The sequence below is a fragment of the Eptesicus fuscus genome, chromosome 9, assembly GCF_027574615.1.
Source record: "Eptesicus fuscus isolate TK198812 chromosome 9, DD_ASM_mEF_20220401, whole genome shotgun sequence".
Classification (NCBI taxonomy): Eukaryota; Metazoa; Chordata; class Mammalia; order Chiroptera; family Vespertilionidae; genus Eptesicus; species Eptesicus fuscus.
In genome coordinates, this window is record NC_072481.1 from 12,901,740 (window position 1) to 12,971,972 (window position 70,233).

Consider the following 70,233-nt stretch of genomic DNA (forward strand, 5'->3'; position numbering starts at 1 on the left):
ACTGCCCTCACCTCACCTGCTCTTCCTGCCTGGAAGGTCCCACAGAAGTTGAACCTCCAGCTGCTCATGGAGGGCTGAAATGAACCCTCTGCTCTTGGCCTGGTATCTGCCCATTCCCTTTCCAGTGGCCTTGAGAGGACAAGGCTACCAGGATGAAGCTGCCAGGGGTCCGTGTGCATGTGTGGGGGCGCAACTTCCAGCAAAATGGTACTGAATTCCCCCACCATAGGGCCACCTCTTTCCCTAGATGACAGGGTTAGTAGGCACGTGGCTGTAACACTCCTGCTACCCACTTTGAGTCTACAAGTAGAAAAACGGACACAGATAACAGCCGAGTGGTCGGCAGCAGCCACGCGTGGACAGCCGGAAGTACGAGCAAGGTCCCTTTGGTCAGTGGCAGCCACGAAGGCCCAGGCTTCAGGGAGACCCCAGTTGGTGCCCTTGGGGTCGCCTGCCTGGTTTCGGTAATAAATAACATGAGGACCCAAAAACCAAACCAAAACAAAAAATATAACCAGTATCTTTTGGGGCGGGTGGTGGGGGACTGTTTAAATTATGGGCCTTCCCCGGGCCGCGAGGCGGTGCTGGGCGCGGGCGGGCGGCAGTCACCGGCACGTGTGCAGCTCCACCAGCCGCTGGCACTGCCGGCACTTGACGAAGCAGCACCAGTGGAACTTGCAGCTGCAGCGCTCGGCCAGCTCCACCTGTGCCGTGTGGAAGCCGCGGCCACAGCACAGCAGCTCGCAGCCGTCGATGGCCTTGGAGGTCTTGTTGCACGTGCGGCCCCGCGTGCCCAGCACGCCGCTGCGCATGTCCTGCTCGCAGAAGTCCGGGCTGGGCTCCAGGTACACCAGGTCCTCGTCGGTGTGCGGCTTGAACTGCGCGTTGCGCGGCACCAGCGCCCTGGAGGAGCCCACACGGCGCGGCTCCACCTCGGTGGCGCCGTCAAACTTCTCCTTCAGTGCGTGGCCCACCTGGCGGAAGGGCGGCACGGCTCGCCAGCAGGTCTTCACCTCGCAGGAGCCCGACACCCCGTGGCACTTGCACTCCACCCGCATGTGCGTCAGGATGGCCTGCACGGGACCAGCAGGGGAGAGAGCAGACAGATGTCAGGGGAGGCTGTGGAGGGGCCGGAGGGGGCATGGCTGGGCGGATGCTGCAGAATCGGAGAAAGATGATTGCCAGGCTTCCTCTGTATTAAGCACCTACTGTATGTGTGGTGGGCTGGTAAGCTGTGTTGGGGACAGTTAAAGAAGATACGGGCCCTGCCCTCGGGGCACTTACAGTTGCGGGGAAGAGACATTTTATTTTATTTTTAAAATATGTTTTCATTGATTTTAGAGAGAGAGCCCCCTACTGGGGATTGAGCCTCCTGCATGCCCCCTACTGGGGATTGAGCCTGAAACCTGGGCATGTTCCCTGACCATGCCCTGGCTGGGAATCGAACCAGAGACCTCTTGCTTTATGGGTTGATGCTCACACCGGCTAGGCAAGGGAGAGACATTTTAAAGGGCAGTGTCATATGAAACAGCAAGTGACAGGTGACATCACTTGCATTGAATCTGCACAGGAACCTTGAGTAGGTATTGAGAAGGCAGATGGTATCTGAGAGAAGCACATGGCCTTTGCTATGACACAGGATTCAAATCCTAGTGTGCTACCTGTTAGGGGTGTGTGTGTGACAGAGGGATGGGACACACTCCTGTGCACATCAATACGTGGTGGGATGTGTGTGCTGTGCAGGGGGCCACTCACTGCTCCTGCTCCCCTGCCTTCCCGGGAGGTGCCTGGTGCTGGTGAGAGCCTGAACAAATGTTTTCTGAGTGGCATGTGGGTGGGAGAGTGTTTCAGGGACCTTCCTGAGTCCGCCCCTGCCCCAGGGTGATGGGGGCAGAAGAAATGCCACGCTACCTTCCTGCCGGCCTCATTGTTGTGGAGGTTCATGAGCGCCCGGCTGGACGAGGCCCCCTTGCTCCTCTCCCGCACGTCCACGAATGACTGTGAGAAGGCCACGCCATAGGCGATGTTGTCTGAGCATCCTGACCACTGGAAGCCTGGGGCACGGGGGCAGAAGGGGCCACAGATGAGTGACGGCCAGGCCCCTGCTCCCCCACTCACGCCTCCTCACCTCCCGCACTTACCCTGGGGGCTGACCCCGTGTACTGTCCGGTCACAGCCGCACTTTTCCAGCTCCCCACTGCTGCACGCCCGCGTCACCGCGAAGGCCACACCTGCTGAAGAGATGGCGTACACGAAGGCCGCCTCCCGAGTCCCTGTGGGCGGCAGAGGGAGGGCAGGCTGGGTCCCGGGGCTTCTCCCCACACCCTCCTTTTCAGAGGTGGAGGGTATTTGGGACCTGAACGCCGGAGGCCCCTGGAGAGATCTACCTTCCCTGGGCCAGGAGTGACACTGCTGGCGATCATTCTCACCACGCGGATGCTGAGCACACTGACTGCATCCAGCATCCTGACGTGTGCTGAGCATGTCAGCCTCACAGCGCCCGCGAGGTCAGCACTGCCGCCGTCCCCATCCCACAGAGAGATCAGTCAACTTGTCCCTGGTCACACGGTACCCAGTTGAGCAGGCAGACAGGCCAGCGTCATTGCTGTTAGCTTCTGTGGGGTTACTGTCCTCACAACCCCTGCAGAAGGCTAGTGGTGTTCACGTCGTCTTCGACAGAGAGGCTCAGAGAGGAGAACTGACCTACCCAGACGACAGGGCTGTGACGTGGCAGGCTGGACTGCCAGCCCGCGGGCTCCCTCTGAAACCCGAGTTCTTCTAGCGCCTATTCCCCAGCTCTGAGGGGTCCCCTGCCGCAGGGTCCTGCCCGGCCCTTCCTGCTCAGGCTGCGCTCATCCCTGAGTTCCTCTTGCTTCCTTATCTCTAAGAGTAAATTGTAATCACAGTGGCCCCTCCTCTTCACCTGGACCACAGCTAATGAGGACAGGCCCTCCTACCACTGGGCCCTTTATCTGTGCCCAGTTCACAGATGGCACAGTGCAGGTTTGGGGAGGGGAAGTGATTTGGTCCTAGCACCCAGCGAGGAAGTGATAGGAGCAGGACTCAGACGCAGTCCGTCTGCCTCTGGGCCCGTCTTTCCCTTCCGCCCAGAACTTCTCAGAGGTTCTATTTTGGTGCCTGCCCTCGCCCCCTGCCTGAATGGGTGTTTTTATCCTCCTAGGAACTGTGCCTCGGGGTGTAGCTTCTGTGGAGCCTCTTTCTGGGGTGTGGGTGGTGGGAGGGAGTGTGCCTGTGTGTGTAGTGCAAGTGTGGTGCGTGTGTGCATGGCTGGCCGGGAGTGTGACCAGACAGGCCCAGCTCCTCTCCTGGGCCCTGTGAGGGCCTCTGTGTGCCCGTGACTGTCCTTCTGTCTCTTGCTGGAGCGTCTGTGTCCGCAGGAGTGGAGGGGGCAGGTTTTGGCCCCGTGGTTGGCAATTACCTCTGCGACACCCAGGCCTGCGCTCTCGGCTGCCCCGGGGAGCAGTCGCCGTGGTCAGACAGAAACAATCACCTCCTCTGTGCCCGTGTCTGTGGACGGGCAGCAGAAAAAGCGGAGCTGGGGTGGGGGCAGCTCAGGCCCTGGTGGCTCAGGATACCCTGTTCCCGGTTCAGCCCTGAACTGGGGATACGGCCCACCACCCGCTGTCCACTGCCCGCCCTCTGCCCTGCCCTGGCCATTTTGGGCCGGCATCAGGGGCCTTGGCTGGGGCCACCGGGGCCTCGACAGCCCGAGATGGAATCCTCTCCAAGTTAATCGAGGTTAATAGCAGGATCATGTTGGTTGGTTTTGTGCTGTGGCCGCCCAAAGAGAGACGACTTTAGTTTCTGGTATTTCTGGTATTTGCAGGCCTGAACCAGCACAATTCTTTGCCCCAAAGACCAGAGGGAGAGAAAGCAGGAGATAGGGCCATGGGCCCCAGCTGTGGCCCGATGTGGTCCTCTCTCTCCCTCGCTTCTCCGGGCTCTCAGGCAGCCTGGGCCCACCCCCAGCTCTGGCCTCACCACTTCCCTTGAGCGCTCCTGGCCCTGGGGTGCAGGGCGCCCTGAAAGGTTGCTCAGGGAGATCTCTGCCTCATCCCCCAAACCAATACCCATCTATCAGCCAGGACTCTGGGACCCCTTGCTCTAGCTTCGGGACAAAGATGCTATGGTTTTCTCGCTCAGGAGTGGGCCTGACGGAAGAGATTCTGGAAAGAAGATAATAATACAAAGAGCTAAAGCTTATAGGAAGCGTACTCTGTGCTGGGCACTAAGCACTTGACATAATTTGTATACTCTTCACAACAACCCTATGAAGAAACCCTCAGTTTCCCCATTTTACAGCTGAGGAAACTGAGGCACTGAGTGGTGAAGCAACTTGTCCAACAAGACCCAGCTGGGAAGTGGTGGAACCGAAGCTTGGACTCAGGCAGCGCTTTCAACCTTGACATTATCCTGCCTCCGGGCGGAGCCCTTGGGAATAAACACCAGCCACTCTTGCCCGGCCGCGTGGCTCAGCGGCTCAGCATCGACCTGTGAACCAGGAGGTCATGGTTCGATTCCCAGTCAGGGCACATGCCCAGGTTGCCGGCTCCATCCCCAGTGGGGGGCCTGCAGGAGGCAGCCGGTCAGTGATTCTCTCATCATTGATCTTTCTATCTCCCTCTCCCTTCCTCTCTGAAATCAATAAAAACATATTAAAAACAACAACAACAAGAGAACACCAGCCACGTTCTTACCACCTCCCACCTTCTTAGCACCTGAAGCCAAGAGGGACTTCCTTAGGTCTACCCTTCGGTCTCACGTGCTGTAGGACAAGTCCAGTTCCTTTCGTGGGTTCTTTACTGGCGGCGGTGAGCAGCTGGCCTCTGTGCTCAGCACAGGAGGCCCCAGAGGCCATGAGAACGTGGCCAAGCCCCCGTGCCCCTAGAGCCGGTGGCAGTGGCTCCTCCAGCTTTTTCTCACGGGCCCTGGGTCCCAGCCCTTTGCCTCTACTGCAGCGGCCCCTCCTGGCTCCGCCTCTGTGCTGGGTGCCAGGCTGGAGCCTTGCTGACTAGTGGGCCCCTGGCAGCGACTGCTGAGGGAGGAAACTGCTGAGAGAGGAAACGGATTGCGGGGCGCCTGCGAGCGCAGCAGAAGGGAGTTCCCAGCCACGTGGTAGATAACTGCTGCCTGGGCAGGGTTGGCCTGTTCCAGCTGCTGGGAGAGACAGTCCTGGCTTTGTCCTCTGGGGACAGCAGAGCCGGCCCAGGGTAAGGCAGGACTCTCTCAGGTGCCAGCAGCCGCCCTGCAACCATCTGCCTTTCCCATAGAGCCATCTGCCCACCCCACACCCAACTCCTTTCTTCCTGCTTTTGCTCCTTCCCAGGGCACCTCCTCTGCCGGTGCCACTGGTCTAAATGCTGTGTGTCCTCCGGTCCCGCCTCAGCGCCATCTTTCCCAAGGTGCTAGGTGCCTGGGGCTGGGAATTCAGAGTTGCCTTATGGATCCAGCGGTAGCTCCCCATTCTGAGGGCACCGGGGCCTCTGCATAGACTATCTACGCTCACAACCACCTTAGCAACCAGCTCTGCTCTCCAGAGGAAAAAGCGAGGCTCAGTGGCCTGTCTGGGGTCCCCCAGCCAGTCCGTGGCCCAGAGGGAATTGGAACAAGACCCGTTCGACTCAAGGCCTGTGCTCTTCTGAGCACATCCCCTGCGATGTCTCTCCCAGGTGGCGGGAGGAAGTGCATCCTGGCAGGAAGGAGGGTTTGGAGGAGAACCAGACGAGGCTGAGTTGGTCTGGAAAGGAAGCCTTGGGCATGGTGACCCCCCGGCACCAGGCGGTGTCCTGGTGGAAGTGCCATTCCCAGCATAACTCACATGCCCCCAAAGCAGACTCAGTGGGGGTCCTAGGGAGTGGGCAGGACCGGCACTGGTCTCAGAAAGACAGTACTAGCATTCTCCATTCTCTCCTCATCCCTGCTCCAGCCCGCCTTTCCAGTTCCCTGCTCTCTCTTCATTAAAAAAATAAATAAAATATTTTAAATTGATTTTAGAGAGGAAGGGAGAGAGAGATAGAAATATCAATGACGAGAGAGAATCATTGAGTGGCTGCCTTCCCCATACCCCCACCTGGGGAGTAAGGCTGTAAACCCGGGCATGTGCCCTGACCAGGAATCAAACCGTGACTTCCTGGTTTATAGGTCAGCGTTCAACCACTGAGCCACACCGGCCAGGCTCCTTTGCTTTCCTCTCTGCAAAAACTCACTTTTTCTTGAAATCAGCCTGTGTCTGAGTCCTGACTCTATCACCCCCAGGAAGCCTCTTTGGATTCAAGAGATGATGTAGGACGGGGGAAGAGGAGAGGCCTCGGGGCTGGACAAAGCGGTGTTGAGACTCCTCCTACTGGTGTGACCTTCCTCTCTGAGCCTCATTCCCCAATTGGAACATGGGAAATCCTGCTGCCCGCAGGCAGACCCTGCACGTCTCCCGCACTTCCTCCCACCCGCAGGCATTGCCCTCCCTGGCCTGCCCGTGCCTCGCAATCCGGACGGGGTCGCAGAATGTTTTATCTTCCACGTGTCCTGTGCGTTTGTCTGCCTCTGCAGCCAGGCTAGAAGCTCCTGGGACCAGGCTGTTCCTCATACTTCTCCTCCAGCACCCAGCACCCAGCACCCAGCACAGGGCTGGGCACAGAGCAGGCCCCTCACAGCTGCTTGGAGACGGGGGTGGGGTGGGGAAAGAGCGGGGCGCTCGCCAGGCAGGCCTGAGATCGAGTCCTGGCGCTGCCACTCCCCGACGTGAGCCGTCGGCTCTCTGCCCGTAGAATGGGGCTGTTGACAGTACTGACCTCGGCAGCTGGCTCTGGAAATCTAGTCAGGTAAGTAGGGACCGTGCTTGGTCTAGTCGCTGGCCCAGAGTGAGTGCTCAAGACACAGTAGCTGTTGCGAGGCTTATTGTTGCGTGATTGGTGCCACTTTATTCCTTTGCAAACCATGTCCGTGGGGCACGCACACCCCGGAGGCCAGTCAGCTGGCCATGTCTTTGCCTTTGGGCTAAAGGCTTCCTTAGGGCAGAGACCCTTCCTTCCTGCTGCTGCCTCACCCACGGTCACCGACCACCTGCTGTGAGCTGGGCCCATGCCAGGCACTGGGGCCCCGGAGGTGAATTCACCCTCAAGGAACTCCCAGTGGCAGAACGCCCCAGAGATTATCTGATGGCACCAGAAGGAAGGCACGTTCTCACCCTCCTCAGGTCCAACGTCATGCAAGTATTGAGGACAAATATGAGAATACGGGTTTCAGTGAGTCACCGCCCCGGACTGAAAATCATTTACTTCTTTCTTTTTTTTTTTTAAAGCTTTTTGTTTTTGTGTGTGTAATATATTTTTATTGATTTCAGAGAGGAAGGGAGAGAGAGAGAAAGAGAGAGAGAGAGAGAGAGAGAGAGAAGAGAGAGAGAAACATCAATAGTGAGAGGGAATCACTGATTGGCTGCCTCCTGCACGCCCCCTACAGGGGATCGAGCCCACAACCCAGGCATGTGCCCTTGGCCGGAATCGAAGCCGGAACCCTTCAGTCCGCAGGTTGACGCTCTATCCACTGAGCCAAACTGTCTAGGGAAGCATTTACTTTGTAAATCCAGCCCGAGGCTACAGCCAGTAAGGTGTCCTAGATGATGCTAGACGCGTGGGGATGGAGAGATGGGCCTGATTTTGAATCTTCTCTTCGCTAGGGCCAGTGCACCACATCCCCTCCCAGCCATGGTAGCCCGAGCCTGAGGGGCCTCTGGGCTCACTGAGTCCCTTTTTCAGGACAGGAACTTGATGAAGGTCACAGAGAGATGCAAAGAGGCAGGGGGGCCCGGGGCTGTCTGCAGATGGAGGGGAGCCGGAGAAGAGGAGTCTGCGCCCTTTCCCGCCCTCTCTGCCCTGCTCAGGGCAACCCCCAGCCTTCGCAGACCCACCCTTTCCATTCATTCAGCAAGTACCCTCAGTTACCTGCGCTGCAGGCGCTGCTCTGGGCGCCAGGGTGAAGCAGTGACTAAAACACGGAGGCCATCCCGCATCTGGCCCTTAATGCCTGCTCAGCCAAGAACTGCCACTACCTGCCCCCATTCCTGGCTTCCCCAGACGCCAATTTTACCAAATTTCCAGGAGATTTTCAGCCTAGAACGCACAGTTTGGCCCTAACTTACCCACTGTCCTCACCAGTCACCATTATTTCACCATCTGTCTTGCCCCAGTAGGACAGAAGCAGGGTGGCCGCCGCTGCTGGGGGTGGGGAGAGTGCAGGCTTGGAGGCTGGGGAGCCTCAGGCAGTAAGAGAGCCCGAGGGGGCATCTCTGTGGGAGCCAGTGAGCCCTTCAGAGGCATCACCTCGCTGAGTCCTGACGGGAGGCCCAGGAGGTCGGTCTGGGATTGTCCCTATTTTACAGGGAGCAGGACCGTGAGGCCTGGGGCCGAAGGACCTCACCCCGAGATGCCACAGCCAAGAGTTGGCAGGTCCCGGAGCCCCTTCTCAGCTGTGAAACGGGAACAAGGCTGCACACGCTCAGAGTCAGTGCCATGTGCTGCGGACAGCATGCAGGAGGCCCTCCACAAACCGGGGCTCCTGGCTCTGGGGGCCACCTGTCAGCAGTGGCCTCTCCTGGGTCTGAGGTCACGACCCCAGCCAGGCAGCTCATGAATGCGGTACTGGCCAAGCCCCCCAATCCCCAGAGCTGGGGGCTGTGAGGGAGGCCTGCCCGGGCCGGCTGCTGCTGCCGCTGCCGCAGCCAAAAACGACAGCAGCTGGTGATGACGGACGGCTGTTCTCGGGTCAGGGTCTCCACTAAGTGCTGCCATGCATGACGTCACCGAATCTTCGCGACGACCCATGAGGTAAGCACACCTGCCGGGCTCACTGACAGGTGAGGATGCCGGGGCTCGGAGGAGGGAAGTCACCGCCCAAGGTCATGCTTGCCACGCGCTCCCTCAGCTGCCTCACCAGCCCTGCACCTTCTGTGAGCAGCACTGAGCCCTCGGAGGGACAAGTCCCTTCTCTCGTGGGGCCACAGGAAGGCTTTTCCAAGAGGCGTTTTACTCAGGAAGAAAATGAAAGATACAAAAGCGAGGAGATGGATGGAAAGGAAGACAGACTCCGGCAGACACGACTGCCCGGGTGCTGGACCTCGGGGGGAGGGTACCCTGCCTCAGCCCGGAGGGGACTGAGCCACTCCAACTGTAATCCGGAGCAGGTTCCAGCCACGCCCGGTCGGTTCTCAGTGTCTTCCCAAACTTGCTGAGCCAGGGCTGGGCCCCCTCCTTAGCTGCTGTCACAAGCACAGGCGAGGAATGGGGTCCCTCCCGGCTGCAGGCCAGCACTGACCCTGCCTGCCTTCCTCTGCCCCTTCCAGTCCCTGCCCGGACCCGCTTCCTGTCATTGGAAGACCCCTATGGACCGTCTCCTGCCTCCAGGCTCGGCCATGTGCTGGGTACCACCCTTGCCCTGGAAGAGCTGGAGGCTTAGGGTCCGGGGCGTGGGGTGGGGAGAGAGGCTCACGGTACAGTTTAAACGGTGTCACGAAAGCCGTGTGAACACCAATGGTTTAAACAAAGTGTGCGTGTGTGTTTTGAGAGAGAGAGAGAGAGAGAGGGAGAGGAGAGAGGGAGAGAGGAGAGAGAAGCTGATAAAGGCAAATGGGTTAAAAATTCTTTATACTATTTTTGCAACTTTTCTGTAAGTTTGACATTATTTCAAAACAAAACATTATATACAAAAATAAAGGGAAAACCCGAGCATGAACAGAGTTCAGGGCCAAGAGGAAAAGCGACCACCTGCTTGCGGAGCTGGGAAGACTGGGGGAGGGACCTACTGAGCTGGTGGAGAAGGAGGGTGCGTGGTGGGGTAGAGGACACAGCATGTGCAAAGGCCTGGGGTCTGGAAGGGCCTGGCACCTGACGCCTGACACCCACTGGTCCACCCCAAACAGCAAGCACCTCTGGGTCCGAGGGGCTTCCCAGGCTCAGGGTCTGTTATCTGAGCCTCGTATCTGGGCCTCGGCACGCAGGCAGCCCCGCCCTCAGCAGCGGCCCCATCGTCCCGGGAAACCCTCCGCAATCCTTCTCCGAGCAGCGGCGTCCAGTCATGCCAAGCATGATCGTGCCTGTCTGGCCCCTGCCAGCTCCCGGGAGAATGGCTTCCAAATTTCTATCACAGTTGGTTTCCAACAACATCCAAACAGTTTGCCACAAGCCCAGCAGCCCTCGCTGTCCAGGACCACAGGTGCCAAGACAAAGGTTGGCCCAGGCAACGCCTTCCTGCCGCCTGAGCACGTCACGCGGCCCCAGGGGCTGCCGGTGGCTCCGGAGTGTCAGTTTCACGCTCAGGAAGCAGAGGAAGAGGCAGCTGGTTCACAGCACTTCCTCGAGGGCAGAGCCGCCCCGCTGGCTCTCCGGGAGCCTTCCAGTTAGCTGCAGGCACGTTCCCTCCGCCCGGGCCCACCGTCCTCTGGCTCAGTGCCCGCTCCCATTCCTGGGCCCAGCGGAGGGCTGACCTTCCTGGGGATGCTTTCTCTGAGCCCGGCCCTGGCTCCACCCTGTGCTCCCACTCCCGTGTCCCCTCCGCCCCAGCGTTTTCTCACGTGGGTAAGAGCGACGCCCTGCGTCCCGGCCCTGCCGCTTCCCCGTTCTGTGACTTGGGGCGAGTTACGTGCCTCTGTGTGCCTCCGTTTCCTCTTTTGGAACGCGGACGCCTGTCTTGTAACCAACGGCCGGGTGAGTTAAAACACTTGGAACAGTGCCGGGTCCCCAGTGAGCGCTATCGCTGTGCAAGCCACCACCCTACCGAGCTGCGGTTGACTTGACTGAGCCGAGGAGGCAGGAGCTGGTGCTGTTTCTCCCTGGTCTCAGGGCTGGCACGGCGAGGCTCTCCGGATGGGTGGTCAAAGGTTCAGGTGAACGAGATGGGCTTGCCTACGAGAGGCTGAGTGCCAAGGGGCTGGGGGTCAGGAGCCCAGGTCTGAATTCTGATTCTGCTGTTCACCCTCCGAGGAGCCTGTCTGAGCCTCGATTTCTTCCTTTGTAACACGAGATGGCAGCCCTAGGGCTGTGGGTGCTGCACACTGAGGAGTGCTGCCCACCCAGCATGAAGGACAGCCGCCTCCTCTGACGGCCCTCCACCGCCCCCCCCACCCCCCACCTGGATCCCGCACCCTATGCCCTCGCTGGAGCAGGGTGCTGTTTTTGCTTGATAAGTGACTGAATAGTCCGGCCACTAGCGAGTGTATCATTCCCCACCCAAGGGAATGGCGATCTCTCCCGGGGTCCCCTGGCGGAGGGCCCACACCCCGCACCGCTGCCCCCAGCACCCCCGCGAGCCCCGCCCTCACCTTGCGTCACCACCTTGCCGAAGACGGGCAGGGAGTCGAGCGTGGAGCAGTTCCAGCGCCGGTTCCGGAACTGGTACTGGCACTCCTCGATGGCGAGCTGGGCGCCGCGGCGCACCGAGTCCATCACCTCCAGGTTCCGCTTGCACATCTGCACCTGCCTCTGGATCAGGCCCTTGAGCTTCTCGCACGTCTCCTCCTCCGAGATGCTCCCCACCGAGGACAGCTTGGCCAGGTACCTGGGGAGAGGGCGGTGGGGGTGGAATGCGATGCAGAGCCCCCTCCCCGGTCCACGCCCAGGTCTCTGGGAACCGACTTGTCCCAGCCCGGGGCCTGGCTGCCAGCTTCTGTCTGGATCCAGCGACAGGCCCTCTGGCCCAGCTCTTGGGGCCGGAGGCGGGAAGTGCGGTCTCCCACGACAAGGCCTCCGCCTCAAGTTGCGCAAAGCAGGCAGAGCCTTATGGGACCGGGGTGGTCCCAGCCCCTGGGCTCCCCCGCCTTCCTGCTGAGATGCCCACTAGCTGGGAGTCACTGTCTGCTCTGGTGTCTCTCTTTCCCGTCCCCATGGAGCCCACCTTCTGGCTGCAAATCCCAGACCCTCACTGCCAGCCGCATCCCAGGGCCACCAGCTGGAGACCAGCATCAGCGCTGCAGCACTTGGGAATGGGACAGCGAAGGCAGGCAGGGCTGGCGGTGGCCAGAACGCAGGCCACGAGGGGGATGTGCCCCAGGTGACATAGCAAGTGCCAGAGCCGAGCCTCCAACCCTTCAACCCCCAGGGCCTTCCTCTTGCCTGTCCTCCTGAGGGGCCTAGGAAGGCTCTGTCTCAGCTAATGACAGACACTTCATGATGTTGACCAGGAAGCAAGGGGGCTGGGAGCGAGACACAAACATGCTCATGAGGATGGGAAAAGGCCCTGGGGGTGAGGAAGAAGTGATCCCTCTCTCAAGGGAAGGAGGAGTGCATTAACTGAGCACCTACTAAGTGTCAGCTTTGTTTCAGAGAGGCCAAGTGACTGGCTCAAGGTTACCTGGTTTGTAGGGATGGACCTCACTGGAGCCCAGGTGTGAATGTCCGCATGACCTGTGCTATAACTGCTGCCCTTCAGCCTACCCCCCACCCCAGGGTCCCTGCCACATAGTAGGTGTACAAGTGGCAGTGTAATGATGGGAGGAGAGCTGATGGTGACTCTGGAAAGCCCCCTCTCCTCTCCCTGCCTCCCTTTCCCACCTGCTCAGTGAGAGATCCATCTTCTCACCTCCCAGGCAGGGCGGCCTGGGGTGTCTGTTGGGTTCTTGGGGGAGCAGCAGAGCACAGAGAACCACAGACTTAAGGAACGTGCCCAGGCAGGGGGTCTGGTTCAGACCCCTCATTTTATAGGTGAGCACAGAGCACCTTCCCATGGCCTCCCAGGAGGAAACTCAGATCCTGCCTGTACCCTCAGCCTCAGCCACACAGACCTGGGCTCAGAGCAAGACAGCCAGCGTCCCTCTGCCACCGCCTCTACGGGGAACCCTTGGCCAGCAAACCGGGTCGGGGGAGCTTGCTGGGGTGGAGGTGAAGATGCTGTTGCATCCTACAAGCGAAGCCGCAAATTTCTTGTCCAAAGCAGATTTAAGAGGGGAAGGTGACCATTTTGGGGATTCACTTTCCCCGTCTGTAACGTGGGGAAGATACCACGGGTCCTGGCTAAGCCAAGAACTGTTGTCAGAGGCAAAGGGATCTTGTCTGTGGAAGATGGTCTGACGTGAGCCCGAGGCAACGGGGCAGGAACTCAACAACCCTTTGCTGAATGAAGGCGTGAACTGTTGAATGGTGACCACATAGAAAAGTACACAGAAAGCCCTGTTAAAACATGGGAAATTCTTATGATGATGATAATAAAAAGAGTGAAATTTTTTGGTGTGTTAATCCTCATCTGACGATATTTTTTCCATTGATATTTAGAGAGAATGGAAGGGAAGATGAGGGGGAGAGAGAGAGAGAGAGAGAGAGAGCGAGCGCGTGCAACATTGATGTTACAGAGATGCATCCATTGGTTGCCTCCGAGCCTGCAAGCCAGGTATGTGTCCTTGACTGGGCATCGAACCCGAGACCCTTTGGTGTGTGGGCCGACGCTCTAACCACTGTGCATGCCGGCCAGGGCAAAAAACAATAGTGAACTTTTATGGCACTTAGTGAGGGGGCGAAGCACTTTGCTTACATTATTGCCTTTATCCTCTCAGCAAGACAACAAACTCTCATTTTATAGAGGAGGACCCCTGGGCACAGACAGGCCAAGCAATCCGCCTTGTGTGCAAAATCACAGGCCGGGAGAGGTGGAGCCAGGATTCGAACCTGGTTTTGCCTGATTGCAAAGCCGTTGGTGGAGACATTGTGGCTCAAGGACTAGGACTGACAGCAGCGGGCAGAAGCTGCGGGGGGCTGGGCTCGTTCACCCCGAGGATGACAGCCGAGGTGTAGTCTGCGCTGCCTGTCGCCGCGCGCCCCGTCCTGGAGGTGTGCGAGCCGCAGCTGGATTCTATTTGTCAGGCATGTGGGTTGGACCAGGGTGATGGCTTTCCAACCTGGCTGTGCATTGGAACATTTGTGGGTTTGCTGAAAGCGCAGGTGCCTGGGCCCCACTCCAGGTGGGCATCTGGGCTTTTAACACGTTCCCAGGAGCAGCTGGGAGGCCAGGCTGGCATTGGCCTGCAGAGCACTTTAGGGGAAGCTCTTGGGTCACCACTGGGGGTGCTTCCTTCGCAGCCGGAGGGAGATGAGGTTCTGGGACCCACTTTCCTCCTCTCTGCAGCATCAGCCCCTGGCTGTGGGCCTGACTGAGTCTGGCTTTTTTTTTTTTAAATCCAGAAGTGGAGATAATGGTCCCTGTCCCAGAGGGCTGCTGGGGGAAATTAATGTGATTTGACGTGGCTGCTGCATCTGGTTCTGAGCTGGGCGCATTGTGGGTGCGCAGTGACGGTGAGGATCTCTCCCTTCCCAGGCAGCACGGGCGAGAGGGAGGTGGGTGGTCTCGGCTGAGGCAGTCCAACCTCCCCTTGCCTCCCCTGGCCTCCCCGTCCTCTCTACCAGGTCCTGCCTAGCGGATGCACAGACTGGTAGTGTCTGGGCAGACGCTGAGTCTCTGAGGACGCAGGGCGGGAAGACGGCTGAGGGGCAGGGAGAGGATGGATCTGGAAGGCGAGGGGACCACTTGGCTCCTCAGTGCGGCCTGCGTGCCCCCCTGCCTCTGCCAGCAGAGGGAAGGGGTCCCCTATGCAGCTAGTCCACCTGGCACTCTTGGCCTGCAGGGGGCGCCAAGAGTCCGGCTACTGGCTGTGGGCCAGGTCCACGTTGGGGAGGCCAGGGGTGAGGGGACAAGAAGTTGGGCCTCCAGTTGGATCCTTTCCTGCTCAGACCCAGGGCTGGCCTCTTGGAGAAGGGTGGGGGCCCCTATGTCCTCTGTGACACGGGGGACCAGAGTTGGCCTGTCCCCATCTCAACCTGTGCCCCCCTGCATGGAGCCAGGGGCCAGGTTGGACTGCGGGGTCCTGGCTTCTGGTGAAGGGAGGTTCAAGGCCAGGGGTTGTCTGGGCAGGGGGAGCAGGCTAGGGAGGCCTGGCTGAGCCACCAACCCCCTGTGTGACCTTGGGCAAGTCCCCGTCCCTCTCGGAGGCTGTCTCCTCGTGGGTACAGGTGGGTCTGTGTGGCCATCCCCACTGTCAGAGTCGGCAGCTCTCCTTCAGCGGACTGGGATGGGGGGTTCCAAGCCTCGAAGGCCTCCTGAGAGATGGCGGTTCTGCCATTGAATGAGACGTGAGATGGACAGGAGAGGCCTCCCACCTCCGCCCCTAGGCTCAGGGCTCCACGAGGGGAGATGGGCTGAAATAACAGCAGTGGGGATTTAGGGGTGAGCTGCGAGGCTGCCAGGGCCGTGAGTCACTGGGACAGCTTCCAGGAAGAAGCTGAGAAACCTCTTCCGTTGAGGAGTGTCCCTGGCCCCATGGCTGGCACCAATGCCCACCACCCCTGCCTTTATCTGGCCCAGCAGCTGTCCCCTTCCATGCCACAGGAGGCACAGCCCCACCCCCACCCAGGCTCTCCCAGAGCCCAGGGTCTTGCCTGGGAAGCACTGGGTGCAGGAGCCGGAAATGGAGTTGGAAATGGGGTGGAGAGAGTTAGGACCCTGGGCATCCCCTGCATTTCTTGCTTGTTCCGGTATCCTTAGGGTGTCTGGCTTCATTTTACAGATGAGCAAACTGAGGCCCGAAGAGGTGTAGTGACTCACTCAAAGGCACACAGCTAGTGAATGGCAAAGTGTGGAATACAAACCCAGCTCTGACTGGGACCTCTCTGTTCCCCGCCCCCTGGTTGTGGGTCTGCCCCGTTGACAGCTGCAGGGGGCTGATGCCACCCTCAGGGTCATGTCCGGCCCGGGGTCTCCTCAGCGCCTAGCACAGGGTGCAGCACCCAGAAGGCGTTGAATAAAAACGTGCAGCAGCACAGAGGGCTCTGTCCTGACCAGGTCCCCGCTGCTCAGCTCCTGGCAGAGGACTCAGGGGAGGTAAGAATGGGGTGTGTGGGGCTGAGGGGCCGCAGTGGAGACAGCTTCTGCCTTTCAGTTTGCCGAGGGCTTGGAGACCCTTAGGGGCCCACCTGGTCCTGGGGACCTCAGGAAACCCCTCTGTGCACCTTCAGGCGGCTCAACCTTTCCCCCAGAGACACCCATGCCACTTGCTGACCCTGGAGCTGGGCTGGGCTCAAATGTCGACTGCCCAAGCCATTTCTGGGGAGACAGAGAGCCTGGGCATGATCAGTCTTGGCTGCCGCTGGGCTGGGCCGGCCTGCGGAGGGCCCTGACCATCCCTGCTTCCTCTCCGGTCCTAGTGGCATTGCCCCAGTTTAGGCTTCTTCCTGCCACTGCTGAGCACAGGCTTAGCAATCTGCCACCTGCTGCCCCGGCCACCCAGGACTCTAGCCACAGCCGTGCCATCGATCAGGTTACCCCACCACCCCAGGCTGCTGCCAGCCAGCTCGTGCCCCATCTTCTCAAACAGGGGCTGCAGGTCCTTCAGACTCCTCCCAGGAGGCCCTCCCCGCGCCCGGCCCGTGCCTGCAGCCTGCAAGGCTGGAGGGCCCTGGCCCTGCCAGGGAGATCAGATCCTCTCGGCCACCTGCTGTTTTCATTAGAAACTAAAATTAGCTGGGCTTGTCCCAAGCTTTCCCAGGTTTGCTTGCTTTTTTAAAAAAAATACACAAATTCCTGGAGGAAAATCCGCACCTCTCGGACTCCTCCCCGGCTCTTACCCCGCGCGTCCAGAGGAGAGGAGACGGGAAATAGCTGGGGCGTTTGGGAGGCCAAGCAGATCAGTGTCATGGGTCCTGGCCCTGCGGGTGTCCAGGTGGGGGCTGGGACGCCGGCCCAGGCCTCTCCGCCCCCTCCCTCTGGCCTCCCTGCCTGCTCCGGCCACATTTAGAGCCTCCTCAGGAGCGGTCCCGCCCGCAGCACCAGAACCAGCGAGGAGGAGGGCCGAGTGGGAGGGAGGAGGAGGCCGAGGAGCAGCGTGCTTGCGGAACAGCGAGCCACCGTGGGAGGTGTGGGCCGATGAAGGCAGCAGTGACACGGGGTCCGTCCAGAACGGTGATCCCCACCACACCCCCGGCTGTTCAGAGCTTTAGGCGTTTCTGTACCCAGGGTCTGAGCATCCTGCTGGCCTCTCCCCCATGGCGCCCCTGTCCCCACCACCCTTATCCCTCGGCGTGGCAGGCAGCGTGGCACACTGAGCAAGGGAGATGGCCCGACTGGGTCAGGCTCCCATCTCTGCGATACTTGAGGCAAGCTAGGGAACACCGCCGAGCCTCAGTGTCCTCATCTACAGAATGGGGAGAACGGTGGTTCGTATCTCAGGAGGCTCGAATGAATTGCGTGTTCACATGGCAGCATGATCATGTTACCATCATTGTTAGAATGTTTACTGTCATCGTGATCATCATCCCCACCATCTCAAAGCCTCTTCATCGCGGCACCCCCTGCTGGACCCTCAGACCAGTTCTGCTCATTGGTCTTTGTTGGGCTCCGTCGGCTCTCTTAGTCCTGGGTTCCTGACACTTTTTTTTTTTCAGCTGAACATACTTAGGGGAAGACACACTCCCATCGGGAATAGTGGGTCCCTTCAGCCTCGATCCCAACTGCAGACTTTGGACAGAAACTCCAGACGGAGTATGTAGAGTGGGGGAACCTGTTTTCCCGGTGTTTCTGGGCCATCAGATGGATCCTTCAGGGCCCGGGAGTGTGAGCGATGGGATGGGGGGGAATGGTGCTGTTAGGAGCTGGGGACACTGGGGTGAGGCGGGCAGGGCCAACGGGTGTCCAGGACAAGCTCAGGTGTGCCCAGGGCATTTGGAAACGGTTTGTAGGACTAGATGGCGGGAAGAGAGGCAACTTAGGTCCCTGTCACTTGTGCTCTGCAAACAGTAGTCACGTGCTTTCATGTATCCGTATTGCATCCATGTAGGGTTGCCCAGGTGGGTATTATCCCCTCCATTTTACAGATTAGGAAACTGCAAACAGTAGTCACGTGCTTTCATGTATCCGTATTGCATCCATGTAGGGTTGCCCAGGTGGGTATTATCCCCTCCATTTTACAGATTAGGAAACTGAGGCTCAGAGACAGGTGTTCAAGGCCACGCAGCCAGTCAGGGGTGGTCAGGACTTGAAAATAGGTCACTCTGGCTCCTGAGCCTGGGCCAGCCGACTGGGGTCCAGAGGTGGCCCAGGCACAAAGGCATGACGGTTTGGCACCAGTGACTGGAGGACGTGGCTCCACCTCCCACTGAGGGGCCTTCCAGAGCCCAGGTCTTTTCTGCACCACAGCGAAGGCGCGGGGCTGCTCAGGGGTGAGGGTCCCGGGGAGGGAGCTGTCTCAGTGGGTACGTGGCTGCCTGGACAGCATCTGGGACTGTGGTCTCTGCAGCTTGTGGGGTCACGAAAGAAGCTGCTGTCGCTGGCCTGAAACCCCTGGAGGGGCAGCCCGTGAGGAGGGCGGGCCTTGGAGATACTCCTAGTGGCCGTAGGGTAGTGGGTGCTGCCCATTTTAGCATAACCAGAGTCCTCAGTGCCCAGGCCCAGTTCTCTTGGCTCCGAGCGCATGTCCTCAGTTGGGGGGAGATGATGGCCTCCTCTGGAGCACAAGTCCCCACTCCTGTACCTCAGGGCCCTGCCCCCCTCTTCCTGTCTCCTGGGATTCCTAGCTCCCCTTTCTCCCATCCCCAGAAGAGTCAGCACCCCCATTTCCTGTCTCTTGGCTTCCCAGTTTCCATTACTCCCATTAACCTGGTGTCCCCGCTCCTCACATTTCATTCCTGAGGGCTCTGTGGCCCCCACTTCCTGTTTGAGAGATGACCCCACTCCCCCATTTCCCTCTCACAGTATTTTTTTCCCAGGGGAGCTGGTGGCTGACTCAGGGCTGGGAAGTGGCCAATCAGACTTGAGCCTGGATGACCCCGGGCTGTGCCAGAAGGTACGAGTTTTCCTTCTCTCCCTGGGGCGGGGTGTTTGTGGGGGTGAGTGGGTGTCAAACTGAGGGCACTTGCTGACCTTGCCTTGTCTCCTAATTTGCCAGCAGAGAGCTTCTCCCTCGCAAAGACCTGCCCAGCCTTTGTCCGAGTGCCTTCCTCACCCTTGGAGCCACTGAACCGTTGATCTGTCCTCCCTAGTTCCACCGAGGGAGCCCTGGGGGTGGGAGCAGGGATGGGTGAAACCCCAGCTGAGCTGTCCAGCACCGGCCTCCTGGAGTGAGGCTCGTACCTGGTGGCTCCAGGTTCCTAGTGAGTTCCTTGGCCTTGATGGGTCCCTTCTAAAGGCCCAATCCTGGGAGACTCGGTGGGTAAACCGTACCCCCACCCCAATGGGCAGATGGGAAAACCTTGGTTCCTTTCTTGCTCCAGTTGCTCACCGCCTGCTCCCCCCGGACCACTGTGAGTGGAGGAGGTGACCGGCCAGGGGTGGGGGCTGCAGGGCTGCTTTCATCCACTGCAGGGAAGGTCCTGGGAAGACAGGAGACCTGGGATGGAGTTCCAGCGCTACCACTAACGTGCTGTGTGACCCCAGTGCCACGCCCAGAGCCTGATGGGTGGATGGAGTGGGCATCGTTTTGTTTTTGTTTTTGGAGTGGGTCTTGACAAATTAGTGCTTGCTGTGACAGAATGGGGCACAGCAGGCCCTCCCCTGCGTAGAGGCTGAGTGTCCGGGGAGCGGGCTGAGCGGACCATCCCTGAGAGCCCCTCTCACGCTGATGGCTGCGATTCTGTCCCCTCTGCCTGGGGTGCCAGCACAGCGGGGCAGCCTTGATCAAGAGGAATGCCCAGCGGTCTCCAGCTCTCCGGGCAGAGCTCCTGGGGCCCAGTCCTGTGTGATGGGACTCGGGAGCAGAGGGAGAAATGGGGTCTGAAAGGACCATTCAGAATCACAGCAGAAAAGAGGCCCCTCTGGTCTCATCAGCAATTTCCTGCTGCTTCTAATGGGCCTCTGCAACGCTCCCTCCTGAGCTGGAGCTGTCAGGAGGCTCGTCCCTCCCTCTTCCCCGCACCCCCCCACCCCCCTCTCAGACCAGGTCCCCTCCACTGCGGGGGTTCTGACTTGGCCAGGGAACTCTTAAAGATCCATTTCAAGTTTTCCAGGAGATGGGGGAAGGGGAGAGGGGTTTGGATGGGGAAGGGGAGCTGGTGGGGTCATGGCAGGGAGCGAGCCTTCTCCTGGGTTTGGCTGAATCACAGAAGAAGCAGTTCAGGACTCAGAGATAAAAACCTGGCAACTCCTGTGGAAATCTGGACAGCAACCACGGGGCCGCAGCGTGGCCTTCCAGCGGAGTTTGCCGAGCACAGCAGCGGAGGCTCTCGCAGGCATGTTTGGAGTGGGGGTGACTGGAGGGGCCAGCGGCGTGCAGCTGTCACCCTACTTGGTGGCTCCCTGGCCCACTCTGTGCCAGGCTGGCTCAGGCCAAGCCTTTCTTCCCAGAGGCAGGAACAAGAAGAGGAGGCTTGGTGCAAACGCTCAGCTTTCCAAACGCACCCACAGGGCCCGAGTTGGGCGAGTTTCAACAGGTTTGGGGAGCACTGTCTTGTCAGATGCTTGCTGAGTTGCTCAATTGCTAATCCAGGGTTGAGGGAAGAAAGTCAAGCCATAGCAGACAGCTGGGTTGTGACTGCTGCTGCCTGAGCAAACCCCAGTGGCAGAGCCTGGTCCCGGGGCCCTGCAGTGGAGGGTGAGGGGGAGACAGCGCTAGCCTGGCGCTGAGGGGGTGTGCCCTCGCTGGGGAGCCGAGGCCAGAGCAGCCGATCTGCTGGGTGACAGCCACACTTCCCGACACCCACTTTGGCACATCTTAGCATCACCTGAGGCTCAGGCAAGTGGAGCGGAACCTCCCTCCTTCTCCAGGTCTCTGAAGACAGGGCACCATTTGACCACAACTGAAAACGCTCTGGAGGGAACAAGCCCTGCCTGCCTTTACCCATCAGATGGTGACTGGGCCCCGACGGCACGTCAGATGCGTGTCAGGTGCCCGGAGGTGCTTATGCCTCACCTGGGCCCCCAGATGTTCACAGCCTCACAGAAACAGCAGCCACACTGCTGGGCGGTAGCTGTAGATGATACCGAATAGTTGAGGGGACAGAGGCAGGGGGTTCAAGACCGGGAGATCTGAACATGTGAGAGTCAGTCAGGTTGAAGTCCTGCTTCTGACTTTCAGGATGTCCTTGGGGGAAGTCACCGCACCTCTGGCCTCCGAAGTGGGACTGAAAAGAATACACTCTCCTTCCTCTGAACAAGGCAGGGGAAGAGGTGATGTGACTCCAGGAGGGTAATGGGTGTGAAAGTGCTTTGTGAACCCCTGATTCTCAACCAGGGTGGCCTTGCCCTGCTGGGGACAGTGGGCAATGTCTGGAGATATTTTTGGTTGTCATCTGGGGGAGGTTCCTACTGGCTTCTTAGTGGGTAGAGGCCGGGGATGCTGCTGAATACCCTACAACGCACAGGACAGGCCCTAACTATCAGTGGGGTGACCCGAGAAATCCTAGCGTCAGCTGTAAAGGGCTGTGGGCGTGTTAGCGATGGCGACTCAGTGCCCAGAGCCCTTATGAGGAGCTCCCAGGGGACGGGCTTTTACTATTTAGAAGGGAGAGAGGTACCCTTTCCTGCAGGAGACTCGGGGAGACAGGCCACACCTTTACCTGTGGGGCTGGCACTGACATTTGGGCTGGTTCTGTGCGCCCCTGGCCCAGCGAGCTGCGCCCGGAGTGCCAGGCCTCGCTCTGCCCATGGCCAAGGGAATCACACAGCCCGCCGGGCAAGCAGATGCACGGGAGCTTGGCTGGGAGGTGCGCACCTGTGGGAAGTCAGATCCAGTGGAGCCACGTGACGCCTCCCCCAGCGGCACCCAACGGCTGTCCCAGCCACAACTCCGCGGGCCAGCAGGACGTGCCTGTGAGCCAGGCTGGGCCGCCCTTACTCTCTGAGGCTCTTGCAGGGGCCCTGGTCGAAGAACAGGCAGGTGGCAGCCTAAAATCCCCCCTGAGTGTCCTGTGTAACATCACAGGACTCGGACAGAACAGTCTGGGGCAAACAGGGCTTGGGAGCAGTAGCCTGAAGGCCTGTTGTCTCCATCGTCCCCGTAAACAGGGACACGACTCCCATCTCACTGGCAGCAGCCCTCAGCTTCCAGCAGCCGCCATCCCATTGCCTTTGCTGTGCCTGGCGCTGTGCTCAGATGCTGCATGGGTGGCCTCTCTCTTGCCTCACAAACCCCCAAGAGTGGGTGCCGCTTTGCAGATGAGGAACCTGAGGCTCAGAGAGGTGCAGTAAGCTGTCCAAGGTCACTCAGCTGGTCAGTGGCAGAACCGGGATGGAACTGTGGGCGACCTGCCGTCCCAGAGACCCGGTTCTGAGCCGCTCTGCCGGACTGTCTTTGAGTGCGGCACGGGCTCCCTGCCCTGGCCCACAGGACTCTGCTAGGACCCCGGCTCAGTGCACCACTGCTTTCCTCCAGCAAATCCACAACAGGGAGACCTCAGCTCGTCTACTCTCTGACTCTTCCCAGTACCTCCACGTGGGGTTTAGTCCTCTGCTGAGGACTGCAGCCCAGAGGATGGAAGAGACCCATCCAAGGCGCCCAACATGTGGGGCGGAGCTGGGACTGGAACCCCAGTCTCCCAACTCCCAGCACAGCCCTGCTGCTTGGGGGGAACATTTAGAGACATTTCTGAGCCCAAGTCCGTGGCAGAGTGGAGGCCATCCACCGATGGACTGTTTTCATCTTTCCACCCATCCCTCCCTCAGTGGTGGGAGCTGCCACAAGCTGTCAGCTCACTCCGGGTGCCAGACACAAGTCTAATCAACAGCTTCCAGCTTCTCTGGGCTTGCCCAGGCCTCAGGCTGCGGAGCCTCCCCGCTCCAGGCTTCCTCCTGTCCAACAGCTGCACGCAGCGGGACACCTGGCCTCCCTGCCAGGCCTCCGGAGACAACAGACAGCACCGGCTCCTGCACCGGGCCAGCCAGCCGCCCCGGGACTCACGCCCGACTCCAGGTACCAGGAGGGGAGTGGACAGCCAGGCCTTGCCCCTCTGAGAGCCACCTCTGGCATGGCTCCCACTTGAAGGACAGTGCCAGCCAGCATGCCTGCCTGCCTGAAGCTTTTCCTTCCAGAAGCAGCTTCTGCATCAGCTCCTTCTGCTGTTGACCAGCTAGGTGACTTTGGGCAATTACCTCCGGGATCCCCAATTTTCTCATCTGTGAAATGGGATTCAGATGTTTCAGGGTTGAGAGAGTACAGTGGGAGCTATTATAATTATGATTCTTGTTGTCACGATTCAACCTCCAGGCCAAGTGCCCCACTTCGTGACTGCTCTGGCTCACACTTAACCCTTTCCTCTGCCAGCAACGGCTCGTACACTGCCCCACCCATTCGTGGTTTTGCCTGTATCTTGTCTTTCTCCCTAGATCCCAAGCTCCTAGAAGTCCAGCGATGGAGGCTGATAAATTCAAGGCAGATGACCCCGTCTTGAATGAGCCCAGAGATCTCTTCTCTACCACAGCCTCTCTGGTTGGGTTCGGGTCCTGGGGAGCCCCCGCTCCTTCTGCCTTGGGTTGAGCAGACACCCTTGGCTCGAGGCCCAAAGCCCAGGGTGGCGCAGGCGTGAGCGGGGTCATCCAGAGACCGCTCCGTGGCAACCTGAACCATCACCGTCGCAGAGAACAGGTTTGCCAACCTTGCTTCTCCCTCTAGGCCGCCCTCCTCACCCCACCCCCCACGGCGCCAGCCCCAGAACTGAGCTGTTGGAATTCCCCACGGTTTGCGTGACCCAAAGCTGGGGCCGGGATTTTGGGCTTCGATGCCCAGGTGTGACACCACCTGGGACACACTGGTTCGACCCTGGAATGGCTTCAGAGAAGGGGGTATGTCACTGCCTGGGAGCCAGAGCACCTGGGTTCAGTTCCTAGCTCCTGGGGCCTCAGTTTTCTCATCTGTGAATTGAGCCCAAACACTAGATGCTCTTCGAGGACTTTCCTCGGTGGATGTTATCCTTTTCCCCGAAGGCCTGGGTCAGACCCTGGAATTGCCACTTCTCTCTCTGCCCTTTCGTGACCATGCTGGGCGGTCAGACCCCGTCCTCACTCTTCCGGATGCGCACGCTCACTGTGGAGACCCAGCTCCGAACCGATGCTTTCAAGAGTCAGCTCCAGGGAGCCCAGGCTCCCCCAAGTCCGAGTCAGCTCCCCACCTCAGCTCTGTGGTTCATCCCCACGCAGGGGGCTGGTCTGCAGGGGGCAGTGGGAGGACGTGCGGATGCCCTGGTTTCTGTAGGCTGTGCCACTGCCCCTGAAGTGTTAATCAAATTAAAGCTCCAAGAAAAACAAAAGCGCTGCAGCCACTTCAGGCGGCCTCAGCGTCCTCGCTCCCAACAGCTGGGAGAATTCCACATCACCTCCGTCCCCCAAGCCCTGGGTGGCTTGGACCCCAGCGAACACTCTCTTCCAGCCTGCGGGGCCCGGACCGGCCGCAATGACCTCATAGCAACAGCCACTGCACACTGGGGGCAATTTCACGGGCGATATTTGTTCTCTGGTCTTGATGCAGAGAGAATTTTTCCCTCTCCCGCTGTCTCCATGGAAACCCCAGCTACACTGTTGGCTAACCCCCTTCCCACCTCACGCTTTTCAGATCAATATTGGAGGCTGGCTCCCCACTGGCTGCCCACAGAAGATGCGGGCGTAGTCACTGAGGGGGATGGAGGAGTGGGGGTCCTCTTGCTTCCCTGTGGACTCACTCAGCCAGGCGCATCCCGTTAGACACCCCGCAGCTCCCAGTCCACCTCTGTCCCTTCACAGGGAGTCCCCCGAGTCAGGCCTCCGCAAGACAGCGACAGACACCGGCAGGCACCAACCCTCCCTCCTCAGGCGAGACACCGAGAAGTGGGGGGCTGTTGTCGTTCTTAAGGGCTCCACGTTGTTTCTTCCTGCCCCAGGGAGAGCCCAGGCCGGCCCCGGGCTCTCGGAGGCCCCGTGTCCTGGTCCCTTCTCTCCGTCTCTCCCTGGCTCCCGCCCCCCGAGCAGAGACAGGTCTCTGCACGCCTCCAGCCCAGCCCGCAGCGCGGCGCGCGGAGCTCGATCCTGGACGTCTCGGGATTAACCTGCTGCTAGGACCCGGGCCCTTCCCGGTGATGGACTTCCTCGGGGACCTGTCAGCTCGGCCCGGGCTGCACCCCGCGCCCGACCACGCCATCCCGGGGTCCGCCCCGCGCTCGCACCCCTCGCGCTCTCCGGCGCCCCACGCCGCCTAGGGGTGCGGACGCCGCCGCCGCCACCCCTGTCGCCTCCGGGCTGGGAGCTGAGCGGGCAGGAGGGGTGCCCAGAGGGCGGCCGGGACAGGGGAGAGCGCGAGCGAGCCTTGCGCCCCGAGGCCGAGACACCTGCCGGGCGCCCCCGCGCCCGCTGCCCCGCCCCGCCCCGCCGGCCCCCGCCCGGCGCAGCCAGGTCCCGGTCGGACTTACAGCCAGTTGCTCGCGGCGGCCGAGAAGACGGCGAAGACGAGGAGGCGCAGCGAACGCAGGCAGGAGCGGGGACTCATGGTGCCGCCGCGGGCGCCCGACCCTGGGCAGCGGCTGGGGCCGCGGGGGGCCTCCCGTCGGGGCGGCAGGTGGGCACCCCACGGGCGGCCTGGGGTGCGGCGCCGGGCGCGGGCCGGGGCGCGCGGCGGGGCTCTGCCTCCGTGCCTGCCGGCAGCCCTGCCCGCTGCTGCGCCCGCTGCCCGGCGCGGACCAGACTGTCAGCGCCGCCCCAGAGCCGGGATGCGGCGGCGGCGGCGGTGGAGGCGGGCGGGCGGCCGGGGGGGCGGGCCGGGGGCGGGCCGAGGATGGGGTTACCTGGGCGGGCCCAGCGGCCCGGGACACCCCCCGGGGGCGGGCCGGAGCGGCGGCAGTTGCGGCCGCCCTGGCCCGCGGGACTGGGCTTCTCCGGGGTCCTCCCCGGACCGGCGCCCGGGAGGACGGGGGGCCCGAGCCCTCTCCAGGCACGCCTGGCTGCGCGCCGCCTCGCCCGCCCGATTAGAGGCGCGGCGACCCAGCTGCCTGGTCCCCGCCCGGGCCTTGGGGACAGGCGGGCACAGCTCCCCCAGCCCGCCGCTGCGGGCACTGCAGGGCCGCCCTCGCCGCCCCGCCTTGGCCCCCCCTCACCCCCCCTCGGCGGCGCCTCGGAGCCCGACCCCGGTCCGACCGGAGCGGACCGACCGGAGCGCTGCTGCCATTCGCACGCACCCAGCTGCATGCGCTCCGGCCGCACACTCGAAAGTTCGGGGTCGCCGGGCCTCCCCCCGCCAGGCCCCTCCTCGTCTCCCGGCCAGCGCGTCCTCTGGCCCAGCCCCTCCCTGGCGCTCACCTCCCGCAGCCTTCCGGGAGCTGGACGGGGCCTCCCCAGCTTCGGGCAGCTTGGGACAGTGGCCCGAGACTGCGGGAATCTGAAACCGGGACTCTGGCTAGCCCAAGACCGGGGCGCGCCCTGAGCAACCGCGTCTTGAGCAAGTCCCTTACCGCTCCGGGCCTCGGTTTTCTCATCCAAGAGATAAACATAAGACCCAGGGGTTGTGAGGGTGGAAGGAGCTTAAGGAAGGTCTTTTTAAATTTATTATTATTATTTTTTAGCACTCATCAAGTCGTGCTTGGCGTTTTTGCTTTCGGGACGCTTGTTTTATTTACCCTTCCCAGTCCAACAGAGTCGGCCCCTAGCTCAGCCAGCGCCTGGCACACAGTAGGTGGCTGCAGTGTTTGTGGAATGAATGATTGAAATGGAATGGGCTACAGCGTGTGCCTTGATAGTGTGGAGTGATCAATTCCACACCATAGTAACCGGTAAGAGTTATTTGCCCATCCTCAGGTAACCAGTGACCGGGTCCCTGATCTGATTCTGTGTGCCTCCTCACCTTGCCTCCGGCCGAGTCCTACAGCTGCTCAGACCGGGAGAGACCTCTTGTCTAGATGGAGAAACTGGGGCCCAGAGAGGGGCATGGGGGTGCCCCACTTCGCTAGGGCTTGGGGGCAGAGCCGCCAGCCAGGCCTACGCCCTCCCCCCTCGGCAGGGCTCCTCACTGTTTTAGGAGCCTGCGGTTTGATCCTACGCGGACGGTTGTGTTTGGGTGCTGGGATGGTGCTCTCCACTCGGGAGTCCCTGGGCTCAGCACACAGGAAGGGCTCAGTAAACACTTGGTGTTGAGAGTGGGCAGAAGGTGGCAGGGATTTGTGGGGCCGAGCAAGAGTACAGATGGAGGCTCACATACCATATGTCTAAATATTTGCAAGTTATAAATCAGGCTAACAAAATGTGAAATAAAATATGTTCTCTTCTCCTCCCTTGACAAGAACACTTTCATAACAACCTGGAAGACCAGCTCTGAGTGTGGCATTCCCAGCTCCTCGGACCCTGCACTGGAGAGTAGTGGAGCAGGGAGAAGAACCCCCCCCCCCCCCCCCCCCGCCCTGCCTTCGGCCTGCTCTGCAAGGGGCCTGTGCACACACATGTGGACAACTCAGCCTGCACATGCTAGCTCTGTCTACACCGCACCTGCCCCCGAGAGCTGCCCAGGGCTGAGCGTCCTAGGGGTGCAGTCTGCCCTCAGGTCTCTGTGGAAAGGACCCATCCAGGTCCTGCTCATCTGGGCAGGCAATCCCAGGGTCCTGGGTACCCAGAGTGTGGTCTGCAGGAGGGGGCATAGGCTCCAGGTGGGCACGCCCCTTCGGCCCCATGGTCTTTTCCTGTGATGAGAGCTTAGCTGGAGGAGGGCCAGAGTGGGGGGTCCCAGGGCAGGGCCCACTCTCACTTAAGGGAGGTACTAAAATTACTGAACTGTTTTGAGCCAATGAATTTGCTTCCTGGCATCTCTCTGTGGTCTGGTGGATAATAATAATAATAATACTGATAATAACTTAAATGGCACAGGCAGCTATTTTAGGGTGGCCATGTAATTTTCTCCCAAACCAGGACATTTCTAAGCGGGATGGGGACTCTGACGGGACATTTGCTGGGCTACCAGGCACGAAGCAGGACTGTGCCTGGCAAACGAGGACGCCAGGCGGTGTTCTAAGGGCTTTACATGCTGCCACTCATTCACAACACATCCTGGAAGGAGGTACGGTCATTCCCCCCATTTACGGACAAGAAAATGACGTGAATGACTTGTCCAGGGAAAGTGGTGGACCCCAGACTCCAGAGCCATGTCCTTGGCCCCCATGCTGCCCTGTGCCTGGGGCTCAGGTGTTTGGGCTCTAGCCTCTCTCCCACAGCATGTGCCCCCTGACTTTTGGGGTGCTGCTGGACATCCAGTGTCTGTATCCATCCGCTGAGGACAACGTTACCTGCCTCACCTTCTCCGGGGGCGGCTGGGAGACACACATGACGCCGTGGCCGGAGCCCTGGGAGCTGGAGTGAGCGGAGCCAGCGAGGGAGGGCGGGAACTGGGGCCCAGGGCCAGAGAGGCCCACCCTGATGGTGATAAGGAGGAGGAGGTGGAGTCCTGCCGTCTGAGTCAGTGGAAAGTCTTAATGTGAAAGTCTCTTTGAGGAAACGTTCTTCTAACTTTCCGGGACAGTTTAATTGTGAAGATACAAATGCAAATTAATTAAAAAGGTCAATGGTCAACAACTCCTTCCTATGTCACCGCACAGCGTAATGGCAAATGACAAGTGCTCCCCGGTGCCAGCCACGATTCCGGGCGCTCTGCTTCTATGAACTCACTTACTCCTGGCCACAGCCCTGGGAGGTGGATTCTGCTGTGATGTGAGGGTGCTGAAGCCCAGGCTGCCCTAAGTGCTTGAAGACCTAGCTATCAACAACCCTACAACACAGGCACTGCTGTCAGAATCCCCATTTTCCTTGCGGGGAGACTGAGGCACAGGGAGGTATAACGGATTGCCCACCGTTGTCACACAGCTCGTCAGCGGCACAGCCAGGGCTGGGAAGGGGGAGGTCTGGGTGATGCATCACCCACGATACTGTTCAGTAGACAAGAGTCTAACGTCTGGGTCCAGAAGGGGAAGGTGCTGGGGTTTGTCTAGGCTCCTCCCGGAAGTGACTGTACGTCCCCAAGGCCTGAGGTGGGGACTCTCTTGTCTGTGCCCCTCTCTGTTCCCAGAGCTTTGAGTGCCCATCTGAACACATCTTCCTTATTCCTCGTCCTTGGTTGAAGGAAACAATTCCTTAATTTTCTGAGTGGGCTCACCTTCGAAGTGAGACCTTTCTTATTCGTAATACTGAAAATCCATCAAGGCAGGGAAACCTGGCCACATCTGGGGGAAAAATTATTTCAGAGAGGGAGGGGGAGGGAGAGAGATAGAAACATCAATGGTGAGAGAATCATCGATCAGCTGCTTCCTGCATGCCCCCACACTGGGGATGGAGCCCGCAACTGGGGCATGTGCCCCTACCGGGAATCAAACCGTGCGTGACCTCCTGGTTCATAGGTCGACGTCCAACCACTGAGCCACGCCATTTTCAATCAGAAAGAATCACATGCAGGGGTCTAAATGATCGCTAGGTCTCGGCGAGTAGGTCTAGAGCCATGTGTGGGTGTGTCTCCAGCCCAATCTCAGAAGCGCCCCGGAATGGATCGTCTGGGCAGCTGGTGACTGGGATTTCCAGTCCAACTTCCCCGACTTTCAAGGTGGAGAAATGAGGGCTTGGGATCTTGGACATTCTTAAGCCTATACACGCATTGTTCAAGGAACTAAAAAGTAGAGGGTTCCTCCCGCCATCATGGCCCACACACCATTCGGGCTCAGCTGGGTGGGTCTGTTCACCCTGGGGCCCCGAACAAGAGGCAGACAGGAACCCGATCAATCTCAGCCAGCCATGCCTGTTTGGGCAGCCACGGGCAGCTTCCTGCTCTCTCTGGGCCTGGTACTTGCTCCCTAAAGACCCTGCTAGGAATTTAGAGTGGGGATAAAGTGGAGCATCACGTTCTCGGGAAGACCTCTGTTCCCAGCCCTGCCAGATCCCTTCGCTCCTCTGAGCCTCAGTTTGCTCATCTGTGCAATGGGGATTGTAAGAGATATGGTGAGGAATCGATGTGGTAATGTGTGTAAAGGCTTCTAAGCACGGGCCCAGCGTCATGGATGTTAGCGCGTCCTCTTGTTTTAGGGTTTAAACCAGAAGTTTAAACTGTACTCCGGGAGTCTGCAGGTGTGTTTTTAGATATATGAATTTGTTGACAGCATTTCAAGACTGGGAGATTCACATAAGAAGCTGGATCCCCGGTTCCTCTTAAAACATGGGGAGACTTGGCAACAGGGCACCCACATTCCTGGGTGAACAGGAGCGACCTCCACACATCTTTAACAGCTCACTCATGCCCCTGCACCCCAAGCAGAGCCAGTATTTCCTGAGCATCCTGTGTGCCAGGGACCGCATCAGCTGCTATGCCCACATATTGAATTTTACCATCACCATAAATTATTAATTCCTTATTTTGCCAATGAGGAAGTAGAGGCTCAGAGGTTTGTGACAAGTTGCCCAAGCTCACAGTGTTAGCAGACGGTGCAGCCAGCACTTCTAGCCAGGCCCCCTGCCACTCGTCACCTTTGAGACTCTCTTCCCACCCTAAGCCTAGCACAGGGCCCATGGAGAAACCCTGGTTACGGCCTGCTGATGGGCTGATAGATGTCAATGCCCGTGGTTCCCAGCCTTTATGTTCAGACCCCCAGGGGCGTGTGGAGCTAGGGTAGGGATCCAGAATCAATGTGTACACCTGGGATTGTTGGAATAAAGCTCTCCCATCTATGTTCAGATAAATTGATCATAGTTTTAAATTTTTTATTATCAAAATGTTCAAATATACACAACAGAAGAAAGTAGTAGTATAATAACCGCCCCCCCCCCCCCGTACACGTCACCCAGACTCCGCAATTATCAATATTCTGCCCCATTTGCTTCATCTACTCCTTTTCTGTTTCTCTTTTTCTTTTTTAAAATATATTTTTATGGATTTCAGAGAGGAAGGGAAAGGGAAAGAGAGGTAGAAACATCAGTGATGAGAGAGAATCATTGATTGGCTGCCTCCTGCACGTCCCCTAGTGGGGATCAAGCCCGCAACCCAGGCATGTGCCCTTGACTGGAATCGAACCTGGGACCCTTCAGTCCGCAGGCTGATGCTCTGTCCACTGAGCCACACCAGCCAGGGCAGTTTCTCTTTTTCTTTACTGATTTATTTCAAAACACATTCCAGGTATCTCATGTCACCCCTATATACTTCAGTGCAGGTCTCTGAAACCAGGGGTGTGTGGGAGCCAGCTGGTCCCGGCTGCTAAGAGCGGACCGTGCTCACTTCTTTTTAATTCTGAGGCTAGTGACGTCCTGTTGGTAGCTTGAAATCGGTCACGGTGGGAGCATTTACACCACGGAAATCAGCAAATGCGACAAACCAGGGCTCCCCTCCAAATCCCATCCCAGAGAACGAGTTGTTAAACTTTTCCACCACTGTCTAAAAGACAGACATTTTCTTACATAATCATCATGCTGTTATCTTACCTAATGAAATGAATGCTAACATTCTAATCAAATGTCCCCAACGGTTTAAAAAAAGAAATGTGTGTTTACAGGTTGTTTGTCTAACCAGGACTCGAACAAGGCCCACCTATGGCTTTGGGTTGTTATGTCTCTTAATATCTCTTACCCTAGGGCCGTGGTCGGCAAACTGCGGCTCGCGAGCCACATGCGGCTCTTTGGCCCCTTGAGTGTGGCTCTTCCACAAAATACCACGGCCTGGGCGAGTCTATTTTGAAGAAGTGGCGTTAGAAGAAGTTTAAGTTTAAAAATTTGGCTCTCAAAAGAAATGTCAATCGTTGTACTGTTGATATTTGGCTCTGTTGACTAATGAGTTTGCCGACCGCTGCCCTAGGGCATGCCCCTCTATCCCTCACCTGCAGCTTTCTTACGCCCTTGACCCTTGCGGACACCAGGGGGGTTGATCTGTGGAGGATCCCCGGGCTGCGTTGGCTGTTTGTGTGCGATTAGTTAAAGCGTTCCTCTGTTCCCGTATTGCCTGTCTTTAAAGTCTGAATAGCTTCAGGTTCAATTTTTATTTTGTTGTTTCTTGGGAGGTGCCAGAAGGCTTCTTAGTGCTGGGTTGGACAGTTCATTTCCCAACGCGTAGAAGATGACCTGTGATGAATGAAATGCAGAGTTATTGAAAAGCATGTTCAGATTTATGGCGGCTTTGGTTACTTTATCATCAACATATGCTACAAGCACACCCATTATAGAATCTTCTGCTGGGAAGGAGGGGTTTCAGAGTCAGGAAAGCTCGGTCCTTCTGATTGGGCCTCACCTGTCTGGGCAGGTTTGTCTACATTCCGGTCTCAGGGTTGAAGAATTGCCTTCAGGAGTTCATTCCAGGGTACTCTCACTTGGATGGTCAGGCAGTTCCACCTCATGTCTAATTGCAGTCTTCCCTGCTTTAGGTGCAGCCCATTTTCTCTACCCGGAACCCTGGGATCTCTTAACTTCCCTCCTCTCAAGTCTCTCCTAGTGCCGAGGAGAAAAGCAACCACGAATATCCTGTGATTCTAGGATTGTAAATCCTGTACTTGAAGTGGTAATCACTAACCCAGAAGTGGTTCTAATCTCATGCCCCCAGCCCCAGAAGGAGTTGTGCATACCTTCTCCACGCACCTGAAGGATGGGGGTCCTCACGGGCCACTGTCCTGGCATCCCCCGGTGCACCTGGCTGGCAGGTGTGTGGTCTTGTCCCCCAGCCCAACGTCATGTCTTGGTTCTGGTCCCCCACAGGGCTCCTGTCCTTGCCCACTTTCCCCTCTGGATCAAATCCTGGAAGCTGATTCCTCCGCACCTTCATCCTCTTGTCTGCTCCTTTGAGGCCCGACCCCAACTCACTGACTCAGTTGGGAGCTTGCTCTTTCCTTCCAGAAACAGGGAGCTGTGGTGAAAACATATATATATCTATATCTATCTATCTATCTATCTATCTATCTATCTATCTATCTATATCTATATCTATATCTATATATATATATACATTGATATATATATATATTATTGATTTAATAGAGGAAGGGAGAGGGAGATAGAAACATCAATGATGAGAGAATCATGGATCGGCCGCCCCCTGCACGCCCCCCACCGGGGATCGAGCCGCAACCCGGGCATGTGCCCTTGACCGGAATCGAACCTGGGACCCTTGAGTCCACAGGCCAATGCTCTATCCACCGAGCCAAACCAGCTAGGGCTGAAAACACTTCTTGTGGGGAGCATTCTGCCTGAACCTCGAAAATGGCTTGATCTAGAAGAGATGCTGGTTCCTCCGGGAAGCAAAGAGGCGCCTGGGGACCATGACCGCCTCCTTAGCGCTATGCCTGGCGCCAGAAGTTTGAATCTGAGCCTGCAACGAAGCTGCTCTTAGGTCTCAATCTGGGTAACCAACTCCTCAGGTGGGGAGGGCCCTGTGCGGCCCATCCCCTGCACCTGGCAGCACGCTATAGCAGCTCATTGGCCTGAAGGGAACTTGGGGATGGGCAGCATGAACTTGACTTTTTCTCAAAGGTAACTCGCATTACCCACAAGGCCTCGGACACTTGTAAATCCTGGAGTCTCAGAAAAAAAGGTCTGACCTGTAAAGAAACATCCAAGATAAATTACAAGAGGCATTCTGTTAAGTTCATGGTCACAGGGAATTTAATCGACAGCTAAGGGTTACTGCATAGGCGCTAAATAGCCCTTGAATATGTATTTTCTTGACGTGTTTTTATTAGAACCTTTACAAAAATGGATTGCTAAGATGTTTTAGTAGAGGAGTTAATTTTCTTGAACATTCCCAAGTAGATTGAGTGATGTTAATCTGTTTGTATTGCTTATGTCTGAAAACCAACTTTCTGGACCCGAGGCAATAATGGAGGCAGCTACCGGGGCTGTTTCCGTTCAGCAGTCACTGCCCTCATATTGGAGAGGCACAGCAAAGGCCCTGAGGTCAGCTAGCCTGAAATCTGACCCCGGCATGTCCTTCACGGGCTGTACGGCTTTCAGAAAACCATCCGCTGTGTCCCTCCCTCTCCCTTCCGTCTCCCTTTCCACCTCCCCTTCATCTTCCCTCTATCTGTTTTCCTTCTTTCTTCCATCTCCCCTCCATCTCCCTTCCAGGCCTTTGCATGTGCTGTTTACGGGCCGGGGATGCCCCTCAACCCGCCCTTCACGGGGCTAATACTCGTCAGATGCAGCTTCCCTGCCACGTCCCAGAAGGCTTTCCTGGGCTTCAGTTCCATATCCTCTCTCAGCCCCCTGGACTTTTCCCTGGAAGCACTGTCAACCGCATCAACATGTTTATTAAGTAGTTATTTGTAAAGTTATCTGTAATGTGCTTCTTCCCATGGGTTATGATCTCCAGGAGTGGAGGGTGGGGTGGGGGAGGGGGTCATGCCCATTTTGCTTACTGCTGTGTTCCTGGTGCTGCTGTGTGCCTGGTATTCATACGCAGTGCTGGATGAATACATGATGTACAATTCTCTAAGCCTCAGTTTCTTCATCCAAAAAATGGGCCTACGAGTCCCTTTCTTTTAACTGGGAACAGATAAACTTGACAAACATTAGTTTCTTTTCTATTCTCACTTCTTGCAAAAAACTCAAAAGAAATAAATGGTCTTTTGAGTTGTTAGCCTGGAAAACCCACAACTCCAGGGAGCAAACACAAAGTTGGGATTGTGAGCCTGGAATGGTCGGGGTGTCCCTGGTTTCTGCCACAGGGAGACGAATAGACGACTCTCTCAGGTCCTGAGGTGAAGGAGTGCTTTCTCGTGGGGATGAGGGAGCTGGTTTCGCCTGTGTGTGCGGAGCCCAGGGCTGGGCTGCGGAATCCACGGGGAATTGTGGGGACTCCATTCTGCCCTGGGAGTGGCCTTTGAGGTGGAAAATGCTGGCAAGACTTCCTGGCGAGTCAGGGGAGACTTCCTGGCAGAAGTGATATCGAAGTTCAGGCCTGCAGGGTTGGTCAGGTTAGCTCGGCAAATGAGAGACTAAGTGGGTATTCCAGGCCTGGAGGTGAGACGGCATGGCCTGTCTGAGGAAGGAAGAAGTTCAGAGTGGCGGGCGGGTCCTCTGATGAAGGTGGAAGGAGTCAGCAGGGGCCAGGGCAAGAGCAGGAGGTGGAGGCCACCTAACATGTCAGGAATGCCCTGAAGGAGACGAAGCTTGTGGGATGCTGTGTGTGCGTGTGTGCATATATGTACGTGTATGTGTGTGTGAGGGAGCAGTTGGGGGGGCAGCACTCTCGGCCTCCAGCCAGGAACCATGCACACAGATGCCCCGCCGGCATCCCCACAGATACAGACATCCCGGCACTGGAGTGTCAGGAGCCCGCCGGGGCAGGAGCAGCTGCTTCTAAATCAAGGCCAAGGGCAGCCGAGGGGCGGGGTCGGGTTTGGTGGCTCTGCCCTATGGGCTAACGTGGGGGCTGGGGCTGGGGCTGAAGGGGGCTCTCCGTGAAGGATTCTGGGCCAGAATGAGTCCGGCTGGTTTGGAGAAGTTTATTTTGGAAGCTGGAATGATGCAAAATTAAGTGGGGAGGAAAAAATAGATGAGGCGGCGGTGAGGGTCTGTCTGTGGCTGGCGGGGTTGAGCGTGTCCAGCTAGAAGAGCGTTGTTGGGTAAACAGATGGGGGAGGCAGTTTTCTGCATGTCCGCTATAAATACCCCTCGGCCCGGCCGCCCTGCTGGGGTTTCCTGGCATCGTGGGCGTGGAGATCAAGGTGCAGACACGGGGCACTTCCGGGAGCAGCCGAGGGTGGCCGGGGCACTGCTCAGATCCCAGCCTCCCGGGGGGTGGAGTGGGGACTGAGGTCTGAGGCTGAGGCCCTGGGCAGGGGCGGGAGGTGTTCCTTCACTCACTGGCTGGGGACCTCAGGAGAGTCTCATGACCTCTGTGAGCCTCAGTTCCTCACCTGTAAGGTGGGGATGACAAGAGGCAAGGGAAGTGTCACTCCTGGCACTGTAGATGCTCACACGGTGGACACTCAGGAAATGCTCTCTCCCAGGGTCAAATATAGGTTCTGGCAGAGCTGGGGAAGTTCTCTCTTTTCTTTGAGTCTCGATGTCCTCATAGAAAATCTGGGGGCAAGCCTGGATCCCCCAGGGATCTCTGAGCGCTCTCCCTCGTCTCTACAATATCAGAGCACTTAGCAACGATGATAACAGCCATGCCCACTGCTGGCCTGTGATGATCCAGGGATTCTGCAAACAAGGTTATCTAAGTTCATTGTTAGCTCAGTTTATTTACCCAACCTCCCCATTTTACAGATAGAGAAACTGAGACTCAGCGAGAAGGAGCTGCCTGAAGGAACAGATCTGGGATCCAGAAGATCCTTCCTTCAGTCAATATGCAGTCAGGGGAGATCAGCCATGTGCCAGGTCCTGAGTCGTTGGAAATTTAGCGAGTCCCTACATCGAGGGAGCTCACAGCCTGGTGGGGGGGGGGGGGGGGAATGGGCTGTCAATCAGTGCGGGAGGGACACACAGACGGACATCTCGCATGGAGCATGGCTTGGGGCCTTCTGTTCTTCTGCACCGTTAGTGGACGTATTTGGGTCCCTCCCTGACCGAGGGATTTTGTCACTCATACACTCACAGTGCTGGCCCCTGGTTGGCAGGTTCCTGCTGAAATGAATCAAGAACAAGGCAATTCAGTTCATGAAAACATCGCCTAAGCACTACTCTGGGCAGGACTCGTGCTGGCCTCTGGGGATCCAGGGCTGATTGGGATGGCTGGGGAGAAGGGGATGAAAGCACCTCCTGTACACATCTATATGCCAGGCCGTGATGGAAGACACAGTCCCACATCTTCCCAGAACCCAGCGAACTACACAGGGTAGTTATCATTGCCCCCATTTCACAGGTTAGGGAACTGAGGTTCAGTGAGGTGAAATGACTTGCCCAAGGACACTCACTGGGACCTACGTGGTGGGGCAAGGCCTGGAACATGCCTGACTTCAAACCTAGTGCTTCCCCTACATATGGGCCTGACCCAGTGGGAGAGGCCCTAAAGGCCCCCAGCAACCCCTGAGGCCCACGGTTGTATGTCAAGCTTGGCAGTCAAGCTGTGGCCAGGGGAAAGGCCAGCACTGTACCATTGTCCCCAGGTCCCATTCTGAAGGTGCCTGCCTGCAGTGTGAGGGTCAAAGGGACTCATACAGACCCTCTGGAGACTCAGCTCTGCCTTTTACAAAAGCTGGGCCACGGGACCCGCTCCCTCTCTCTGAGCCTCACTGTCTCTCTGTAAATGACAACTTCCAAGGAGCATTTCAGCGTGGACTCCCCGCCCCGTATTTCTCCTGAGGGTGGCCAGTCCTTGGGCCCAGGGGGGCACAGTTGGAAGCAAGCGCCTGTCTCCAACAGGACCAGGACAGGGAGACTTAGGCTCATGGTTGGTCCTGAAGTCAACACCCACAGCACAGGGCCCGGAGCCGAGGCGTGAACTGGCCTCTGGGATCCCTGAGTTGAGGAGATGGGCCAGGGCCCTTATTCTCTGTTTTCCCTTCCGACCCAATCCTGGTCTCACTGACTCAGGGCACAGAGCTCCCAGGCAGCTGGAGTGGGGGCACGTGGCAGCATCAGGGCTGTTCAAAAGTGTCGGGGTTCTCCTCATTCCAGATCTGTGGTAGGAGTGCCCTGCCCACTCCTTGAATTTAGAGGTGGCTATGTGAGTGGCTTTGGCCAATGACATGTGACAGCAGCCAGCGACTAGCAAGATGGCGGTGGCCTGGGTCCTGAGTGAGGACTCCATGGAGCAGAGCCCCCGCCAACTCACAAGCATGTGCTGTGAACAAGAACAAGAACTAACCCTTTGCTGCCGAGGACACCGAGGTGTGGGGTTGTCTGGTACTGTGACATAACCCCGGGTATCCCGACTGATAGGTTTGGGGATGGGGTGGTGGGGAAATGGGCCAGCATGAGACTGCAGCCTGAGGATTAACAAATCATTCTTCCTCCCTCCTTTTATCTTTTCAAAGATTTATCCATCCATCCATCCATCCATCCATCCATTCATCCATCCATTCATCCACCCATCCACCCATCCATCCACCCATTCAACCACCCATCCATCCGTCCATCCACCCATCCATCCATCTATCCAAGGAACCCAGGTCACTTGACCATGAAGACCACCCTCCTCTGTGGTGCCAGGATGCCTCTTTGGAGAAGACACGCCCTTCTCTCTGCCTGCCTGAATCCCCTCTGTCCACAGGTCCTGCCCAGCCCTCCCTCCTCCAGGAAGCCTTCCCTGACCAGCTCCCGGCCTCACCAGGGTGTCCAGGAGGCTAGAGAGGCTCACAGAGCCCTGATCACCACCGCTGGCCCGAAAGTGTGTTGACTGAATTGTAGTCAAAAGGCACAACTGGCCCAGCTGGTGTGACTCAGTGGTTGAGGGTTGACTTATGAACCAGGAGGTCATGGTGTGATTCCTGGTCAAGGACACATGCCCAGGTTGCGGACTTGATCCCAACAGGGGGTGTGCAGGAGGCAGCTGATCAATGATTCTCTCTCATCATTGATGTTTCTATCTCTCTCTCCCTCTTCCTTCCTCTCTGAAATCAATTAAAAAAAATATATGTATGTATATATATGTATATAAAGGCACAAATGCACTTTTCCGGAGAGCGCTGAAGTGTCACGGAAATTTGCCAGCAGTGGTCCCAAGACACTGACTTCTCCAAATGGCCCCAAGTTCACATATCTGGGGACCCTTGTCCTTGGAAGGCCACATGTGTCCGTTTCGGGCTTGGCAAAAGTGATCACCCTAGAAATGCGCTCCCAGCATCCCAGCCCCACTCTTGGCTCCTCCGGGGTTCAGAGCAGCTGTAGGGTCTACCTTGAAACCCGGTTCTTACTTTGAAAAAAGGAGGAGGAGCCTTAATGTAGGGAACATTCCGTTTTAGTGAAATTGTTAAGTGTTGGTTGGTTAGGGGAGCCACTTGGGCCTCTGCTGTTTCCTCTGGGGTCTCCCCCGCAGCTGTTGTTGAAGTCCTGAGAGAGCAGAGGCTCCCCTCCGTTTTGGGAGGCCGGGTAGCCTAGTGGTGAATCCTGGGCTTGACTTCCTTTCCATCTCTGTGTGGTCCTTGGGCCTCGGTTTTACATCTGTAGAATGGGAGTTTCCTCGGCTCATAGGGCTGTTGTGAGAATGTGATGGGATAGTGAGTGTGTAAAGTACCATGTATGTAGTAGGTGTGCAATAAGCTGTAGTTACTACCAATGGTGGTAGTACCATGCACTGGACAGTCCCTCACTCACAAATGTGCAGAAATTTGGTGGCAGGAGTGAGGGTGATGTGGGTGATTGTAATTCTGAGCTAAGTCCAGTTTCTCCTGTGGAGGAAGCTTAGACTCTGAGTTAAATGCTGGGACTAGGATCAAAAGCACAACTCAGTGAACATTTATTAGGAGAAAGGAATCATTTCTAAAACTCCTACTGTGTGCCAGGCACTGAAGTGGGCAGAGTAGGTCCATGATTTCTTGGGAGTCTCACATAGGCTCTTTGGGCCCATTCGGCCCATTCTGCAGATGGTGCAAAGGAGGCTCAGGGGCCTAGGTCCTACAGGGCATGAAAGATGGAGATTCCAGCCCCGGTCCCTGTCCGCCCCAACTCCTGTGCTCGTTCTTGCACAGACAGTGCCCAGGCCTCTGTGCTGCTCGCTTTCTCCGGCTGAGGTCCAATGTGACGGCCCGAGCAGCTCTGACGAAGTCTCTGTTCAATCCCACAGGAGACTTGCCTTGCCCTGGGGCGTGGCTTAGCCTGACACCCTGTGGAGTTCGGGCTCAGGTCTGCTCTGGGGCAACTGGGTCAAGGTCCCGGGGGACCCAAAGGCCAAAGGAAGGAGCAGGAAGGTGGGCTAGTGGGCAGCAGGTGGTGGCAGCACCGGGGAGTCAGCAGGTCACTTCCCAACACCTCATCCTTCCTCCCACGGCCCTTCCCTCCCCTCCCAGCTCCTCACCAGTGCCACCACCACCTTCCTTCTGGAGCCCATCTCCCTCCCTCTGGTCAGAGAAGAGAATTAGCCCCAGGGCCCCTGCACTTGATTTAGGCCACAGTCCCCTCTGGTAAGTGTCCCTTCCAGGGACAGGAAGAGAGATTTGCCAAGTGGCAGAGCCAGAACCAAGAACCGGGGCTCCAGACTCCCTGCCCAGGGCCACTTCCTCTGAATAACCACGAGGACGATCCTCTTTCCCAACAAGACGCTAGTTGGCTCCGTGGGAAACTGGGACAGATGACCTGAAGTCAGGACTGTCCAGGAAAATCCGGGACAGAGTCAGCACAACTAAACCACAGAGTCCCTCCTCCCCACTCCCCAGGTCAGGGCCTACACGTAGGGTTTCTCCCAGGAGTGAGACGCGGGGCGATGCTCACCCCACAGCCCCCATCCTCGTGGTGGAGTTTCAGGCACAGTGGCACCTGGGCAGGGTGGAGACTTGGGAGCGAGGGGACGTCCCTGACTTCCCCGCTTCCTCCTCCATGACGGCCTTCGGGAGGGCTGCCCAGAGCCCTGCGCCAGGCCCTCAGAAGACTTTCGGTGCCTTCCTGTTGCGGTTTTGACTTGGGAGAAGTGCTCCGGCCTTGAACTCATCGAGGGCCGGCCCCATGTGAAGCTCGAAGTTTGTTCAGCCGTTTTGGGCTCCTGGTGGCAGGGAGCTCGGCCCTAAGCAAAGTCCAAACTGACCGCAGGTTTCCAGGGCGACTCCGGAGCGGCGGGCCTATTTATATGTGGCGGGCGTTCTATCCCCACTTCCCTCCAGGCTCAGTTTGCGAAGGTTTTTCTCCAGCGGGAGGAAGCCTGGCCTTCCCTCCACCATCACTTTCGCTTTTCCTGGCCCCTCAGAATCAGGAGGCCGACCAGACGGAGAGAGGCGGCAGCACACAGCGGTCAGGGTGTGGACGCAGGCAGACCTGCCTTGGAATCCTGTAGGTCTCAGCTCAGATGCCGCCTCCTCCAAGAAGCCTTCCCTGACCACCCCTTCTCTGCTTTAGTCTCCTAACAGTATTGACCACTGTCGGAGCTATTTTGTCATAGATTTGTTGGTCTGACTGTCTCCCCACGTCAGCTCTGAGGTCAGGGGTTGTATCTGTTCACAGATGCATCCTCAGTGCCTGAAACGGTGTCAGGCACACAGTAGGTGCTCAGCAAAAGCTTGCTGAGTAAGTGCCTGAGTGGGGTGTATCCCCTCCAACAGTGGGACGCAAACGTCAAGGCGCATCAGAGCCCCGGGGCGCTTGTTAACCGTGCTGACTTGGGGCCCCAACCCAGGGATGGATCTGATTTGGTGGGTGTGGGGTGGGCAGGGATCTGCGGCTGGTCAGGAAACACTGGGAAACATCCAGGGGGCCCAGAGCGTGGCGGAACTGGTGCTTAGCCATGGGCGCGGCTCCCTGAACACCCTTCCTTGAAGGCCTTGGGAGGGGGCTGTGCAGCAGGAGGGGGTGTAGGGGCTCAGTTGAGGGTGCCAGAAGGTGGACCCCCAAGAGAAGCCAGGCTGACCCCTGCACAGGCATTTGTGTCACAGATCCTACTTTCCTCGAATTCTTTGTTTAAATTCTTCTGTTCTCTCTGTCCCCAGAGCAGGGATTCAGTCATTTCCTAACTGCCCTTAGACCTAGGCCCCGACCTTGACCCTGGACACTGTCTGGTCCTCTTTTGCCTGCACTCCATCTCCCAGGGTGATGTGCCCACCCACATCCCCCCCGTAGACCACGCTGTAGACGCTGGAACGCCCAGAGGCCCGATCCCGCTTCCAGGGTCCCTGTGGGTTCTTCTCCGGGCCATTCTGCATGCCAGGTGTGAGCACCGCTAGGCCGAGGTGGCCGTGGGCAGAGTTTGCACGTGTGGGCTGGGGTATCCACACACGGAGCCCAGGGGGAAAAGGAGGGGGACCGGCTTAGGCTGGAGCCGTCAGACGTGCTCTGTGCCTGTGCCTGGCTCGCCCTCTCCCTACTTCTCCCCTGGTTCCTCCGCTTCGAGCCTGCGCCCTCCTTAGAAAGCAAGCGAGGGAAGGGGTGGAAGAAGAATGTAAATGTGTCATTTCCTTGCCACGTATGTTCATCATTTATTTAGGGCCTGCTGGCCCGTCCAGAACTTCCTTAGTTTCCGTGTTTAATCCTCACCGTGTCCAGGGGGTTAGGTCATGTTTTCCCCGTCTTATGACACTCAGAGAGGTGAGGTGACTCGTCCGAGGCCACACAGCCAGTGGAACTTCCTCAATCACCGACTTTAAGACCAGTGCTCACAGGTTGGGGGGACCCATGTTTAGGAAACAGTGGAACTCTGGGGGATTGGGTGGGTGTGCATGCTGATGAAGGCCTGTGTCTAGAGGGGTGATGGGGCTCCAAAGGGTCCCGAAGAGGTGAGGACAGGTCCCAGTCACTCGGCAGGACTAGGGCCACCAGGGTGTCAGCAGTGTTGAGGGACAACTTGGGAGCTCTTCAGACCCCAAAGCCACCATCGGACCTCCCAGAGCCTCGCTACATAACCACCAGTCACGTTAATACAGGGTTTTGGTTACATAAATGCAGCATCAGCTCAAACCCTGTGGCTCCCTTCCAACCGGGTGACTAAGAGAAGGTGGTCCCCAAAGGCAGGAGTTACCACTGGGCGAGGCAGAGCTCTCCCAGGCCCGTGGCCCCCCAGGAAAGGGCTGAGTCCTCTTGTGCCCTCAGTGTCCCCTCACGACGCCCGAGCCCCTGGCCAGGGCTCCTCAGCCGCTCAGTGCTGAGTCATGTGCCAGGCACTATGCTGATTTCATGGTCATACAGCCCATGGGGTGGTTACAGTGACTATCCTCATGTTGCACATGGAGAAACTGAGGCTCAGAGAGGCAAAGTGTTCTGCTAGAGGTCACGGAGCTGCAAGTGGAGAGGGGGAGTTGGACCCAGGTCTCTCTGACTCCAGAGCCCAAGGGTGGTCCTCCACCATCGGCCTGGTGTTTGCTGAAGCCGTGGGCAGTGGGTCGGAGGAGCAGAAGGAGGTGAGTGCTCATTCCTCATCCCTTGGCCCCCAGGGAGACCAGAAGCCGAGTGTGTGGCATGCTGGGGCTGTGAGGAGCTGGGTGGACGGGGAGCAGTGGAGGGGGGTGATGGCATGGAGGGGTAGGAAACCCAGCCTGGCCATGCCAACCCCTAGCAGGAAACACGCTTGCTTATTCGGCCAGGCTGTGGGCAGAGGACAGCTGTGTGGGGTGCCCACTGCCACAAACCGGAGGTGGTTTCTAAGGGCAGAGGGTAAACAGTTGCCTTGGCTACTTGGGTATGCACCTGGGTGATGGGTCAGCTCTGGAATATTCCAGAAAGTGAAGGAGGGGCCCCAGAAGGGCCTGCTGGCACAGAAGCCAGCCCCTCTTGCCCAGGGAGGGGTCCTGGAGTTGGGACATCAGGGAGGCTCTGCTCTGACCAAGCTGGCAGCCCTCACGTGACGGGCGAGAAAGAGGACACGGCGTTTCTGAAGAATCTTGACTCCTTTCTGATCCCATACTGGGGCTGCCCACTTTCCATTCCATGTGTTCATCCAGCAGGAGGTCATGGAGCAGGCTCTGAGCTAGGCCTGGGGTGCAGCATCGAAGAAGTCAAACTCAGAGTTACCTCCACGGAGTTGCAGTCAAGAAGGGTTGTACTGGTCTCCTCTCCTCTGGAGTTTGCAAGTGAAACAGCTTAAGCAAAGCAAAACATGGTGGTGGTGGTGGTGGTGGTGGGGAGGGCGGGTATCGCCATTGGGAAGATGTTCAGACACCACTGACTCCAGGCAAAGGCATATGTTCAGGCTCAGCTGCTCTCTCTCTGTCTCTTGGTTCTACGTTCTCTGTCCGAGGGCTTCATTCTCATTTGTGCATTCTCCATGGGGCACAGAGGATGCCTGCCCCATCCCATGTCCCTGCAGCTCCCCCTCCTCTATTAGCATCTTCATCTGGACCCACCTCTGAGGCCATTAGGTGTGTGTGTGTGTGTGTGTGTGTGTGTGTGTGTGTGTGTGTGTGTGTAGTTGGGGGAGGAGGAGGCAGGGAGAGGCAAAAATAGTGTGTCCATGACTGAGAAGACAGATATCCAAAGACCGATTCAACCAATACTTATGTAATTGTAACTGATTGGTGCAACGAAGGAGAAGTACAAGGTGAGATCAATAAGTGGAAGAATCTGATCTAGTCTGAGAGATCAAAAAAGGCTTCCCCAAAGTGGCCTTTGAAGAGAGATGTGAGGCAAAAGCAGGAGTTAACAGGCTTAGGATGGGGAAGAGTGTTAACGGCAGAGGGAACAGGGTAGCCATGAATTTGGGTGCAGAGAGCCCTAGGCAGAGGGCCAGAGGTCAATAGGCGGGGTGACAGGGTCAGCTCCCATGGGCTTCTCTGTGGGTAACAGAATGTTGGAGTCTCCTTGAGAGCAAAAGGAGGCCATTGGAGAGTTGTGACTGGGGGTGGCGTCATTGAATATATATTCTATAAAGATCTTTCTGGCGACACTATGGAGAATGATTGAAGGGGCTAGTAGGCATCGGGAGATCAGTTGGTTGGCTACAGTGGTAGTCCAGGCAGGAGATGATGGTGGTTTGGATGAGGGAAGTGACATAGGTGACACACACACACACACACACACACACAGAGAGAGAGAGAGAGAGAGAGAGAGAGAGAGAGAGAGAGAGATACATTTGAAATATATTTTGGAGATAAAATGGATGAATTTGGTACCCGATTGGATGGGGACGGGGTGGGAAGAGATAAACGATCCAAGGATGGCTTCGAGCCATCCTTCTGGATTGCACAGCAACCTACATAGTGGGGGTTATTGGCTCTCAGTTAACAGCTTTGGAAACTGAGGCTCAGAGACAGGACTGGCCCAAGGTCACACAGCATGTGAGTGGCCGAGCCTGGATTCAAACTCGGGTTTACGCGTCTTCGTAACCCATGCCCTTTTCTGCTACAGTTTTCTCTCTGCCTTTATCTCCTCCATGAAGATTTTGAGAAATGAGCGGCAGGTTGAGAGAGGCTTTGGGAACCCAGCTCCCTGCTGAGGGGACACCCACAATGTGGGTGAGGGTCCTAGAAAGCCCACAGCTCGGAGCCCTAGTCAGGGGGCTGGTTAGAGAGAAGCTGAGGGAGGGTGACGCGGGAAGGACACCAGCCTTTTCCACCCCTAACGGCCAGGATATGGAAAGCAGTGTGGGTCAGAGTCTCAGGACAAGCAAGGACTCTGGAGTCAGGCCTGGAGATTGATTTCTGGCTCCGTGACCTCTGAACTCTGTCTCTAAGCCTCAGTTTCCTTGCTTGTAAAACGTCTACAATTCCTAACTTGCAGGGTGATGAAGCTTTGGCACGGAGAAGGGGCTGTACATGGCCGCTATTAAAATTCTCTTAACGCTAACGTGGGGTTTTGAGTAATACCGAGAGCGTGGAGCAGGTTTCCCTGTTTGGGATTCTGGGGTGGGAATTCTGAGAGGTGGGAATTCTGCAAACACCAATCCCCAGAGCACGTGGGGAAGTGGTTGGCACTGGTGCCAGTCAGGACACCTTGACTTTGAACCTTAGTCTCCACGGCTCAGCAAAGCTTCTTTCCCCAGGAAGTCTTCTCGACCCTCCCATCCACAGTGCACCTCCCCGCCTCCAGGCCTTGAATTCTCCGTGGACCTGTGCTTCTCATGGCTGTCTGCTCGATCATCTGACCTTCACAGCTCCCAGAGAGGGAGACCAGGTAGAGTTGCCCAAACAGCTGAGTGACCTGGAGTGACTTCACCTCACTGTCCCTCTGTTAACTCGGGGATCCAGAGCACGTTTAAGAATTCAACGAGGCCCAGACAGTGTGTCTCAGTGGTTGAGTTTCAACCTATGAACCAGGAGGTCACCATTCAATTCCCGGTCAGGGCATATGCCCAGGTTTCGAGCTCAATCCCCAGTGTGGGGCATGCAGGAAGTAGCCGATCGATGATTCTCTCTCATCATTGATGTTTTTTATCTCTCCCTCTCCCTTCCTCTCTGAAATAATATATATATATATATATATATATATATATATATATATATATATATATATTTTTATTGATTTTAGAGAGGAAGGGAGAGGGAGAGAAAGATAGAAACATCAATGATGAGAGAGAATCATTGATTGGCTGCCTCCTGCACGCCCCCCCTCTCCCACTGGGGATCGAGCCCACAACACAGGCATGTGCCCTTGGCCAGAATCGAACCTGGGACCCTTCAGTCCACAGGCTGACGCTCTATCCATTGAGCCAAACCAGCTAGGGCATAAAAATATATTTAAAAAATATATATTTTAAAAAGAATTCAATGAGATAATGGATGTGAAGTGCCCAATACAGGAGTAAATAGTCTTTCCCGCTAGGTCGTCATTATAGGTGTGTGGCTGCCTTCCTTCTAGGCCATGAGCCTCACAGAAGGGAGAAATTTTACCTCAATGACCTCCGAGTACTCAGAGCCTGATAGGATGCCTGACACATAGTAGGTACTCAGTTAAAGCCTGTTGAATCACCCGGCTGTCTTTCTTGGTGTCCCCAGCAGTGCTTTGCACACAATTGAGAGGCAGGTGAGGCAGAGATTAGGAGAATGGATTTTGGAATCAGCTAGATTTTAGGTTCATATCTTGCCTCTGACTCATGACAGCTTTGATGCTTCAAGTCACTTCATTTAACCTGTTTGCTTCTCCGAAAAATAAGATTAAAAGGCCACCTCCCAGGGTTCTGTGATGATTTGTTAAATCACATTAACTCATGCATGTGAACTGCTTAATGCAGCTCATCATGGGAGCTGCAATGATAATTCATCAACTGACTCCAGGGTAAGCGGCTGCCCAATGCAGTGGGCCTGTGTGGGTGGCTTTCTCAGTATCCCCCTGCCCTCCCCGATGGCCTTGATTTTGGTTTGGGGTGTCATATAGTTCCAGGGCTGACCGCTTCTGATGCTAGGCAGGAGTGGAACTCAGTCAATAAATACATCTCTACCCCTGGCTCAGTGATTGGCTGAGGGTTGGGCATGTGACCCAGACCGGTCACATCAGAGTGAATCTCAGGACTTCTGCTAGCAATTCTGGGACAAAGATGGTTCTCTGATACTCTACTGAGCACAGCGAGGTGATCTTTGTCTTGGGAACTGCTGGCAGGTGTCTTGGAGTTGTAAGGGAAGCCAGTCTTGAAAAAGGTAAGGCGAGGGAAAGAAAGAAACTGGGTCCTGGTTGGCACTGGTAAGCTGCTGGATCAAGCCTTTCCTGATGGACTTCTTTTTTTTTTTAAGTGAGCCAGTAAATTGACTTTATTATTTACGGCTGTTTGAATTGGGTTTTCTGTTCCTAGTAACCAAAATCATTCTTACGGATACAAGCCATACATTTCCCCACCTTGTGTAGCTGTCACTTCCTTTCTGTGGGTGGGGTGACATCGGCTCAGGCCACATTTCCTCCATGAGCACATGGACTCTGTGAGAACCAGCTGACGCTGCTGCCTGTCGGAAACCAGACCACCCAGGAGTCGAAAGATTATGGAAACATAAAGAAAACCAGAGCAGGGGAAAATCCAAGTGAATGCTTCCAGAATAACTAAAAAGGAAAAAAAAAAAAAAAGTGGTGGCAACTCTCACAGCAAAATAATTGACCGCCACGCTCCTGATTGAAGAGGGTGCACCTTGACCTGGAGGGTGTGTCATCTCTGTAGGGAATATTCGCTGCTTCGGACTGCCAGCACCCACTCCCCGGCAGGCCAGCACTCTGGTTTCCCGCCCTGGAAAGACCTCAGGGGTCCCACCTTCCCTAGCCAGAGGTAGGCAAACATCCTTCCATCCCGGAGTCGGGATCTTACCATACTATTCCGGCTGTGAACCCAATATTGTATCTTCCGCTCTCTAACCTCGGCAATGTCCTTGGTTCCCCGGCCTGGTTGCTCCAGCCCCCGATGGCCCCTGTGAGCTCCCAGTGGCTAGCAAGGGCCATTTCTGTTGCTTGCAACCAGGGTCCTCAAGGATACACTTTCTGAAGGGGCTGTGACAAGGTGGGAGAGGCGTCTGTCACTTGTTGAGAGCTCATCACACGGAGGCTGGGTGATTTCCCACCAGGTTCTGACGATGCACTTGATGAGTCCATTCCTGGGAAGGCAGACTGGGTAACTGTGAAGGGGCCTCAAAGTCATAGTGCATTGTCAGGCATCAGACAGTGTCTGCAGGCGAGATACATACATATATAATGACGCCACAGTGACGCATAGAATATAAAGCAGTTTCACGGGATTCCTAAATTCACATTTATTTCTTTATTTGTTAATCCTCACCGGAGGATATTTTTTCCATTGATTTTGGACACTCCCTCCCAGCCCTGCTCGGGTGCGTGTGGGAGGCAACCAGACAATGTGTCTCACATCGATGTTTCTCTCTCTGTCTCTCTCCCTCCCTCCACCCCCTTCCTTGTGTATCTGAACTTCATAGTTAACTGAGTGTTCTGTGCTTCTTCAGGCAACCCCACCCCGGACTTCCTCCGAGGTCGCCCTGGACAGGTTTGTTCCCGATGAGGAGAAGGAGGCGGGCACGGTGCATGCGAGCTGACACACTGGATGGAGTGGGAGCCTGGAGATGTGAGAGGTGACTGAGGAGGAGCTGAAGAAGGGGAGAGGGAAGCGAGCAGAGGGGAGTGGAGTCTCTGAGGGTGCCCACATGGGGACCCTGAGGCCCCCCAGGAAAGTGTATGGCAGTCACTGTGCCTGCAGTGGCCACAACCGCCTTGAAGAGGAAGCTCTCTCGTCCCCCCACCCACCTGCTCAAGGGGTCCATGTTTGCATCTCATAATCCCCTCCCCCTGAAGTTCAGATACACTTGGTATAAGTATGTCCCAAATGTTGCACGAGACATACACTAAAACACGAGTCATTATTTATCTGAACTTCACATTGAACTAGAACTCCTATATTTTTATTTGATAAATCTGGCAGCTCTAAAATGAGTCCCCTCCGTGAGGTGGGCACCAATGGGAAGCACTGGCCCAGCTATAGTTGAGGGGGTAAGGATGGGCTCCTGACCCACGGGCAGCCAATGCAGGGCCAGACGTTACTGTGACTCAGTGGGAAGACTTGAAGTGGCCTCGTCAGATCCCACGTCTGAGCTTAGAGATGCAGAGGGCAAGGCAGCCGGCAGCTGAACGGAAGCCCAGCGGAGAGGTGGAGAGAGGCTGAGAGGCCAGGAGGGGCATGGGCAAAGTGGGGTGGTGGTGGTGGTGATGGTGGAGGAGGCTGTGCCAGTTCAGAGGCTGTGAGGTCAAGAAGCTAACCTAGGTCATTCTTTAGAAACTTCTAGTCTCATGGGAAGCAGACCCGAAGGAATGAATACTGTCCTGGTGTGAGGACAGGGAGAGACATACTATCCTCTGGGACACGGAGGAGGCAGACACCAGCTCTGCCTGGCAGGTTGAGGAGGGCTTCTTGAGGTGAGAGGGAGTTGGATTAGAGATGAGGACTTGGAAATGGGCTGTCTTGAGGTGCCATGAAGATGAAGCTGGCCAAGGAAAGGGGAGAGCCTGCTGGGCACATGAATGAGCTATGTTGGTCAGACGTGAAAGAGATCCTGTGGCTTTCTGGGGCTGGAGTCTATTTCCCACCTTTTTTTTTTTTTTTAAATCCTCACCCCAGGATATTTTTTCACGATTTTTAGAAAGAGTGGAAGAGAGGGAAAGAGAGAGAAACATCAATGTGAGAGAAACACATCGATTGGTTGCCTCCTGCATGAGCCCTGACCAGGCCCCTGGCTGGCGAGAAGTCTGCAATCAAGGTATGTGCCCTTGATCGGAATCAAACCCAGGACTCTTTGGTCCACAGGCTGATGATCTATCCACTGAGCCAAACCGGTGAGGGTGACTATTTCCCACTTTGAAAAGGGCAGGGACCCAATAGTGTTCTCTAATTAAACCGCAGTGAAATGATGAAGAGCTAACGTTACCATGGCCAACTGGCAAGTCCACAGTCTGGCTAAAGCAGCCACCCACTAGCACCGCCCGGGGCACTTCTACAGCACAGGGTCCCTGCCCACCTCTGGAGAACCTGAGTTAGTTGGTCTAGAGTGGGGCCCAGGCAGCAAAATACTGCAATAGCTGCCCAGGTGACTCTAATCTGATGCTAAGGTACAGCCGAGGCCGGAACCACTGGTTCGAAAGGAACGCCACTTGGTGCCTTGCAAGAATGTCTTCCCAAATCTTTTGATTTTTCAAGGAAAGACAGAAACCTGGGTTGTTTTTTTTTCTGTGAAACCCCCTTATTTTGAGACATTGGCTGAACTTTTAAAAAAAGGCAAAATTGGGGAGTACTTACTTTGGGCTGTTAAGGTCCTTGTCCTCACAACTCGATGAGGTATTTATGTCTATTTTGCAGGTGAGGAAGCGGAGGCTCTGTAACTCACCTCTAGCTAGAAAGTGCCAGACCAAGAAGCATACCCATAGAGTCTGGCTCCACAGCACCCGTCTGCAGCCTGGATCTGGCCCAGGGCCCAGCGTTGGTGACCCCTGGCAGGTGAGTAAGAGGAGGAGGGGCCTGGGGCTGAGTCCTGGCCCTGGTGAAAAAGAAGGAAGGAGTGGGCAGGGGGTGGGCAAGCTGCGTCAGACGCTCATTGAATGAATGGAAGAATGGAGCCCTTTGCCATCTGTCATGGCCTCCAGCATCTCTGAAGCCGCACGTGGCCCTGCCCAGGGAGTGGAGCCCCTCGGCTCTGCTTCCGACAAGGCCGAGCATGTTCAGACTTGGGTCTTCACCCAGAGGGTGCTGGCTGGGCCAAGATGCTGAAGATAAACGGGCTCACCTGGTGCTGGGGCCGTTGCCGAGGATGCCGCGAGCTTTGTTTGTTGCCATGACTCAGGGCAGGTCATCGCCTGGCAGCAGCCAGCGCACCTCATGCCGTGGGCTCTAGTCTGGGCCCCGGGAGGTGTCTCTTGTCTGAGGCTGGTGAGACCCACCCAGTGAGCGTTGCTCCTGAAGTCACCTTACAAGGGACTTCTGGCTTCAAGGGTGGGGCTGGGGTCCTTCTGGGTAAGACAAGAGAAGGGATCCAATCAACTGGTGGGACTGAGGGAGAAGAGGAAAGTGGGCATTTTCTGTGTGCCTGCTGTGTGTGCTGCACCAGGCTAGGGGCCTTTTTATCTGACTTCTTAATTTTCACAATTTTGAGGGGTCAGTGTTGTTATCTCCACTTTACAGACGAGGAAGCGGAGGCTCAGAGAGGCGAAGTGACTTGGCCAAGGTTTCATGGCTTGTTAATGGAGCTGTGATTTGAGTCCAGGTTGCTCTCTGGCCATTTATCTCCTCTAGATATGTCCTAAGGCCCGTCCTCAAAACCCACCAAATCCCCCCGACTCCAGACCCCCAGGCCTAACTGTCCTGCCCTAACAGGCCAGGTGCACACAGCTCAGCGGCACATGGACAGGCCACAGGCATCTCGGACGGACCTGATCCCGAGATGAGAAGTAGGCAGAGACACGTGGGCATTTGCACAGATAAATCGCAGAGAGATTTGGGGCTGGCGATTGTTAACACATCAACCAAATGAATCCGTGGCCCCCAGGCCGAGACTCATTTTAATTGAGTTAAAAGTAAGAACCAAGTTATATGTGTTTACCTAGCTAAAAACGCAGTGGTTCTTCTGTTTTCCAGCTCATTTTTGCCTTTATAAAGGTACTTTAAAAAATCACTATTATTGCCTTTTCATCTCCGCTAAGAACTCCCCTTCCTGCCCCTCTGCAGACAGGCTGGCCAGATGGCACAAGCGAAGAGGGCACCAACGTTTGCTTTTATTGTTACGGAGAATCAGAATCCTACTGCAGACCGAGCTGGGCAAGTTCTTTGAAGAGTTGCCTTGGTTGTAATTCCAGTTCTGAGCTGATGGGCCTTGGGCAACTGACTATGGGCTTCCTCCTTGGGCATCAGTTTGCTCATCTGTCAAAGGGGGATAATTTCAAGAGTAGGCAGGAGGATGAAATGACATAGTTCACAGAAAGTGCACTGCGTGTGGCACATAGCAGGTGCTTAGTAATTGTCAACTCCCTCCCCACCATCTCCCTTCTTTGTGCTGGATGCGGGACAGCAGGAGTGTGGGGAGTAGAAAAGCCCACCCCTGGATGCAGAGAACGAGGTTCTGCCCCAGGGTCGGCACTAAATTGACGGGCTTTCTTTGAGTGGGATCTTGACCTCTGGATCTCAATCAATCTCTCATCTGTTCAATGATGACCTTGGACTTGGTGGTCCTGTTCCTGACGCTAAAGTTTCATTCTCTGTGAAAACAAAAAATGTTGCTACTTAGATAGAAGAGTGAAGGCAGCTGCTCTTTGGAAAACCCCGCATACGGCCCTTTTTGGCTACGGAAGGGCAGGATCTCCCCGCCCCACCCTCCACCGGGCCATCACTAGCGAAGGGCATGGATCTGTGTACTGAGGAACGGGAATTTGGGAGTTATCTCTGTCGCTGGAGAGGGGCTTTGGGAGGCTCAGGACGCTGAGCAGAGTGGGGTTGAACAGGGGCTTCCTCAGTAGAGAGGGACTTCGGAACATGGGGCAGCCAGAGCCAGGGAGCAGCTGGAGAAGGGCCTCAGAAGGTTCTGAACAGTAAGTGAAATGCCCACGTTGACGTTGCTGCTGGTTAGGTCCAGAAATCTCTCTCCGTTCCCTAATTTCCAGTCGGGTCTATTGCACACACAGCCTTGTGCTTGGGTCTGGGGCATGAGGCAGTCAGGGGGAGGCTGCCCACAGGAGCAGAGAGGGGCTGGCAGACAGCAGGATGCGGTGGAGACGTGGCTCATGCTAAGAACAGAACTAGGCTGGAAAGAGATTGGAACTGGAAGCTTCCGCAGGAGGTCTCAGAGGTATCAAGAAGGGCATTGGACTTCCGGCGGCATGGGGCCCGGGGTTTGGAACGATTTCACTTTGAAGTGAAGGCCACAGTGAACCTAGAGGACGTGGAGACATTGGGGCCTTGGTTTTGCTTGTACATGTGGACCGGCAGAGCGGACAGGGCATTCCTCGATGGGGGTGGGGTGGGGGGATGGCACGACCCAGGCCTGGAGCTGAGAAACATGAGATTGGAGTGGAGGACTTGTGGATGGCGTTGCTGCCGAGGGCAACGGGTTTGAGTCACAAGGGGCCTGGCCTGGAAGGCAAGAACTTGATTTTTTTTCAAAAATATATTTTATTGATTTTTTACAGAGAGGAAGAGAGGGATAGAGAGTTAGAAACATCGATGAGAGAGAAACATCGATCAGCTGCCTTCTGCACACCCCCTACCGGGGATGTGCCCGCAACCAAGGTACATGCCCTTGACCGGAATCGAACCTGGGACCTTTCAGTCCGCAGGCCGACGCTCTATCCACTGAGCCAAACCGGTTTCGGCTTGATTTTTTTTCTCTACCAGCAATGGGGAGCCATGGCAGACTTCAGAGCAGGAGAGGTAAAAGGAGCAGCAGCGTGTCGTGAGTGCAGGGGAGTGGGATGGACACAGGAAGTAGGAGGGGAATGAGCGGTTGGTGCCGAGGACATTCACCCTAGAGGGTTTGTTGTGGCTGCATCAACACAGGCGGGTTACCAAGGTGGGTGTGAGGCGGCCTTTGTGAAGGAGGGCACCTGTGGGATGGCCCCCGAGGCAGCCTGATTTCACCTGCATCCATCACCAGCTTCCGCCCCGTCTCCACCTTTCCTGTGACTCAGCCCTCCGAGGACTTCACACGGGGCTGGAGGATTCTTGAAGTGTGTCATTTTGGAGGTGACTCAGTGAAAGGGGCAGGGCCAGGGGGAGGGGATTCTCTCACCCCAAGAACTTTGGTGTAATCCCCGAATCTGCATGGGTCACAGCTAAGGTTCAGCCAGCACTCGAGCTGAAACTGAGACCTAGAGAGGGAAGAGACCAGCGCGGGCCTGGGCGGCTGGAGCGCAGGCCTGGGTTCAGTTCAAGTTCAGTCACTCTGTGTGACCCTGTCCCCGCTGAAACCCGAATTCCGAGCCCTCCTTCTCGGTGACCACGTCCCGCCCTCCGTACCTGGTGCAATTTTCCTGAGTACTCCCTCTCCCTCCCCAGGCTCTGTCTGCCCCCAAACCCCCAGTCTCAATCACCCCACCTTCCTCTCTCGCTGCTTGCTCACTTGAGCATCACCAGAGAAAACCATTGCCCAGAGGGTCACGGTCACTGCAGACCCACTGTTTCCAGCCTCAGCCAGGCCCTCAGCACCTCCCTTCAAGCCTTTTTCTTGTTGTCGGTCCTCTCACCAGGCCTTCATCACCTGGCCTGGCCTCCATCACCTGGCCTGGCCTTCATCACCTGGCCTCGCTGCTTCCACCCCTCACACAGACAAGGTGACCTTGCCTGTTACCTCATCATGACTCCCAGGTGGTGGGAACACCTTTGGTTTCCCAGCCCCACCTGCCCACTCTCAGCACAGCATCTTCACCTTCTGTCTTCTGGTCCCCAGGTTGAAGCCTCCTGCCTGGTGCATGGCTGCTCCCTCCACTCTCTTCTGGATCCTGTTCTCTCTCATCTTTGCTGGGACCTCACACCTTCAATAATCCCCATTCTCCTCCAGCCCTTCACCTCTTTTCTCTGGCTCAGCCCTCGTATGTCTGTCTTCACACCTTAAATAATGGATCCCAAACCTCCCTCAAACTGGTGTCTCCTCTCTAGGTACCAAGCTCGTCCCTTGCTGGGGGACTTCCAAGTGTGGTCACCTAACATGCCTTCATTTCCCCCTTCACTGCCATCTCCCCTCCCCCATCATCTTACAGAAGTATCCCAATGACATCATTGCCAAGTTCAATGGTTAACCCTTTACACCTTAGCTAATGCCTCCTACCATTTTCCCTTTCTGGAAAGTTCCTCTTTCTGTGTTAGAGCCTTCCAGTGGCCTCCCCTACAGACATTCTTTCCTAGTTTGTTATTCACAGAACCAAGATCTTCAGGAAAACAGTGTGATCTGCTAAAAGGCCACATTTCCCAATTTCCCTTGCACCTGGGGGTGGCCAGTGAGGTGTAAGGGAAAGTTCTGGGCAGTCTCAGCTAGGAGGCAAATCCGCTTTTGCTTCTTCCTTCTTGCTGTTGGAACATAGTTATGATGGCTAGAGCTGCAACTTCAATCTTATGACCATGAAGTGACCTTGAATGTGGAAATTAGGACTAAGACTAGCAGAGCAAGAGATAAAAGCCGGAGGCTCTAATGATGATGGGCTACCCGCCTCCATACTTCTTTCATGTAGGATAAAACAGAAACTGTACTTTGATTAAGCCATTCATTGGGGTTTTCCATTGCTTGCAGCAAAATCTGATCCTAGATTGTGCAACTTCAGATGATTTCCTGGATTTCCTTCTGTCTCCCAGGGCCCTCCTCCTCTGTCTCCATTTGTGGGTGCTCATTATCCTGCTCCCAAAATATAGGGACCCCCAGGCTTCTTTCCTGGGCCTCCCCTTTTTTCTGTATCCCATATTCCTAAGTAATTTTATTCTTAATCACAATTTAACACCGTAAGCTGGTGACTTCCAATCTGCAGCACAGACCCTCCCAGACCCACAGACTCCAGTATTCAACCAGGATGTCCCACAAAACCCTCGAGCTCAATGGCCGGCAAGTTTTCCCTCAGGCAATTTCCCCTCCCAGCTCAGCTGGTCAATCTTCATCCGCTTAGTTGGCCAAGGTGTACGCCCAGGAGTCATTCTCCTTTTTGCCTTCCCCCCACCTCCCCCCTCACCTCCTCAACTCCTCACATGCAATCATTCGTCAAGATCTAGCCATTTACCATTTCACACCCATTAGGGGTTGATGGCTGTTGTAAAAACAAAACAAAACAAAACAAAACAGAAATAGCAAGTGTTGGCAAAGATGTGGAGAAAACGGACCCTTGTGCCTTGCTGGGTGGGAATGTGAAAGGTGCAGCCACTGTGGAAGGCAGGATGGCGATTCCTCAAAAAGTGAAGCACAGAATCACCACAGGGTCCAGCAATTCCACTTACAAGTATATGCCGCAGAGAACGGAAAGCAGAGTCTCAATGAGGTATTTGTACACCGTGTTCATGGCAGCATTACGCATAACAGCCAAAAGGTGGAAGCAACCCAAATGTCTACCGACAGATGAATGGATAGCACATGTGGTATACCCATACAGTGGACTACTATTCAGCCTTTCGAGGGAGAGTCTGAAACATGCTGCGACAGGGATGAGCCTGGGAGGCATTTCACTAAGCGCAATAAGCCAGCCACAAAGGGACAAGTGGAATTGTAGGGTTCCACTTAAATGAGCTAAGTCCTCACTTCATGTCATCAATAGGTTCTTAGAAAGGGCAGCTTTAAAAGAAATGACTATCACGAGACCAATTTTATCATAGGCTAATTGATCTAAACAGGAGTTAAGTCCCTACAGCATATTTCTGGCCACAGAAACATCACCAAACTTCTAAATAAAGACCCCAGCCCAGCAGGTGTAGCTCATTGGTTGAGCTTTGACCTATGAACCATGAGGTCACGGTTCAATTCCCGGTCACGGCACGTGCCTGGGTTGCGGGCTCGATCCCCAGTGTGGGGCAAGCAGGAGGCAGCTGATCAATGATTCTCTCTCATCATTGATGTTTCTATCTCTCTCTCCCTCTCCCTTCCTTTCTGATATCAATAAAAATATATTAAAAAAATAAAGACCTCAAACACTTCTAATATTAAACATTAAAATAAATGTGAGAATACATCTAAGAAAGATTAAGGAAAACAAGTAAGATCATTATTTGCTAACATTGTTTTCCAGTTCTGGGTGGCTGGGCCTCTCCCTGCAGCTCAGGCCACAAGGTGGGACTCCGCCCTGGACAGGATGTCCTTCCATGTCCTGACACCCCCACACTCACTCAGGCTGACAATTTAGGCACACGAATTCACCTCACATGCACAGCTTTGGGGTGTGGGAGGAAACCGGAGTCCCCGGAGAAAACCCACGCAGACACGGGAGGACAAACCACACAGCGGCCCCAGCCAGGTATCAGGGTTTTTTGTTTTTTTTTCTTTTGTTGTCTCATCAATGTTGTAATGAAATGACTTTGAATGAAACTATGCTATTCAAGGACCTGCTGTAGCTACAGTAATAAAACTCATAGAGACGGGCTGGGACGGGGAGTGGGGAGTTAGCAGTTAAGGGGTGCAGAGTTTCAGTGGTGGAAGACGGAAAAGTTCTAGAGATGGAGGGTGGTGATGGTCGCACAACAGTATGAATATACTTAATGCCACAAAACTGTACACGTAAAATGCTTAAAGTGTAAAGTTTATGTTATATATATTTTACCACAATTAAAAAAAAAGATTTATCAACGTTACTTCCTAAACGGTCTCAAATCCATTGTCTCCTTCGTAGCTTTTGATTCTCAGTGGGACCACTGCTCTGGTGTTTGCCTTCAATATTCCTCTCAGCGCCCACAGCCCAACCCCATCTTAAAGGTGTTGTTTTTTTTTTCTTTTCTTTTTTTCTGCTGCAAAAAGCTTTATTGTTTCATTTGGTCCAATGCATGGGAGAGGGCTCCAGGGTGGTTAAAAGAATGGCTAGTAGTTTTGGGAAGAGGCTCCGGTAAAAGCCAGACGCCAGGGGAAGCAGAGGGGCCCCCAAAGGCCTCTGGGCTCCACAGGCTCCTCGTGGTGCTTGAGGGTGAGCCTTTCGAAGAGACACTCGCCTGGCCCGGCCCAGCCTGGGGGCCGGCAGCCTGCGGAGGTGAGTCCGGTGGTCGCCCATCTTCCTGATGAGTTTCACCTCCTCACCCCGGAAGTGGTTCTCCAGGAAGTCCCGGAGCTGAGGGGCTGCGTGGGGGGAACCCGGGGCCTGCAGCTCCACCGGGGCCTGGCTCCGGCTCCTCTCCGAGGCCAGGCGGCTGCCATGGCCCTGAGCGGTGCCCACGCACCTGGGCGGCTGCAGCGCGGCCTGGAGGACAGTGCGGCCGCCTCCCCGGTTTCAACTCTAAGATGCTCAGCCCCTCGCGCTTCTCCGCCAACTCGGGGAGGAAGCGGCCCACGCCTCGAGAGCCACGTCGTCAGGGTGGAAACAGAAGCCCAGAGAGGCAGGTGTGGAGGCCGCAGAGGCAGCTGGCCAGGCGGCGGGCCGCAGCCTCCCCCTCGGTGGGATCATGCTGATGAATTCAGGAGCTCACGGTTGTTCGGCAATAAAGAGTGAAGGTAGGAAAAAACCCGGCGTGTTGGCTGGTCCCGGAGGGGGTTCGGCAGGTGGTGACTGGATAAGGGGCAGGAGAGAGGCCGGAGGCTGGAAGAAGGGGCGTCCCTGGGCCGAGACTGGTTTGGCTCAGTGGATAGAGCGTCGGCCTGTGGACTCAAGAGTCCCAGGTTCGATTCCGGTCAAGGGCATGTACCTTGGTTGCGGGCACATCCCCAGTGGGGGGTGTGCAAGAGGCAGCTGATCGATGTTTCTCTCTCATCGATGTTTCTAACTCTCTATCCCTCTCTCTTCCTCTCTGTAAAAAAATCAATAAAATATATTAAAAAAAAAAAGAAAAGAAGGGGCGTCCCTGGGTCTGTTCTGGTCAAACACCGTTGAAGCAAGAGGCAGGTCTGGGACCGCCAAGGGCCCTCCAGAGTGGTTTTTATAAACTTCAAATCTGTTCATGTCAGATCTTCCCACAGAACCCTCCAGGGCTCCCAACTGCCTGTGTGACTAATTCTAAGCCTGGCCTTCAAGGCTCTCCCTGATCTGCCCCATCTGTGCCTCTAGCCAACACTAACCTGTTTTTGGTTCAGTAATTCCTCAAGGGACCCTTGGCTGTTTCATACCTCTGTGCCTTTGCAGGTGCTGTTCCCTCTGCCTGCGCGCTCACAATGGCACCTCCTCCTTCTCTCCTTTGCCCTCACAGCCCATTCTTCCTTCAAAACACTGCTCTAGAGTCTCCTCCTCTGTGACGCCATCACGACACGTCCTTCTGGCCTCCATATCACCGCTTGTCATCTACATCTATTACTGTGCACATCATGTTATTCTGTGATTATTTGCATGCATTTCTGTCTTCAGGCAATCCTTCAACTCCCCTCCTCTTCCTCCAGGAAGTCCTCCCAGACTTCACTAGCCCACAGTGACATCCTCCTCCTCTGAGTTCACAATCTCTCATAACCATGTCAGCGTTTGATTGGAGCCTGTCTTCTTCAATTCTCTCATGGGGATTAGTTTTTCCTCTTTGGTGAGCTGGTAAAAAGCCTCCTTGGTTGCAGGGACTGTGGCCTCGGTACGCCTGTTCCCCAGCCTCCAATAGGGGGCTGGCTGCCTGGAAGAAAGGCAGGCGTGGGCATACAGTGGGCAGTGCTGTGCCAGGCCCTCTTGCACCTGTCATGTGCTTTCACCTTCCTGATGACTGAATGTGCATCATCGTTCCCACTCTTTAGATGAGGAGGCTGCAGCTCAGACGGTCAATGGGCTGAGGGCACGCAGTGCGGCATCGGGGGAGTGAGGATTTGAACCCAGGCCAGCCAGACGCCTAAGCTTGTGCTCTGCTTCTGGTCAAAGGCTGGGTCCAGAAAGCCTTGGTGGGTTGGACTGGGCTGAAGGGGCACATACCCCGAGGATGTCTCCCTTACAGGTGGCAGTGTTTGGTTTTCCCAGCCAACTCGGCTACACACACGGTGGAGGTGACATCGAGGGGAAACAGCTTGTGTTGGTCCTGGCTCCGGCCTGGGGAGGTATCCAGAGCTGTGGAGGCGGGGGAGAGATGGGTGGCATTGGGGCAGTAGACCAATCTCCCTGGTCATCCCAGGAATTCCTGGGCCGTGCCAGCTGCCCTAAGGGCACGTCCCTTTTCTGCAGTAACAACTCATATATTTTGATATCTATCTATCTATCTATCCATCTATCATATCTCTATATCTATCTATCTATCTATCTATCTATCTATCTATCTATCATCTATCCATCTATCATATCTATCTATCTATCTATCTATCTATCTATCTATCTATCTATCTATCTATCTATCATATCTATATATCTATATCTATCTATCTATCTATCTATCTATCTATCTATCTATCCATCCATCTATCATATCTCTATATCTATCTATCTATCTATCTATCCATCCATCTATCATATCTCTATATCTATCTATCTATCTATCTATCTATCTATCTATCTATCTATCATCTATCCATCTATCATATCTATCTATCTATCTATCTATCTATCTATCTATCTATCTATCTATCTATCTATCTATCAATCTATCTATCTATCTATCTATCTATCTATCTATCTATCTATCTATCTATCTATCATCTATCCATCCATCCATCTATCATATCTCTATATCTATCTATCTATCTATCTATCTATCTATCTATCTATCCATCTATCATATCTCTATATCTATCTATCTATCTATCTATCTATCTATCTATCTATCCATCCATCCATCCATCATATCTCTATATCTATCTATCTATCTATCCATCTATCATATCTATCCATCTATCATATCATATCTATCTATCTATCTATCTATCTATCATCTATCCATCCATCCATCTATCATATCTCTATCTATCTATCTATCTATCTATCTATCTATCTATCTATCTATCGTATATCTATCTATCAAGATCTCAGGCAATTCCTGTCACCTTTCCGTCTCTCATTTCCCTCATCTGAAAAATGAGAATTTACACAGTTGTCTGTCTCGGGTTTTGGGGACAGAGCCTTTGCAGGGACGGCTGCGACAGTGCCTTGATGATGAAACATCCCATGCCCTTTGGGAGGCTTTGCATCCTCTCAGGGAGCCTGAGGCACAGAGGGGGGCAGGGTCGCTAGCCCAGTTTACAGCTAAGAAAGACAGACCTATGACCATGGATGGATTTGCTCTCTTCTCACAGCTAGTGAGAGAGGGAGCTGACCTCTGAGGTTTTAAACCAAGTCCCGCAGCCTCTCTATTGGACTTTACCCAGGAGATGGAAGCCAGCAGTTGAGAAGCTAAATCATTGGAATTTAGGGTTAAGGGATGGAGAGTTTAATGGTGAGCACTGGGGAAACAATCATCAAATTACTAGTTTAGAGGATCAGAGAGGGAAAGTTAGTTGCCCAAAGTCACAGAGCAGAGCAGATTGGTGGCAGAACTGAGACCAGAACTTAAATAGAATGACAGGGCAATGACCAAACAACAACAACAACAACAACAACAACAACAACACACACACACAGAGAGAGAGAGAGAGAGAGAGAGAGAGAGAGAGAGAGAGAGAGAGAGAAAGGAACCCCACTATTTACTGCATCCACTCGGTAACAGGCACTCCATGCACTAAGCAGTTAATCTTCCTGTGCTTGGTTAGAGGGAAGCCAACATTTGAACCCAGATTTGCCACCGAAGCTGGTGTGCTTAGCCGCTCTGCCCCCCTCCCCACTTGCCCATGTGTGCATGAGTCTGTAAACCTAGGCCCAGAGAGCCAGGGCAGGGCAGATGGCCAGGCTGGTTGCTGGGTGCCAGCTGTCAGGCCCTCAGCCCACGGGCAGCCAGGTGTGCAAAGACTTCATCAGAAGGGGTGTGGGGAGTGCGCTGGCGTGGGGGTCAGGAAGAACATGCTCACCACCCAGACCTCGATTTCCCCATCATGAACTATAGATGTTGACTGATCCCACCAGTGCTTCCCAAACCCACATTCCTGGCCCCCTCCCTTCAAGGGGCTTCTGAGTTGAGGTTTCTGGGGGGTGCCAGCGGGCCCCTCCTCCTCCCCCCCGCAAGGTGTGAGCCACCCAGGGAACGTGGGGCCAGCTGTCATGGCAACCCTGTGTTGCGAAATGACGTAATTGGAGTTCCAAACGTGTGAAATCAAATACAACATCCGCAAACACAGCCTGGGGGTCGGCATGGCAACCGCAGGGCACCAGGACTGGTAGGCGCTCCCCGCCCACACCAGCCAGCCTGGCTTGGCCACTTGGGCAGGCACAGAAGGCAACTGCTCCCTCTCCTGGGGCATCTGCAAGACCCTCTGCTGCTGCCTGCTTCTCTCCTCTTCCTCCTCTTGTTCTAGCTTCTCTGGGACGTAGCGTGCCCGGCGGGTCAGGGTGTCGACTCTAGCCTCAGACAGATCTGCGTTCACATGCTGACACATGTGACACAAGACCACTGCGAGGTCTTGGGCAATTGGCTTTACTTCTTGAACCTTCCTTGGCTTAGGTGTGACCTATCATCCGTTACTTTCTCTTCTTTCTTCCCCTCTGTTGTTCCTTTCCCTGCCTCCCGCCCTTAGGGCACCTCCAGGCCTCAGGGGTAACTGTGGCCTGGAGCCTGGGCACCCGTGTTATCAGTCAGTCCCTGTATGACTTTGCCATGTGATCTTACTCTTAGGCCTTCCCTTATTTGGACCTGGCTCCTCTCCTCTACAGAATAAGGACACAGTCTATTGGTCTCTTTCAAAGTGTGGCCCCCAGGCCATCTGCCTCAGCGTCACCTGGATGTCCTGTTAAAAGTGCAGACTCCTGGACTCTTCCCAATGGTATTTTTATTTAATAGGTTTGGGGTGAAATCTAGGAATCTGAGTTTTAACAGGCTCTACAGGTGATCCCGAGGGATACCTCAATGTGAGAACCTCTGGACTAGGTGGTTCCTATGCCTGGCTCGGATTGGCCTCCGAGACCCAAATGCCTGGCTCTGATTGGCTACCTTCTGGGGTCCCTCTTTTTATTCTGTGGCACCGCTGCCATCAGGCCAGGGCAGCCTTCCTCTGGTTTTATCTCGGCCTCTCGAGTTCATTTAACCGACAGATGTTTCTTGTTCGAGGCCCTGCTCCGGATACTTCCTTCCGGCAGCAGGGAAGAACTGGTGTTCTGTGTGTGGGGGGCCGGGACTGAGAAGGCAGAGAGAGACTGTCGTTTGGTGACGTAGTTTCTTTGTGTAGAAATGGGGATAATGATTTGATAATGCGAGTGTCCCACTCCTCCTGAGCTGGCGTGGGGCTCAGGTGAGAGGGTGACAAAGACACGTCCTCTGGGGACCTGTGGCGTGCTGGGCGCCATGCTAGATGCTTTGCATGGTTCACGCAGTCAATGCTCCCAATAACGTTTAGAGTGAGGCCATTTCCCTCCATTTGACAGTTGAGGAAACTGAGACTCAGAGAGGCGACGACTCATCTGAGGTCACCCAGGAGTAACCAATTTGGAATTTAAACTTCTAGGGACACAGAGGCCCACATTCCTTTGCCCCCACACCCCTTCCAGCTACTGCTCTCCTCCCTCTCCCCACCCCTCCTCCACTCTCTTGCACTACCCCCTTCTCCCTCCTCCTCATCTGTCTGCCATCCAAAGGTCTAGAGAGAGTTTTCTGCACTTGCTGTCTCCATGTCTTTCACTCTTTACCCCGCTGCCCGTCTGTCGCCCCCACACCCCAGCCCGTCAAGTTTACCGAGCACCTTCCTGGGGCAAACCCAATGGCCTTGACCTCTGGGCAGCGCTGATGTTGGAGGTTGCTCTCTCTTCTTGGGCTTTACCCTCCCCACCTCTCCTGGGGTTCCTTAATCTCTTAAATTAAAGGATTGTTACAAACCCAGACATTTGTTGAGCACCTGCCATGTCCACTCTGCTGAGCTGGGGGGAGACATGGGGACCAGTCCCTTGAGGCTCTTGTCCTCCTGAGCAGGGAGCCCCGTGGGCTGTCCCTGGATGCACCTTTCCGACTGCTCTTGGCTGGGGAATGCTGGTGTCCTCCCGCTCACTCTTCTGCTGGCTGCTCCCCTCTGCACGTGCTTTCTTGGTAGTCTTATCGGCTCCCAGGGCCTCGGACCCCAGCCGCAGCCTGAGGAGTCCCCAGCCCCAGTCTAGGTCATTCTGGAATGAGCTCCATCCTGGGATGTCCACAGGTCACCTGGATCTCACCACCTGCCCCTAATTGTTCTGTGGACTCCAGGCATCCCCTCTGGTCCTTCCTGCAGGGGGTTGCCATGGTGCTTTCTCTAAATTACACTAGTCCGATTGTGACTGCTCCGTGCCACAAGCTGGAATCCTCAATCTTTTACCTGCCCAACCCCTTCTCATCCTGTGAGAATCAGCGCAGGCACCACCCCCTCCAGGAAGTCCTCTAAGACTGACCAAGTGTGTGGCCCCAGCACACGCTGCTAGAGGATCCCCTCCGGCATCGTGGGATCCTCAAGCTCAGAGCCTGCACAGAGTAAGGCACCAGGGCATGTGCCTTGACTAGAGGCCAAAGTGCTGTAAGAGCTCACACACACCTAGTCCAGACCTCTTTGTCTACCACTGGGTGCACAGAGGCCCCAAGTCTCAAATGGAATTGGCGGCAGAGCCAGGACTCAGCCCCCAGCGCCTGGATTCCATTTCAGAGTCAGTCCCATCGGAGCACATGGCCAGGGGGAGGAGAGGCACAGATGAAACCGGGCTTGGGACACTGACTCATCCTCTGGCCCCATCATATTCTGGGCCTATTTCCCTCTGGAGAGATGCAACCACGTCTTTGCACTTGTCAGGTGAGGTGTTCCCCACAATGAAGAGGTGAGTGCTCACAAAGTGCCTACTGAGTGCCAAGCACTGGCCTGGTGCTTTCATTCACGTTACCGAGCTCTCGTTGTCTTGGGGGGAGAAGGCAGGAGGGATGCAGAGTCCAGAGGGTTTTCTCCAAGGAAGGATCACATGTGTGGTCTCTTGGCCTCTCTCCCCTGGGGTGCTGGGGACATAGCGGGTGCTTCTTGAGGTTTGCACTGGATGGTGGGTATGCCGGTTGGCCCCTAGGGTGCTGAGCTTGGTTCGAGAGTAATTGGAGTCCCATGAGGCCACAGAGCTGGGTAATCGGAGTGAGTAATTGGAGCACTAAAAGCACTTGATCTCAGACCACTGCTTCCTCCACTGCCCTGCCCTGCTGGACCGCATGTGTGGGTCTGTTTGGACTTGATCCTATCGGTTTGTCTGTCCTGGTACCAATACCACCCTGTCTCAATTGCTGTAGGTTAACGATAGTCACGATATGTGCCAGTGTCTTATCCTTTCAGGCTACTGGAACAAAATTGCCATAGATTGGATAGCTGATAAAACAGAGGTTTTCCCCTCACCAGTCTGGAGGCTGGGAAGTCCAAGGTCAAGGCACAGGCTGACTTTCTGGTCCACAGATGGCTGTCTCGTCACTGTGTCCTCGTGTGGTGGATGGGACGGGGTGCTCTCTGGGGTCTCTTTTATAAGGCACTAATCCCATTCATGAGGGCTCCACTCTCATTATCTGATCACCCCCCAAAGGTCCTGCCTCCTAACACCATCACATGGGGCATTAGATTTCAACATATGAATTTGGGGGGGGACACAGACATCTACTCTATAGCAGGTAGTTCAAGTCCTCTCGCTTGTTCTTCACATTTGACTTGGCTATTCTTGGTTCTTTGCATTTCCAAGCAAATTTTAGGATCATCTTGTCACCTTTCACACACATATATACACAAGTACCCCGCTAAGACTTTTATTGTGATTTTATTGAATTTCCACACCAATTTGAGGAGAATTGATACTGAATCGTCTGACCCATCATATTTTGTTTAAAAATAAACTTGATTTTATATTTTCTTTCGTAGAAGTGATAAAGCAGAAAAGTTGGACATGTAGACAACAGTTATTTTATTTTATGTTTATTTTATGCCCATACCCATCAGTGCTAACTCCATGGTCTGTTCTCTACACATTTAGTTTACATAGTTAGGTTTATACTTAGTGGACAATTAAGTATTCCATTTAATACTTAATGCCAGAATATAAGTTTTCATGTTATTTCAAAAAGTTTATAGACATATATTTCAATGACTAGAAAGTCACTTATGAGTTGATAGTCCATAAGTTAGCTATCTATCCGTAATCCAGAAATGGAATTATTGAATCAAAGATAGGAACATTTTAAGGCTCTTGATTCTTTTTTTTTTTTTAAATATATATATTATTGATTTTTTTACAGAGAGGAAGGGTGAGGGATAGAGAGTTAGAAACATCGATGAGAGAGAAACATCGATCAGCTGTCTCCTGCATACCCCCTACTGGGGATGTGTCCGCAACCAAGGTACATGCCCTTGACGGGAATCAAACCTGGGACCTTTCAGTCTGCAGGCTGACACTCCATTCACTGAGCCAAACCGGTTTCAGCAAGGCTCTTGATTCTTATTAGAGCTGGGACTCTAAGCCACAGCCCTCCCCCACCCAATTTTCTCCTTTAAGGGCCACTGGCCTTAGGACCTACAGGCAGTGGAGGAGACACTGCCTTCTTCCTTCGGCCTTGGGTCATTCTTAGCGGCCCCGCCCCAGGGTTGCTGGGGCTGTTCCGCTGAGGGTAACTGTGACTCAGGGTGGCAGATGGAGCCACCCGCCCTCATCAATCATGGTGCTGTTGGGAAGAGACAGCCCTTGCTGGGCCCCTGTGGGAGTGGAGCTGAAGGACAACATTCCTTTAGGGGAAAATTGGCCAAGGTTTCCTGTACAATTTCTATGTGTGGCTGTAGTAGAAGAGGCAAGGGGTGGGGTCAGAAGGTCGGAGGAGGAGTTCGGGGTCACCAGTTTCCGTGTGACTGCGAGCACAAGGTGGTTTCAGCTCTCTGAGCCTTGGTCGCCTCTTCTGTCAAATGGGGACAAAAACACCCGCGTCGTCGGGCTGTTGAGAGTTTAAACAAGATTATGTGGAAGAAAGGCTTCTGTAAACGGATCAGGCAAGGAGCTCAGGTCAGGGATTCAGAATGAAAAGCCTTCTTACAGCCAAATAAGAGTCTTTTACCATGTTCTCAGATTCTTCCCTGTTTTTTTATTCTCAGTCAGAAGACCATCCCTGGGCTAGCCCAAGGTCGGTGGTCACAGTTCTCCCTGCTCCCAGGCTGCGCTGTGGTTCTCTGCCCAGGCATCAGATGGACAAGCTTCCTCCATCCCTGATGGCTCTCAGACTCTTGGCAAGAATCTAAGGCCCGTCTTAGTTCAGCAGACGTTTATCTCTGACAGTCCTGGAGGATGAGAAGTCGGAGATCAGGGTGCCGGTTTGGTTGCTTCCTGGTTTGCAGAGGGCTATCTTTTTGCTGTGTCTTCCTGTGGAGGAGAGAGAAATCTCTCTGTTTCACTTTTATTTCTTTAAAAAAAATCCTTATTGTTGAAAGTATTACATATGTCCCCTTTTCCTCCCATTGACCTCTCCGACCCCCTCTTCCAGGCCTTCACCACCCTATTGTCTGTGTCTATGTCTCTGTGTCACTTTTTATAAGGGCACTAATCCCATTCAGGAGGGTTCCACCCTCATGACCTAATTATCTCCCAAAGGCCCCATCTCCAAAATACCATCGCATTGGCATTAGGGCTTCAAGGTGTCAATTCAGGGTGTGTGTGTGTGTGTGTGTGTGTGTGTGTGTGTGTGTGTAAAATAAACATTCAGTTTATAGCAGGGCTTCCCAGGGTAGCAGCTTGGTGGGGTTTGCCAGTTGTCCTAGGCACTTCCCACTTGTCCAAGATTAGCTTCACAGTCATCACTCGGGACAACTACCCTCGGCTCCACTCCTCATTCCCATCCAAGGGTGATCTTGGCAGTTCCCTGGCAGATGTCACCTCTCCATGAACTGGGGCCCTTTGGTCCTGATCATTATGGAAGGTGCTGGTTGGAACCAATTGCCATTGGAGATCGTATTCAATCATGGGCTTCTTAGGCTAGAAGAAGTAGTGGTGGCAGCACAAGCTTGTACCCACACCCTGTATTTCTAGTCTATTTGGTGCCATGGCAACTGAAGGCAAGGGTCAAATCTCCACCCTAAGTTACCCTTCTGTTCTGCACATCAACTTCCCACTTGGTACTGAATCAGCTTGACTGGGATGACTTTCCCAGACACCTCCTGGGTTTCCTGCTTGTTAATTTTATTTATTTATTTATTAATTATATATATTTTATTGATTTTTTACAGAGAGGAAGGGAGAGAGATAGAGTTAGAAACATCCATCAGCTGCCTCCTGCACACGCCCTACTGGGGATGTGCCCGCAACCAAGGTACATGCCCTTGACCGGAATCGAACCTGGGACCTTTCAGTCCGCAGGCCGACGCTCTATCCACTGAGCCAAACCGGTTTCGGCATGGGTTTCCTGCTTGTAGAAGGTGAGGAATGGTGAGCAGAAAGATCCGAGTGATGGCTGCACACAGAGCAGGTTCAGTGTGGGGGCTGCAGGTCTACACTCTGGTCCACTAGAGGGGCCATGATGCAGGGATGTGGGTGGAAGGTAGCTGAGCAGGGACTCAAATGTTAGCGTGTCTGTTCTAAGCACTGGTGGGTCTGGGCACCACACCCTGAAGGGTTTCTGGCCATCTATCTATTAATCAAAACTTGACCCTACCCCTTGTCTGCTGTGTGATTTTGAGTGATGCATGAAACTTCCTTAAGCTTTAATGTCCTCTTCTGTAAAAGAGAGTAAATATAATATACCTCCTTAAAATGAGATGATAATAATCTCTATAAAATAGGAGTAACAATAACCTGTCCATATAGGGCTTTTCTTTTAGATTAATCATCATTAGAACAGTTGTAGGTTTACATAAAAATTGAGCAATAGTAGAGAGTTCCCACACACAGTCCTCAACACACACACACACACACACACACACACACACACACACACTTTTTTTAAATTAACATATTGCTTTAGTGTGATACATTTGTTATAATTGATATATTATTAATATGCTATTATTAACTAATGTGTATAGTTTTCATTAGGGTTCACTCTTGACAGTTCTATGGGTTTTGACCAATGCATGATGTCATGTATCCAACATTACAGTATAACACAGAATAATTTCACTGCCCTAAAAACCCCCTGTGCCTCACCTACTCATTACCCTTCACTCCCCCTTCCCCAGCCATAAGAACCCCTGGCAACCACTGATCTTTTCACTGTCTCCATGATTTTGCCTTTTTCCAGAAAGTCATACATTCATTCAGACTGGTTTCTTTCTCTTAGCAATATGCATTTAAGTTTTCTACATGTCTTTTCTTTTTTAATGTATTTTTTTATTGATTTCAGAGAGGAAGGCGAGGGAGAGATAGAAACATCAATGATGAGAGAGAATCATTGATGGGCTGCCTCCTGCTCGCCCCCCACTGGGGATTGTGCCCGTATCCTGGGCATGTGCCCTTGACTGGAATTGAACCCAACTCTTCAGTCCACAGGCCAACACTATCCACTGAGCCAAACCAGCTAGGGCTACTCCATGTCTTTTCATGACTTGATGCTTATTTCTTTTTATTGTTAAATAACATTTTGTTATATGGATGTAGCACATTTTGTTTATCCATTCACCTTTCGAGGAAACTTCTTGGTTGCTTCCAATTTGGGGCAGTCATGAATAAAGTTGCTAAAATCATCTGTGTGCAGGTTTTTGTGGAGGCAAAAGCTTACCGCTCATTTTGGTAAATATCCAGGAGCACGATTGCTGGCTTGTATGATAGACTATGTTGAGCTTTGTAAGAAACTGCCACACTGTCTTCCAAAGTGGTCGTACCATTTTGCGTTCCCACCAGTGTTGAAGGATCTAGTTGCTCCACATCCTCACCAGAATTCGGTATTATCAGTGTTTTGGATTTTAGCCCTTTTAATAAGTGTGTAGTGATGTATTATTGTTGTTTTAACTTACAATTCCCTACTGTCATATGATGTGAACATCTTTTCATATGCATATTTTCCATCTGCATATTTCCTTGGTGAGGTGTCTGTTCAGATCTTTCGCCCACCTTTTGAACTGGATTTTTTGTTTTCTTGTTATTTATTTATTTATTTATTTATTTATTTATTTATTTATTTGAGTTCTTTGTATGTTTTGGATATAAGTCTTCTATCAGACATGTGTTTGCAAATATTTTCTTCGTGTCCGTGGCTTGGCTTTTTATTCTCTTAACCCAAGGTCACCTGATTTTCTCTTATGTTATCTTCTAGAAGTATTTTAGTTTTGCTTTTTACATTTAGGTCTATGATTCATTTTGTGTTAATTTTTTTAATGTATAAGTTCTTTGTCTAGATTCTTTCTTCTTCTTTTTTTTTTTTTTTTGATATAGATGTCCAGTTGTTCCAGCACCATTTGTTGAAAAAAACTATCCTTTCTCCATTGAATTGCCTATGGTCGTTTGTCAAAGATCAGTTAACTACATGTATGTGGGTCCATTTTTGTGGTTCTCTATTCTGTTCCACTGATCTATTTGCATATTTTGCCAATATCAGTCTAGCTGTGTGTCTAGGATGCAAGGGAGATGGGTTTTTGAGCACATGGCTGTGCTACAACTGTGATCGCTTTATGTCCAGGGTGAGCTGGAGCCCCTCAGGAAGGTTCTTAGGGCGGGTGACATCTGACCTGAGACCTGGAGGGTGAACAGGAATTGGCCAGGGGAAGAGGAGGGAGAAGTTTTCTTTGCATAGAAAAGATT

The 70,233-nt window shown here is 54.9% G+C and overlaps 1 protein-coding gene across 1 annotated transcript; it reads right to left on the reverse strand.

The window, feature by feature from the left end:
- Positions 1 to 504: 504 nt before the first annotated feature.
- On the reverse strand, positions 505 to 25,625 carry WNT4 (Wnt family member 4). Its single transcript, XM_054720661.1, has 5 exons — positions 25,350 to 25,625; positions 11,330 to 11,565; positions 2,142 to 2,273; positions 1,912 to 2,054; positions 505 to 1,073 (listed from the first exon to the last, which is right to left on the reverse strand). The coding sequence occupies exons 1-5, from the start codon at positions 25,424 to 25,426 to the stop codon at positions 606 to 608; spliced, it is 1,056 nt and encodes a 351-aa protein (XP_054576636.1). The 5' UTR covers positions 25,427 to 25,625; the 3' UTR covers positions 505 to 605.
- Positions 25,626 to 70,233: the final 44,608 nt, after the last annotated feature.

Excerpts from the sequence above, each read along its gene's own strand:
- WNT4 (XM_054720661.1), bottom strand. The coding sequence starts at position 25,426 with ATGAGTCCCCGCTCCTGCCTGCGTTCGCTGCGCCTCCTCGTCTTCGCC. Across the intron at positions 11,566-25,349 it reads GCCGCCGCGAGCAACTGGCT|GTACCTGGCCAAGCTGTCCT; the intron begins GTAAGTCCGACC and ends CCCTCTCCCCAG. Across the intron at positions 2,055-2,141 it reads ACACGGGGTCAGCCCCCAGG|GCTTCCAGTGGTCAGGATGC; the intron begins GTAAGTGCGGGA and ends CCCGTGCCCCAG.